Genomic DNA, 72,089 nt, shown 5'->3' with positions numbered 1-72,089 from the left:
TCAAGATTTGGTTGGGGATAGGAATCACTTGCAGACCTTCTGCCAATTGAGAAACAGTTTTTTAAACAAGTGTGACATGTATGGCATATGGGAGTCTAATTTTCCTTTTTACTTCCTTCCTTCTGTTAATATTTTTCCTGAGATTATCCGTCTATGTGCTGAGAACTATGAGCCAACTCAGAGAGCTGTCAAGTCTCCATCTGGGAGCATACTTTTTCATATTACTCCTGACTCTATCAACTAGATGTTAAACTTCAAACAGACTCAGCTATTGTTTCCTTTCTCTATGAACTACTTGCTGGATGAAGGCTCCAAGCTCTCCAGCTCTGAGATTGCAAGAATTGCCAAGACATTTATGAGGGCAGACCGCCAACCTACTGAGCCACCTCCATTCCTATATGTCAACTTCAATGAGGTGGGCAAGCTGCTTGTAGATATGATTTCCTCTGTGCTAGGTTTTAGAACAAGTGAGCACATTGATGAAACAGTGTTGGTTTTATTATCTGCATACAGCCCAGGACAACCCCCTGCTGTCAAGTATAACTATGCCAAGTTCATAGCCAATAAAATGCATGACCAACTAGTGAAGCTGGATAGGGAGGGAATCTTCAAATATTCATCATATATCTATCATTTGTTCATGTATTACCAGTCTGAATGCTTCCAATGCCCCATCAAAAAGTTGGATTCAAAGGGTGAAAGAAGGTCTGTTATCTTTTGGTCATCAGTTTTTCATGAGGTTCAAAACTCTCCATATTCCTACTGTGAGTTCATTGACCAATTTGTCTACCCAGTCTCTTGTCTCCTAATGAGAACTCCTCCTCTTAGATTATCATATGACATGCAAAAGATCTTGTAGTTGTCCAATAATTACAAAATAGGTGATTGGTATCTCTACCAAAATCACACTGTCATTAGAATCTATGGCTGTGAGCTCTGTCCTTACAGGCTCCCAAGATATGTACCAATGAGACTTTTTGCCTTAGAATATTACAGGCAACTCATCAATTCAGATCTCACTCATTTTCATAGTGCCAAGAAGAAAGCTTGCCTGAAATTTAGAGACCATCTAGGCCCCTTTATTATGAACAAGAAAGAGGGTTGGCAAGATGCTGACCAAATATTGGGGCAGAAGCTCAAGTTGAAAAGGAGTTTCTGGTGGGTTCCTTATGACCCGGATGGCTTTATCAGTGCCAGAAGAGTTAAATATAGGCTGACAGCATATGAGCATTGTAGAGTCCCACAAATTGAACAATATGCCAACCAAGATGAGTGGCTGGCAGGGACACTAGTTGAGGAGTTTACTCAAGAAGAAATTATGGAACAAAATGTTAAAGATTTAGAAAAAACTCTTGACTTGGATTCTTTTGACCAGGTAACTTTCAAACTGCCACAGCAAGTTGAATAAGTTCCATCTACAGCTGCAGCTTCACAAGCTGCCCAACAACGGTCTACACCAGCAACAGGTACAACAAAAGGAAAAGAAGTGATGGATGCAGAGCAAGAAATAGTTACAGAACAACCTACCACCTCAAAGGAGAAAACTCAAGAACAAGCTCCTCCACAGCAAACAGAGGCACTACAAGTGCCAGCATTGCAAACTCCTGCTAATGAAGAAAGAGGTAAGAAGCGAGACCGAGAAGACTCCACACCTACTAGTGGGTCTACACAGCAACCTGAAGCCAAGAGGCAAAGAGTTGATCCTCCAGTTGAGGAGGAAATTAGTGAAGAGGTCCTAGAAAGTCCAAGGAGAGAAAGGGAAGCAAGTCAGCAAACACCTACTAGCTCTTTCCAGCAAGAGCAAGAGAGGCAGCATGGCATGGAGATGTCCTCCTCAACACAACAGAGCAAGCGGCCACCTGGTATCAAAACTGCTTTTATGGAAATCAAAGCTCAAAATGAACTGTTAAGAATACAGTTATATCATCAATTCCTCAAGGCAACACATGCCAAACAACAAAGATTGATGGCAGCTTATGATTTCAAAGAAGAAAAAATGATTCTTAGCCATTTCAAGCCAAAGATACAGCAGCCACAGTCAGCTGTAGATTATGTGAAGACAAATTTAGAGGTCCTTGCGAAGGACATTCACCCCATGGACCAAATAGAATTGCACAAGAAAACAGGTGAGATGGTCTATGCCACTCTAGCAGATAAGGCCATGCTGGCACATGAATTGAAGGAATCTTTGAAGAACACAAATACTCAGCTAGATTTGGAAAGAATGTCCTCCTCAGCCAAAGACAATAGAATAAAAACATTGGAGGACATTATTATGGACCTAGGACACGATCCTAAGGATCCTAAGCGTGTCAGAGCCCTTATGAAGAAAAAAGAAGATGATATTGCTGCCCTCAGAAAACAATTGGGGTTGCCTTCTACTATGCACCCTCAAACTGCAGAGCTGGTACAAGAAAAAGATGCTGAGGATACGATGGATCTACTGATGAGAATGAACCAAAGAATAATTCAGATTTAGAAAGAATTGGAAAGAACAGTCCAAGGCAAGCAGGGAGAGTTGACCTCCCAGCCACCTCAAATAGTTCCAACTGATGTCCCTGTTCCTCCTACACAAGCAGCAACAATCCATCCTATCATCCCAACATCCACAATAGCTTCATCCACCACAGATGCTACAGCAGCAACAACAACAACAACACCTGAATCTAGCATGAGCATGGAAGAAATGATGAAAGTAGTTAAAGAGCTAGAACTTCAGGCAAAAAAGGTAAAAGAGATCAAGGAAAAGTTGGCCAAACTGGAAGTAAGCCACGATAAGTCCAAGGTGACAGTAGCTGAAAAAACAAGGGAAATTAAGGCCTTGAACGACAAAATAAAAGCCTTGGAGAAGGAGCTGAATTTAGAAAAGACTCTAGCTGAAATAAAAAATATTTTGTGGGCCAAAATTGGCCAATCAATCACTGGACAATGGAAATCGATCCAAACCATGCATGAACAGATAGAATTGATAGGCCTAGCTCAATTTGAGAACCAAAGGGCTAGAGCAGCATTGGGAAACATGCCTGAACAGGCTACTAAAATGATTCATTTCCTGAACACTCATACCAAAGAAGAGTTGGCAGCATTAGATATCAGTAACAGGACAGATACTGTTCTGACAGCAAAAAAGGTGCTGACCCTAAGAAATTTTTTCCAAAGCCTAGAAAGAAAGTGTCAGGAAATGCAAGCAGAAGTAGATGATTTCAAACTAAAGCTTGCAGCATTGCAGAGTAGAGGATTGCCCAGCCTATTGACCAGTGCTGGAAGACTGCTGACCCGTGAGCAGTATGCCACCAGGATGAATAATTATATTTCAAATCAGATCACAGCATCCACAAGTACCTCAGAAGAAGTGGGACCTCCCTCTGGACAGTCTCTTTATGATAAATTGGAAAACCTGTTTTTCATTGAGCATGAAATCAATCACTTGTTTGAGGTCCCGCCCAATTTTTACAGATATACCGAGGCAGATGAGACATTAATAAAGATACAAAGACATCAGCTGCCTAGAGAAGATTGGTGGCAAGCAATGCTGGAAATTTTGCCCAAGTAATCTCGGTCTTTTCCCTCTTCGTTCAGCTTCAGATTTTGGTCAACTATAGATCATCTACAGGTCAGCAGAGTTGAGTACGCAAACACTGGACAAAGCATGAAGACAACAGGCAGAGTAGGTCAAAACAGTGACTCAACAAAGCATTGGGACAGCAAGCCCAAGAAACGCAAATTAAAAGCGCAGCCTCAGCTGACTTAGTTGATCCCAAAAGTCTAAATTTTCTGACAAAATGGACACCTAGCAAGCTAATACTTACTGCAGCATTTAATTCTTCATTTACTTCCTTGGAAGAGTTGGTGTTGTAATTTATTGCATGAAGGCTCATCATCTAGATATTTTGTATCTCATTTTTGTATATATACCTCCCCACAGAACGTATTTGGGGTTGGTGATTTTCTCTCTAAGAGCTGCGCTGTAAAATTTTCAGACTTTATAATACAAATGGCTGGTGAAGTTCATGGTCTCTGCACTGTCTGGATGTGAAAGTGATGAACTGCGTTCTGCTACAGAATTCCTGTGTTGTTTAATGGAACAATAAGTTTTCCTAAACCATGTTTTGTCTTTCTGTGTTTGCAAAATTCACATATATGTTTCATGATCTTAGCAATAGAGAAGAAGAATAGCTCAGGACTTGTTTGAATGCACCCTCTGCTCAATCTCTGTTTCTAATTGTGTTTTCTTCAGAATTGGTCATAAATATGAATTCTTAATTGCTCATGTTTGCACTGATTCTTTCATTATGAATGCTGTTTAGGAATTCTTAGTTGCTCCTAGATAATATTCTTACACTTTCCCTCTATCAGCATAGTGAAAGATCCTTGACTGCCTTTCATTCCTTAATTTCATGCCATCGTTTCCTAGATCTAAAGAATTGTTCCATAGATGCCTGTCTGGCTCTGTAGCATTACATTTTTCCCAAGAAATACTTTCAGCAGTACACCATCATTGACTCCATTGCCCAATAGTCTAGGCTGTTCTGAGACTGCATACCAGTTCTTCCTGGAATCATCACCCAACCAAATTTAAAACAAAACCCTGTACATCATAACTAGCCTAAAATTACTCCAAAACAAAGCTAAAACATAAAGAGAGAGCCCTCTCTGGTTGCAGGTAGGCTAGGACCTGCAGCTAAAAGATTGGTTAGTGGTTACCTCGGCCGTATTCCCTTAGGAGCCAGGGAACAACCTGAGTGATAACAACAACTACACCTCACAAGAAACCATACCCATTAGGATGGTTGAATGATATAGCATAACTACAAGTGACTAGACAGTGCAAACTCAAGTTTTCTTTTGGGTCAGCATTTGTAGATGAGGTTGAGTTAGACATAATTCCTTTGGATATATGTGGAATTGTTTTAGGAAGTCCTTACTTGTACGATAGAAAGGCTATTCTCTATAGAGCTGAGAACAAATATCTACTGGTTAAAGATGGAATCGAATACTTTGTAAGAGCTCATAAGCTCAAGAACAACTCTACTCTCATAAACTCAGGACAGATGAAAAGAATGATTAATTCATGCAAACAATTCTTACTGATGGTTGTAAAGGAAAAGAAACCTGATAAAACTAATATATTTGAGGGTTGTAATGCTTAACAACAAGCTGATATAGAAAAGGTTGTTTCAGAGTATGATGTCCTGTTTCAAGAACCTAAAGGTTTGCCACCCAAAAAGGGAATAGTACATGATATTATTTTGCAGCAAGATGTTCCATTGCCTAACATTGGGATGTATAGGTTGTCTACTTTAGAGAATGATGAAATCAAGAAGTAGGTGCAGGAGTTGCTCAAGAAGGGCTTCATCAGGCCTAGCACATCACCATGTGGGTCACCAATCATTTTGGTGAGAAAGAGCGATGGCTCATGGAGAATGTGCATTGATTGTCGAGCACTGAATAAGATAAAAATCAAGAATCGTTATCCCCTTCCTCGCGTAGATGATCTCTCAGATAAATTAAGAGAAGTTGTTTATTTCACCAAGCTGGATTTGCATAGTGGATACCATCAGGTCAGAGTTGTAGAGCAAGATGCATGGAAGACTACTTTCAAAACAAAGCAGGGATTGTAGGAATGGCTAGTTATGCCTTTTGGCTTAACTAATGCTCCTGCTACTTTCCTAAGATTAATGAATGATGTACTCTAACCTTTTCTTGATAATTTTGTTATTGTGTATCTGGATGACATTATGATTTTTAGTAAAACGTGGGAAGAACATTTAAAGAATGTTAAGCAGACATTAGATGTTTTGAAAAGACAAAAAATTTATGTTAAACTCTCAAAATGTGAATTTGGCAAAACTTCTCTAAACTACTTGGGTGACATAGTAGGGGGAGGTGAATTGAAAATAGATCCCTCTAAAGTGGCAGTCATTGTAAACTTGCCTAAACCGAGGTCTGCTATAGAAGTCAGAAGCTTCTTAGGAGCAGCACAATATTGGAGGAAGTTCATCTCTAACATCTCCATGATTGCAGCTCCCTTACATGCTTTAACAGGATTGAATAAGGTGTTTCAGTGGGGAGGAAAACATCAGAAAGCCTTCGACACCTTGAAAGAGAAAATAAGTACAACATCTGTACTAGCAATGCCAGATTTGCAAAGACCATTTGAGATCCAAACTGATGCTAATGACTATGCCATGGGAGCAGTGTTGACACAGCACGGAAAACCCATATGCTATCATTCTGAGACTTTTAATCCTGTAGTAGTTAACTATCCTACATATGATAAAGAATTGTATGCATTAGTTCAGAGTGTGAAAAAGTGGAAACATTATTTAATGGGCAAAGAGACAGTAATACATACTAATCATCAGTAACTTCAATATCTACACTCTCAAACTAATTTGCAACAATCAAGACGTTACAGGTGGATGGGTTTTCTACAACAGTTTCACTTAGTCATCAGATATAAAAAGGGCATACATAACAAGGTTGTAGACATGTTATCTAGACCCATTATAAATGCATCTACCATACTTAAGCATAATTCTGTACTACATGAAAGCTATATAGAACAATATGCTCAGGATATGGATTTTAAATATGTATATGCAACTTTGAGTCAAGGCAAAAGAGTAGAAGAATTGGACTATCATGTAAAGGACCGACTCTTATACCATTGTGGGAAACTTTGCATTCCACAAACTAAGAGGATAAAGATAATTAGGGAAGCACACACTTCTTTGATATCAGGTCACTTTGGGGTAAGCAAAGTAGTTGCACAGCTGCAAAGATTCTGCTATTGGCGAAAAATGAATGAGACAATTTCTAGATATGTAAGAGGGTGTGCCATGTGTGCTAAAAGCAAGCCCAACAATAGAAAACTAGGCTTTCACACTCCATTGCCAATCCCTTCTCACCGTTGGGAAAGTGTTTCCATGGATTTTGTAGGAGGACTGCCTAAATCTGGGAAAGGTCATGATTATTTATATGTTGTTGTGGATAGGTTCAGCAAAATGTACATTTTGATACCTTGTAGTAAACAGGTCACAGCTGAACAGACTGCAAAACTGTTCTTTGAACATGTATGGGTTCATTTCAGATTACCCAATTCCATTGTATCTGATCGAGATACCTAACTTGTGGGGAAGTTTTTGTCTAGTATATGGGAACTGATGGACACCAAGTTAAAGAAAAGCATAGCTTTTCATCCACAAACAGATGGCCAGACAAAAGTAGTAAATAGGACTGTGATCTAGTTACTGAGAGGATATTGCAGTAAACATCCTAAGCTTTGGGATGAACACTTGTGTTATGTGTAGCATGCTTACAATAGAGCCAAACACTCTTCTACACAAAGATCTCCTTTTGAGACCTGCTTTGGCTTCACACCAAGGTTCCCTTTGGATTTTGTCTTTGGTAAAGATACCATGGTTGATGGGTATAGTGATGTGGATAAGGCAACCAGGTTCATTGAATAGATCCAGGAGATCCATCAGGCAATATAGTAATAGTTGGAAAAGAGCCAGTACAAGTATAAGCCTAGGCATGATAAGAATCAGATGGAGCATAATTTTCAAGTTGGAGACCAAGTCTGGCTGTATATCAGCAAGGACAAGATGCAAGGTGAAGGTAAAAAGCTAAAGCCTGTCAGTACAGAACTTTTAGGATGCTTGAGAAGTTTGGTGAAAATGCATTTTGCCTTGATCTACCAGCTTACATGCACATCTACTCAGTCATAAATATGGATTGTTTGAGATTTTTTGAACCTTCAATGATTGAGGACCTTGAAGAGAAAAGTCAATTTCCTTCTATTGATGACCTGCTACCTGAATACCACAATGAGTTACAAGAAGACACAATGCTGGATAGGAAGGTGAGGACAATGCACAGGGGAGGAGTTGAGTACCTCAATATTGGGCTCAAAGGTTCAAAGCTGAGTAGCGAAAAGTGGATTGAGATTGGACAAGTGAAGAAATAGTATCCTCACTTAGTCGATGCTTAAAAACCAACTTTTGGTGGTCTAAAAGCTTTTTCAGTAGGGAGGCCGTGATCCGAATTGGATCCATAGAAAGACTGTCAAGAACCATGACTAAAATAAGGTTGAACAAATCTCTAAGGAAATCCAAAACAGTGTCAAAAACACCCTGAACCAGTGGCCATGGCAACCAATGTTGAACGACGAGGACCTCTATCAAAGCGCGTTGACTGAGGCCCATGGAGACCTCGCAGGAGGCCAAAGCAGCCCCTGGGAGCCTTGGAATGGAAAAAGGGCGGAGTTTTTGATGCACGATTAGCGCATCGCTAAGCGAATAGGGCCAAAATGGGAAAGCAAGAGCACCCGGTCGCGTGGGGGAACTGGAGGACCGTGGGCAGGAAAAGGTAAAAGTGCTAAAGTACAAAGGCGGGACCCACACTCTAGAAACTGACAGTTTTGGTCGGGTTTCCCTTGAATGGTAGGAGGTTTTGGACAGGAGCGGAGCAATTCCATACATTGATCGATGCGTGGCAGGCGGAGCTGAGAGAAAACCGCCGTTGATCACGTGCTATTGATCAATCAAGTCAACCGCGTGAAATGTGTGTATGGCGTCAAATTTGGAGGGCCCAGATCAGATGGTTGAGATTGCAACCGATGGAAAGAAGTGGAATCGATGGGGAATTAAGCCACATTCTAAAGAGATTTGGAATCCGTTTGATTGCCACGGTGGAGGAAGAACGCATCGACGATGTAACCGAAGAAACAAACTGAAGAAGCATGTTGGCACCATTTAGAGGAGGACAAGTGGCCACTCCCTGAGCGTTCATGATGACGCCGAATACGGGGAGCTCCAAGCATAGTTGTAGAAGGTGAGTCGACAGGTGGAAGAGGAATCGAACAGGCATAGGGATCGAATGGCTAAAGCCATGAACAGAGACAGTCAGATCAGTCAGATTGGAAATCCGAATTGAGGAGAATCCAAGCAACCAAGAGAGACAGTGAACAGTGAACCCTGAGAGGAGGACTGAACACAGAGAACAGTAAATCCAAGCAGAAGAGATAGAGGGCTAAGCTGACCACAGGTAGCATCGAGCACCAGAGAGCTTGAAGATTCAGGCCTTCCCATAGAGGAATTTGTCGAGACTGAGCATCACATTGGGCTCTTTCCACTGTAGACCAAGGTTCATAGAGCTGGTAGGAAGAAGAAGAGTCTGTGTACTTCGAGTAGCTTGGGGAATCCAAGAACCACCCTACCAAGCAAAATCTGCTTCAGGAGAACTCATATTGAGTCCCTGTATTGTAATTTTCTCTGCTGAAAGAAACAATAAAACAAGGCTACCACTAAAGCTGGATTAGAGACGTAGCCCTGGAGAATAGGGTGAACTCCTTATTAAAACTATTTGTGTCTTTGTGTTGCTTATTGTATTTCTCTATTGTCTTTCCATTTCATTTTCTGTGTATTGGCAATTTGATCGATCTGTTGTTTCAATAACATAGAATACACCCACCAGCACATGATTCTATAATACCTTTAGTTTAATAAATCTTTAGCTGATGGCACTCATAGGGTGAATATCAGATCACTTACAGGCTCTCATTCCATATATTTATCTATTCCTCCATGGATAGGCAAATGAATGTTGAATGAATATCTCACTTCATAGTGTCAACATGTCTCTTTTCAAAGTAAGCCCTTTCTTTCTTCACTTGGCATTAACCCAAGCCACTTAATGGAACATGGGTTATGTATGCATGTGTTATTTTTTAATCATTAATAAATAATATGAGCCCCTTTTCTCACACATGGAGTCCTAGTACCCAAACTCTTTACATATTATTATTTTGTAGGCATTACATATTTTTATTAAGATGCATGTGTTATCATAATTACATATCTAGGCCCTATGTTTTCAAAACAAGATACAATTAGAAAGATGTGTTCCTAGGCAAGCTAGCCCCAAAACACAAACACATATGTACACAAGCACAACGACCCTTAAATTAAATCCTTGGTTCACAAACCTAAGTTTCACAAGTACATGCTAATTACCTTCTAGGGGTCGCGTAGGGGTGTTGCATTACCCTCCCCCTTATTTAGGCATTGTCCAATGTGCATTGTATATAGACATATACAATACCTTTATCCAATAGTGTGAGGATATTCTTCCATCATTACATCTGTATGCTCCCATATTGCATATTCAAAACCAAAATAGGTCGACTCCACCTCTACCATGGTGACAAATCAATTTTGGAGCACCTTGAATTTCTTGTCCAAAATACACATTGGTTGGACCTGAAAATATACCTTAAGCTCCACCTAAAACATATTCTACTTAATCACCTGGTTAGCATCGAGAACATACTTTTTATGTAATGAAACATGAAAAACATTATGAATGTGCATGGATGTTGTCAACGAAATCCTATATGCCAGTAGCCCAATCCTCTAGGATTTCAATTTATCCGCAATATCTAGCTGCCACCTTTGGAAAATTACCCAACCTCAAGGAATTTTTCTTTCTTTCACTCTTAAGAAGACATTGTCACCAATTTTAAATTATATGTTTTACATGATCTTATCTAGATAAAAATTTTGTTTGTCTTGGGTAACCTTCATGTTCTGTTCAATTTATATTACTATCTCTTCAATTTCCCTGAGTAGGTTTGCACCAACAATAGCCCTTCCAACTAGACTAACCTAACTCACAAGTATGTTTCATTTCCTTCCATACAAGGCTTCAAATGAGCTAAAATTCAAAGTTTCTTATTACCCATTATTATAAGAAAAATCCACGAACTGCAAATATTCCTAAAATTTTGATGGTTTTTCCATCACATACATCGTCAACATGTCTTCAATAACCTCATTGACTATTTCTATTGATAAAAAAATTGCAGAAAAATATCATTCTCTAACACTTGACAAGATTGAAAATGGGCCTTTAAAACATCATGTTAATTTGGTGTTCCCTCAAGCACGAATTATTTCACATGTGCAGGTTAAAGATAAAGCACATAACACAAATAATCACACAAACATAAGGAACAATGACACCAAGATTGATGGCAGAGTTCACCCCTCCCGGGCTACGTCCTCGGGCCTTACTCAAAAGGTTAGGCCACTCATATTTCAGTATTTAAAAAGAGGTACATCACTTTGTTGTTTACAATTGTGACTATTTCCCCTACAAGGAAATGTGCTCCTACACAGAACTCTCACAATATCACTTAACAATCTACAATCAATGTGTTTTCTACAACAACAAAAAAGAGTCTCCTGCAAGGATTCTAAACCTCAATTGAAATTCAGAAACCATCAATCAATTACCTGTCTCAACTTGACTTGGAGACAAAATGATTCATGTACTGACTTCTGAAGAATTAGTTGCTGCCACTGTTGAACAGGCTCTAATGATGAGTCTGGAGCACACCAAAACCCATTTTTTGGTTCTTCAAAGACATAAATTGGACATTGAATGACTTTGGAATGCTAATTAAAAAATGAGCTTATAAGATGGCTCACACCAAAAACTTAGAGCTGCACTCCTCACAACACCCTTATCATTCTGATGGTGCAATGGCTCAACACCTACTATCTCACAAAGCTAGAATTCAACACCACTATGGGCTTCACTTACCTCTAAGTTCGGATGGCTTCCCCTCTCTTTGATTCTTTGACCACCTTTTATAAGGTTTTTGAAATTCTAAGTTTTGAGCTTGGTTGCAACAACGTTGTAATCATAGAAAATATTTAATTTTCTTGTTATCCAAACATAACATTATGTTTAATATGGCGCAATCACCATACAAATATAACATAGGGTATATCACATAGTTTATAAAATCCAAAGTTTAATTGGACCGGTGGTGATTAGCTAGTGGGCCGCATAAACCAAAGTATTAATATAGCTTCTGCACCATCAGACTTTGGATGAGTTTTGGCATATAGTTTCAAACAAAGTCCAATCATAGACCTAGTCCCCACTCGATGGTATTTAATGCGACCTCCGCCATATAAGAACTATTTTCAATGTTGATGCATGATATAACCTTATACCAGTGGACATATGTGAATCCTTATGGAACATATATATATCAACTCCAAACCATATTACACAACATTAATAAACCCATGGTGTTGTTAATCATGGAGCGGTGATATATTCATGGTGGTTTGACATTGGAGCTGGTGCTAACCTCCTTCCCGGCGGTGTCACACTAACTTCCATGTTGCACCAACTATGGTGCCTAAACATTTGAGTAGGCATCCGTACTAACTGTTAACTCATTATCATACCAATACTCCAATATTGGAGTTCCACTTCCCATGGCAACCAAACCCAGATAGGTGATGTTATATCTTATGACAAAGCTTCCAGTAGATATAACTGGACCCATGGAAACATATATCAATACCTCGTGGAAATGGTTGTTATAACTTGTGTTAGTGTCCGTCTTTGTAGCCTTCCTCCAGTGATCAAACATGCTCTTACAAAGTGATTTTAAAGTGTCAAGGTCAAATTTTGTCATTTCAGTGAGTCTTCAAGCAAAGTTTGGTCACTAGGCATTAGGTCTAGGGTTTGATTTTACCCTTGTCAAAGTTGTCCAAATGACATTCCATGTCACCATTCAACTAAGTATACCATCATTCAAAGGGTTTTCATCATCATGTCAATTTCTTTTACACCTTGTTCATGCTTCAGTTGCGCCTAGGCAAGGTTCATTTCCCTCTCCTAGGGTTTTGAAGCTAATTTCTCTTGGATGGTCAAATCATCGGAAAAGCTTGTATCCTGATGTTCATACACCTTTCCCTATCCATAATGTACCTTTTTAAACACTTCCCATCACAAAAATTCCCCAAATTCCTCATTTTCGCACAAACCCTAGTTTCTTGCTACAACCTAGCAATTTTCTAGGTTGGACATGTGCTTTGCCTTTTGGACCCCTTCCCCTCACTCAATCTCTAATATTTCACTTTCCTCTACTTCCTAGCATCCCTCCCTACTTCTTAAAATTTCCTCAAGAATTTAGAAGCTCCCTATCCCCTTCATTTCGCTTCATTTCGACAAATCCCTTGTTCCACACATTAGGATAGGTTTCACTAAAATAATGTTTCTGAGCAATAAAAGATGAATTTTAGAAACTTGAGAGAGGTTTTTTTCCACAACATGCCAAGGAAGAAAAACCTCCTTCACTTGTTACACAGATGTCATGGTTTTGGAGAAATGTCAAAAATATAGTTGCCTCGGGAGAATTGATGCACCTCTGAAGTGACCTTGGGAAAATAAACGTTTCTCATATCTCAGTTGGCCAAATGACTTTCTTGATGCATCAAATGATAACTAGACAAAACTATGTTTCTAATGAGCTATCATGAGCTCAATTTCGAGTTGATAAAGGCATTCAAAAGTTGATTGTAACAGCACTCTGCCTTTAGGAAGCCTCATTTGGCACATTTTGACCAGTCTTGGGAGATTTGATTTTTGACAGTGAAAATCAACTCCAAATTGAAAAATTACAGTTGGGTTGGAAATTAGACTCAAGTACCTTTCCAACAAGCTATCCTGTGCCAAGTTTTGACACCAGGAGGGCATCCAAAAGTCTCCTGTAAAAACCACTACGCACAGGCTATATGCGTCGCACCTCAAGCCCAATGCGTCGCGCCACTTCCTTGTGTGCTGCGCACTGGCGCGACGCTAAAATTATACAACTCAAAATAAGGAATGGTTTGAATTTTTGGATTCATCGTGAAAAATCATGACTACTGGTGCTCGGACAAGAAATTTGGATCATTTTTGGGGCATTTTGGGTCACATGAAATTTTTTGGGCAAAATATAGGGTTTTCCTCCTTGTGCGTCGCGTCACTAGCGTGGTGCTAAACATCTAGAGCTCCAAATGAGGAATGGTTTGAATTTTTGGATTCAGCATGGAAAATCACGACTACTGGTGCTTGGAAAAGAAATTTTGGCAAGATCTGAGTCTCCAAGAGGTCAAAAACACCCAAAAAATGGCCTCTCTGCCCCTTTTTTGACAGACAGGAAGCAGTCTTGGGAGAATGAATATTTGGAGGGGCAAATGAGCAGAAAATTCAGAAATTCTAGTTGGGTTAGAAAGTAGACAGGACAGGCTTTCCAAAAAGCCCACTTGGGCACATTTTGGACACCTTCAAGTGCCCCAAAACAGGCCCCAAAGTAGCGTAACGCACAGAGAAAATGGCGCGGCGCACAGAGGAAAAATTGCCAAATTTGCTTCCGTTTCGCAAATTTTCGATTCACAACTTCTCCAAGTGGGCCCGCTCATCTATACTTTGTTTTTTTGGCACCAAAGGTGGCATTTAAAGTACTTTTTCTCCAGATGGGCTTCTATCCAAGTGGCGAAGGAAGGAAAACGGTCACTCAAGCCAAATGTCATATTTGTAGCGCTGCACCTGTAGCTGATGGTTGGCTCTTCATCTCCATTTTGTAGTGATTTGAGTAACTCCCCAAACCTTGGGTGTTCTATCTCTTCCTTACACATTCTATATATTGTATGCAAGCTATTTGGAAAGGGTTGGTTAGTTTGTAACTTCTGGGAGACTGTGGGAAAGAAACTTTGTTTCTTCACTGTGTATTTTTGACAGAGAATTAATGAAAGGCAGTGGCTCTGTTTCATGAGATTCTTGTGGTTGTGAGTGTAACAAATCTATCTCTTATGTTTTCATATGTATTTCGTTATGTTTCATAATTCAATTCACGTTCATTTCCAGTGAAATTTTCTAAGTGAGATTAGGTAGAATTCAATTTTATTTCTCTGCCTATGGGAAAATTTCATGTTCAGTGTTTTTCTTCTGTTGAAAAGGATTCATGTAACTATGTCCTTTTCACTTTCTTCAACAATCTATTCATTCCGCGTTACCTCAAACTAAATTGCTACATTTTCCGCCTGCCTTGCCTCATGGAATAATTTGTGCCTTTGTATTAAATTCTCTGTTCCTTGCTGACTGTTGGTCCCATACCATCCCAGAAGCTCGGTCATTCATGAAAATGGTTTCTTGTATCCCTATTCACTTACTAGCCTAAGATCAATATTTCACTGTAAGTCATCTCAGACCATTTTTGCTTATATATTCACTGAGTGTGACTCGGAGAGAGCCCTCTCCTGTTCTGGTAGGGCTAGCTACCAGACTGAGCGTGGTTTGTGGTTACCCTAATTTTTTCCTTCCTTCAGCCTAAGGCGGATTTAGGTGCTAACATAGTGGCGACTCCACTGGGGACGAAAATGGTTTACTTGTAGATTATCTTTCCCCAGTACATATCTCAAGTTCAGATCTCATGGCTGATGGTGGACAATGATCAGACAAAAGACGGCTGAAATCATTCACCTGGTGACTCCATTCACTAAAGAATACAACAATCAGTGCTTCATGGTGACTCCACTAGAGGACTAACTTTTTCTCTGCGAAAATGGAAGGATCTTACACAAAGTTCGGGTATCCAAAGTGGAATGGTATTCAGGACCTACTCAGCTTCCTTGTGAATTACTTCTTTGCTGTTCTTGAAGCTGCCCTGAAAGTTTTTCAGAACTTGTTGTATTATAAAGGTGATCAGAATCTTCACTCGAGCTATTCAAAAAGTGTAAATATTGAGTTCCCCTTAGATCCTGGCCTCCTTACGTTTCCCACATCTTACGATGCCTCTCTTTAGAGTGATGAGCCCAAAGAAAAAAAACCTGATCCCATCGCTCTTGTACATATTCCTACAGCTGTTATAATCCCAGATACGTATAAACCTCTTGTTTTACCTTTTGTTCTTCATGCTTTCCCCAAAAACTATGATCTATACTTGCCAAGATTCGATGGTGAATGTAAGAATGTCAATGCTGAGCAACATGTGCAGAATGTTGAGACTTTTCTAGACCTTTTTGAAATTGATGAAGAAGATGTCAGTATAGGGCTTGTTGCTCTTTCTTTGCAAGGCAAAGTCAAGATTTGGTTCAAAGCCCTGCCGGATGCGAGTGTCACGGATTTACAACAGTTCATCAAAGTTTTTCTTAACAGATGGAGGATCGGACATAACATTTTCCTTATCGTAGAAGAGTATAATCAGCTAAAAAGACTGCCAGGGGAGACAGTACAGTAGTTTTCAGCTAGATTTAATCAAGTTTATTATTCAATGCCGGTTGATATAAGACCCCCTCCTAGATTTGCTCTCTTGCACTACCCGGGTGCCTTTGATCCGGAAATGGAGTTTCAGCTGAGAGAAAAGAATGTTGCAACACTTGAAGAGATGCAGAATAATGCAGTAAATGTAGAGGCTCATTTGCTGATCAGAAGGGCAAGGTTGAAAGAAGAAGAGATGAAAAACATGGATCTAGAGAAAACTACACCTTCAGAGGAAAAGCTTGACATTTTGGTGAGTGCAGTAGAAGAGATGGTGAGAAAAATGACTGAAAAAGATGAAAATGGTGTTCATGAACAAGTGGCTGATCCAAAACATTTTTTTTCTTATCTCAGTAGTCATAAGGATTGTTTTGTAGATCATATTGGAGAAGAAAGACCTATTGATATGACATGTATACTTGATGATGTGTTTTATACTGACGATTTGCCTCATTTTGATCAGTATGATGATGATGATTATGCTCTCCAAACAAAAGCTAATCTTGCAGAAAAATCAGCAGCCAGTTTATGGGATGAGGAAGTTCGCTTACAGCAGCTCGAGTATAGTGATCAACCAAGGCATGTCAACTATGGAAACGATGAGGAAAGTGTAGCAGATTTTGAGGTAAGTGAAGGATCTTTGCCTTTGTGCTTTGATTCATGTCATTTCATTAGAGATAATTTCCATGCAATCAAACATCAGCTATCGACAAATCCTGATTTGGATCCTCTTGAGGGAGGTGAAAACTTTGTTCCAGACTTCTTATATTCAGAGTTCCAGCCCCAAATGCCATTAATAGTCAGGTTGCACATGAAGACATAGAAGCTGGCTTATATGATCAAATGATACAAGAAGATTCCTTACCTCTCTGTTTTGAATCATTTCAGTTTTTGTGGGGTAAATTGCATAGTAAATATTCAAATGAAAAGCTTGTAGGAAATCAACAATCTCTCAGTTTTAATGTTGAAGATGAGACAGATGGCGAAATTTTTGAGCAGGTCATTAATAAGAAATCTTCCCCTAAAATGATTGATGAAATCATTTTGGATACAGAACCAGATTTGCAACCACCAAACACAATTCAAGGTCAGATTACAGATGAAGGTGAGGCAGCCGAAATACATGATTTAATGATGCAAGAGGACTCTATACCCTTGTGTTACAAAGCATTTCAGTTTATAAGGTAGAATCTTCATAATATCTCTAAAGAAAAGGATGAACAACCAATAGGAGGTCATACAGTTTCAATAGATACATCGCAGAAGTCTCCTCAAGTTTTTGATGAACCTTTTGCCCATGTGTTAGATTTTGTTTGCTGTAAAACTTCTTCTCCATCAGCCGACCAGGAGACAAAAGAGAATGTTGATAATCATCTGTTTTAAGGGTCACCTTCATTGTCTTGTTTAATAGATTGTTCATTTCATAGCCCATACCAAAGTTTGCAGTCATATGAGGAGATTGATAAAGGAGGCTTTGGTTCTATTTGGAATCAACAACAGAGTTTGGTTCTTCACGAAATTCAGGATCCTTTTGACCACTTGCTGAAATCATCAGAGAAAGACAGTGCAGATGTGAGGAAAATTTTAATATCCAGCTATGAAGATTACTTGGACCAGAGCAGTAATGTGTTAATGGAAATCAATGGCGATGCTTATGAAGATCCTTTTGCAGTATTCTTGAAGTCATCCAGCCAATTCATGCTTTGCAAGTTTGTCAGTAGTGAACTTGATTCAAAGTTTCCATGGGAGCTGCCTTTCGATTCTTCCCTTTTCCTGCGAATCAGAAAGCATTTGGGAAGAAATCAAATATCAGCCATAATGCTTACCTAGTTGCATTAGCTATTCCATCTCACTTGACCGAGTGGTGGAAAGAGTAATTAGGGTAGGTTTGCTGAATAAGCTCAAATATGAGCATCTTTCCAGTTTGTTAGTTAGGATTTAGTCATGTTCTTGTTTTATTATGGTTTTCAGTTTGAGTCTTTAGTCAGAGTTCGTCTGCATAATGTCAGTTTCCTTGTTTTGACTCCATATCCCAATGGATGATGGCACTGTCTACTCACCCAAAGATCTGCAGTTCTTGGCACCTCCAAGGAGCTGGAGCTGCCATCCCTATTCGATCCAATGCTAGTGTCAGTCTTTGCAACCTTTCTCTAGTGATCAAACATGCTCTTACAAAGTGATTTGAAAGTGTCAAGGTCAAATTTTGTCATTTCAGTGAGTCTTCAAGCAAAGTTTGGTCACTAGGCATTAAGTCTAGGGTTTGATTTTACCCTTGTCAAAGTTGTCCAAATGACATTCCATGTCACCATTCAACTGAGTTTACCATCATTAAAATGGTTTTCATCATCATGTCAAGTTCCACTGGGCCATTTTACACCTTGTTCATGCTTCAGCTGTGCCTAGGCAAGGTTCATTCCCCTCTCGTAGGGTTTTGAAGCTAATTTCTCTTGGATGGCCAAATCATCAGAAAAACTTGTATTCTGATGTTCATACGCATTTCCCTATCCATAATGTACCTTATTAAACACTTCCCATCACTAAAATCCCCCAAATTCCTCATTTTCGCACAAACCTTAGTTTCTTGCTACAACTTGGCAATTTTCTAGGCTGGACCTGTGTTTTGCCTTTTGGACCCCTTCCCCTCACTCAATCTCTAAGATTTCAATTTCTGCTACTTCCTTACATCCCTCCCTACTTTCCAAAATTTCCTCAATAATTTAGAAGCTCCCTATCCCCTTCATTTCACTTCATTTCGACAAATCCCCTGTTCCAAACATCGGGATAGGTTTCACTCAAATGATGTTTCTAAGCAATAAAAGATGAATTTTGGAAAAATGAGAGTGGGTTTCTTCCAAAACATGCCAAGGAATAAAAACCTCCTTCACTTTTTACATAGGTGTCATGGTTTTGTAGAAATGTCAAAAATATAGTTGCCTCGGGAGAATTGATGCACCTCTGATGTGACCATGGGAAAATCAAATTTTCTCCTAGCGCAGTTGGCCAAATGACTTTCTTGATGCATCATATGATAGTTAGACACAAATATATTTCCAATGAGCTATCATGAGCTCAATTTGGAGTTGAAAAAGGCATTCAAAAGTTGACTGTAACAGCACTCTGCCTTTAGGCAGCCTCATTTGGCACATTTTGACCAGTCTTAGGAGATTTAATTTTTGACAGGACAAATGAACTCTGAATTGAAAATTATAGTTGGGCTGGAAAGTAGACTCAAATATCTTTCCAAAGAGCTATCATGTGCCCAATTTGGACACCAGGAACGCATCCAAAAGTCTCCTGCAAAAACTGCTACGCACAGGCTATATGCGCTGCGCCTCAAGCCCAGTGCGCCGCGCCACTTCCCTGCTGTGCGTGGCGCTAAAAATCTAGAACTCCAAATGAGGAATGGTTTGCATTTTTGGATTCAGCATGAGAAATAATGACCTCTGCTACCTGGACAAGAAATTTGGAGCATTTTTGGGGCATTTTGGGTCACATGACAAATTTTTGGGCAAAATACAGGGTTTTTCTCCCTGCTAAAAATCTAGAGCTCCAAATGAGGAATGGTTTGAATTTTTGGATTAAGCATGGAAAATCATGACTACTGATGCCCAGAAAAGAAATTAGGGCAAAATCTAAGTCTCCAGGAGGTCAAAAACACCCAAAAAATGGCCTCTCTACCCCTTTTTTGACACACAGGAAGTAGTCTTGGGAGAATGAAGATTTGGAGGGGCAAATGAGCACCAAATTCAGAAATTCTAGTTGGGTTAGAAAGTAGATAGGATAGGATTTCCAAAAGGCCCACTTGGGCACATTTTGGACACCTTCAAGTGCCCCAAAACAAGCCCCAAAGTAGCACGATGCACGGAGAAAATGGCACGACACACAAAGGAAAAATTACTAAATTTGCTTCCGTTTCGCGAATTTTCGATTCACGACTTCTCCAAGTGGGCCCGCTCATATACACTTTGGTTTTTTGGCACCAAAGGTGGCATTTAAAGTATTTTTTTCTCTAGATTTGCTTCTATCCAAGTGGCGAAGGAAGGCAAACAGTCACCCAAGCCAAATGTCAAGTTTGTAGTGCTACACCTGTAGCTGATGGTTGGCTCTTCATCTCCATTTTGTAATGATTCGAGTAACTCCCCAACCCTTGGGCATTCTATCTCTTCCTTACACATTTTATATATTTTATGCAAGATATTTACAAAGGGTTGGTTAGTTTGTAACTTCTGGGAGACTGTGGGAAAGAAACTTTGTTTCTTCACTGTGTATTTTTGATAGAGAATTAATGAAAGGCAGCAGCTCTGTTTCATGAAATTTTTGTGGTTGTGAGTGTAGCAAATGTGTATCTTATGTTTTCATATGTATTTCATTATGTTTCATAATTCAATTCATTTTCATTTCCAGTGAAATTTTCTGAGTGAGATTAGGTAGAATTCAATTTTATTGCTCTGCCTGTGGGAAAATTTCATGTTCAGTGTTTTTCTTCTATTGAAAAGGATTCATGTAACTATGCCCTTTTCACTTTCTTTAGCAATCTATTCATTCCGTGTTACCTCAAACTAAATTGCTACATTTTCCACCTGCCTTGCCTCACGAAATAATCTGTGCCTTTGTATTAAATTCTCTGTTCCTTGCTGACCGTTGGTCCCATACCATCCCAGAAGCTCGGTCATTCATGAAAATGGTTTCTTGTATCCCTATTCACTTACTAGCCTAAGATCAATATTTCACTGTAAGTCATCTCAGACCGTTTTTGCTTATATATTCACTGAGCGTGACTCGGAGAGAGCCCTCTCCTGTTCTAGTAGGGCTAGCTACCAGACTGAGCGTGGTTTGTGGTTACCCTAATTTTTGCCTTCCTTCAGCCTAAGGTAGATTTAGGTGCTAACAACATGGTTACTCATGGTAAGGTGTCTTGGCATTTGTTGTTAACCCATGGCGATATGACATGCCATACTTTCTCCCTGACGGTTTGACGACATATCCTATTGCATGACATATATTTCAGTGGTTTTGTACATGTTGACCCATGACATGACTCCCTGCCGATTGGAGACATCATTTCCAAATTTAGTGGAGATTTCATTGGAATGTTGATAGGTTTGGTGGGTTGCAAGTGTGGCAGGCTCTGCCAACCTTTTACCACATATGCCATATTTCACCAACTTAATTATAATAATGCACCCAATGTAATACAAAGGCAATAAGTTGGTGTAGTGGTTTAGAACTGGAGTTATTTGGTGCTGGTCACGAGTTCAAATCTCCCGGAAGTCCGGCAGGCTCATAATTTTTCTTAGCATGCCATGAGGAGGCCACGTGGCAGCCCATTATTGGCCCGCATGGCACTCCATTATTGGTCATAATAAAAATCAGCGATCCAATCATAAATTCGAAAATTTCAAGAAACCAGAAAGAGCCACTTGGCAGAATCTGAGCGCACCAAGTGTCAAATTGGAACAATTAGATTTGACTAGTAGAACCATGAGCTCTTACCATCACCTGTGTTGACTTTGACTTTTTACTTGTTTTGAGGAAATCTTCAAAATTCATTTTCTTCTTCATACAGGGGCCATTTTCGAAATTGGATATACCACTGGAATTAGTGCGATGAGCTCTTTGACTTGGCGTTGATTTCATGAGCATATGGGACTACAAAATTTAGAGGTTGCCATGAACTATTTCTATCTACGATCATCTCGGTCTTCAAACTTTAAATAGAAAACTTTGACTGGACTCAAACAAGATCCATCCTGGATCATACCTCCCAACAAAAATGAAATTTGGACCTCCAAAAGTTTATTACAATCATGAATTTATTACATTCAAGCATTAGTATAAAAACCATCTAGACCCTATTACAGACTCAACTTGGCCTATTGATGCGATGACAATTCATAAACACACAATTACACATACGACATGAAATTTTCCTAGTTCCAAGTAGGAGATTTCTCTAGAGATGTACATTTTTCCTCTCTAGTTTTCTTTTCTTCCCCTTGTCTTGTTTGTGCCAGTGTCGACTCATGTGGCAATATCAGACATGTGCTCTTCGAATGTCCTCTCAGCTTGCATTGAGGAAAAATTCTTTCTCCTGAGTTTGTATTGGTCATTTGTTTGCTAGATCTTTCTGAGCTCTGTTTCGACGATGCCGAGCTTTTGCTTTACTGTATCAAAATCTTTCTCGAATTTTCCTTTACCTACAGGGTTGTGTCATCCTTCCACAAATGATTCTTTGTAGCATGCACCTTCTTGCTGTAAACCTTTTGCTTCCAACATTTCTCTATGTAATATGTGTTACTCTCATAGAAAGTACATGGCTATATCCTTTTAATAAATTTCATCATAACATTTTGATTTAAGGACTCACCTTCCGAATCACTGCTGGAATGATTCGTTTGCTTACCTTTATGGTCCTACAAATTCTTCATCATTAGCTCAGGATGTCAGGACCAACAGCGGTCTGCTATGTGACCCTTATTTCTGCAGTAGTCACATGGTGATTGGTCATATCAAAATCCTTCATATTTAGGCCTTTTTGCTATGAAACCAGCTCACAAAATAGAAGAAGAGATAGATCAATGACTTCAAAATAATCCTCTTTGAGGGGAAACCTCTTTTACATTACAAAAATGAACAATTATTGGATGATACAAATGACAAGACCTCCTTTCTATATATACGAGTCTAAGGGGTCACAATATAATCAGAGCCGACATAACAATAATTATATTGCAAGGGCACAATAATAACAATAATGGGCTTCTATGGGGCACAATAATAACAATATGGGAACTACATGGTCACAAGCATACAATAAGGGGGTATCACTAATAACAATAAGTGGCTACACTAGTAGCATAGGGATCTAACATGCCTCTCTCCAAAACGTGTTGTCCTCAATGCTTGAGTAGTTCGGATGCTTCTATATAAAATTATCATCCTCCCATGCTAAATCTTCAATGGTTAAGTTCTTTCACTTGATGAGATATTCTAAAATTGATCAATTTTGTAGCTGTCGAGTTCTTATTTCCATTACTGATTTAGGTTCCAATATGATTTTTCCTTCCTTGTTATGTTCCAACAATATTGTTTGAACTGGGAGCTTGTCACCTATAACCTCCTTATGAAACCAAATGTTTAGAACTCGAGTTACTTAGTGCTGGTCATGAGTTCAAATATCCTGGAGGTCTTGCAAGCTCATCGATTATATTAGCATGCCATGAGGAGGCCACGTGGAAGCCAATCATTGGCCCATGTGGTGCTCCATTATTGGTCATAATAAAAATCAACCATCCAATCATAAACTCAAAAGTTTCAACAAACCAGAAGGAGCCACTTAGTAGAATCTGAGTGTGCCAAGTGTCAAATTGGAACCATTAGATTTGACGAGTAGAACCATCAGCTTCTACCACTACCTGCATTGACTTTGACTTGCGTTGACTTTGAGTTTTTACTTGTTTGGAGGAAAACTTCAAAATACATTTTCTTCTTCATAAGGGGGGCATCTTCGAAACCAGATATACCACTAGAATCAACGTGACGAGTTCTTTGACTTGGAGCTGTTTCATGAGCATCTAGGACTACCAAAGTATGAGGATGTCATGAACTATTTCTATCTATGACCATCTTGGTCTTCAAACATTACATAGAAAACTCTGACTAGACTCAAACAAGATCCAACCTGGATCATACCTCCCAACAAAAAGGAAATTTGGACCTCCAAAAGTTTATTAGAATCATGAAATTGTTACATTCAAGCATCAGTATAAAAACCATTTAGACCCTATTACGAACTCAACTTGGCCTACTAATGCGACGATAATTCATAAACACACAATTACACATATGACATGAAATTTTCCTAGTTCCAAGTAGGATATTTCTCTGGAGACATACATTTTTCCTCTCGAGTTTGCTTTTCTTCCCCTTGTCTTGTTTGTGCTAGTGTCAACTCATGTGGAAACATCAGACATGTGCTCTTTGAATGTCCTCTTAGCTTGCATTGTGGAAAAATTCTTTCTCCTGAGTTTGTACTGGTTGTTTTTTTGCTAGATCTTTCCGAGCTCCGTTTTGATGATGCTAAGCTTTTGCTTGACTGTATCAAAGTCTTTCCCTAAATTTTCTTTACCTACAGGGTGGCATCATCCCTTTGAAAATGAATCCTTGTAGTGTTCACCCTCTTGCTCTAAACCTTCTTCTTCCAACATTCCTCTACATAATGTGCGTTACTCCCACATAAAGTACATGGATATATCCTTTTAGTAAATTTCATCCTAAACTTTTTATTTAAGGACTCACCTTCCAAATCACTGCTGGAATGATTCATTTTCTTACCTTTGTGGTCATGTAGCTTCTTCGACATTAACTCAGGATGTCAGGCCCAACACCGATCTACTATGTGACCCCTCTTTCCACAGTAGTCACATGGTGATTGGTCATATCCCAATCCTTCATATTTAGGCCTTTCTGTTATGAAGCCAACTCATAAAATAGAAGAAGAGATAGATAAATGACTTCAAAATAAACCTCTTCTAGGGGGAAACCACCTTTAAATTGCAAAAATGAATAATTCTTGGATGATACAAGTGACAAGATGTCCTTTCTATATATAGTAGTCGAAGGGGTCACAATAGAATTCGAGCCAACATAACAATAATATTGTAAGGGCGCACTAATAACAATAATGAGCTTCTATGGGGCACAATAATGACAATAATGGGCTTCTATGGGCCACAATAATAACAATATGGGGACTACATGGACACAACCATATAATAAGGCGGTTGCACTAAAAACAATAAGGGGCTCCACTAGTATTATAGGGACCTAACATGCCCCTCTCCTTCAAAATGTGTTGTCCTCAATGCTTGAGTAGTTTGGATGCTTCTATATAAAATTCTCATCCTCCCATGCTAAATCTTCAGCTTTTAAGTTCTTCCACTTGATGAGATATTCTAAAACTGATCAATTTTGTAGCTATCAGGTTCTTATTTCCATGACTGCTTTAGGTTCCAATATGATTTTTCCTTTGTCGTCAAGTTACAGCAATATTGTCACCTATAACCTTCTTATGAAACCAAATGTTATGAAACTAGCTCAAAAAATGGAAGAAGGGATAGATCAACGAATTCAAAATAAGCCTCTTTGAGCGGCCAACCTCCTTTACATTACACAAATTAACAATTATCAGATGATACAAATGACAAGACCTCCTTTCTATATATAGGATTCTATGGGGTCACAATATAATCAGATAGGACATAACACTAATATTGTAAGGGCAGAATAATAACAATAGTGAGCTTCTATGGGGCACAATAATAACAATATGGGGACTACGTGGTGAGAAAAATACAATAAGGGGGTTGCACTAATAACAATAAGGGGCTACACTAGTAATATAGGGACCTAACAGTTTCCTACACTAATATTGGCTAGAGTCTACCTTGGCCATGCTTGTCGAGGCCTTGTCCTTGCTAATATCCCATCTTGTTCATTATCGTCTTACCCATTCCTTTGGTAAGCTTCTCGAACTCTCCAATCTCAGGGTCGCTGGAAGACTCCGTTTTGCAAACAATTTTCTGAGATGATGGTACAATGGGAAAAAGTACCAATGGATTCTTCCATTGATTTTGCTTTTGGAGCGGTAGATAGAGATGAAATTTCTTCATCTTCCTGATGAAGTGTAGATACTTCATTCTCTCCTATAGTGGATGGACTTCGAATTGAAGGATTTATCCTCTATCAATTTTTTCACAAGGCTTCGATATTCGCTTGCAGTCTTTATTTGTCTTCTTGCAAAGCTTGCACCATGCATGGCAACGCAATGTTCTCATGTTGATATTACTGGTTGAACTCTCCTAGTTCTTGCAATCAAAGTTTCCTTGTACTTTTACCCATTCTTGCACTTTGGTGGGAACCTCCTCTGATACCAAAAATGATTTGAAAATTGCAGAAGAAGATCATTCTCTGACACTTGACAAGATTAAGAATGGGTCTTCAAAACATCATGTTAATTTTGTGTTCCCTTAAGCACGAATTAGTTCAGATGTGAAAGTTAACCATAAAGAGGATAACACAAGTAATCATGCAAACATCACGAACAACGCCTCCAAGATTGATGATGAAGTTCACCACTCTTGGGCTACATCTTTGGGCCCTCCTCAAAAGGATAGGCTGCTCATATTTTAGTATTTAAGAAGAGGTACATCAATTTGTTGTTTACTATTGTGGTTATTTCCACTCCAAGGAAATGTTCTCCTACAGATAAATTTCACAATATGCTTGACAATCTGCAGTCAACATGTCATATACAACAAAAAAAGAGTCTCCTACAAGGACTCTAAACCCCAACCGAATTTGAGCAATCATCATTCAATTACCTATCTCAACTTGACTTGGAGAGACAACTGTTCATGTACTGAATTCTGAAGAATTAGCTGCTGCAACTATTGAACACGCTCTGCGGATGAGTCTCGAGCACACCAAAGCCTCTGTTTTGGTTCTTTAAACAGTCGATTTGGACTTCGAATGACTTCAGCATGCCAATTACAAAATGAGTTTATGACATGAATCATAGCAATAACTTAGAGTTGCGCTCCTCACAACTCCCTTCTAGTTTCGATGGCATAATTGCTCAACACCTAATAGCTCACAAAGCTAGACTTCAACACCACTCTAGGCTTCACTTGCCTCTGACTTCAAATGGCTTCCCCTCTCTTTGTTTATTTGACCACCTTTTATAAGGTTTTCAAAATTCTAATTTTGGAGCTTTGTTGCAACAACTTTGTAATCATAGAAAATATTTAATTTGCTTGTTATCCAAATATAACAATATGTTTAATATGGCACAATAATGATACAAATACAACATATGGTATATCACATAGTTTATAAAATAAAAAGTTTAATTAGACTAGTGATGATGAACTATTAGGTCAGATAAACCAAAGCCTTAATATAGCTTCTGCGCCATCAACCTTTGGATGAGTTTTGGCATATAGTTTCAAACAAAGTCTAATCATAGACTTAGTACCTACTTGATGGTATTTAATGTGACTTCCGCCATATAAGAACTATTTTCAATGTTGGTCCATGGAATAACCTTATCCCAAATGAAATATGCGAATCCCTATGGCACATATATTTATCAACTCCACACCATATTACACAACATTAATAAACCTGTGGTGTTGTTAACCATGGAGAGACGATATCGTCATGGTGGTTTACCATTAGAATTGGCACTAACCTCATTCCTGGCGGTGTGGCACTAACCTCCACACTACGCCAACAATGGTGCCTCAATATTCGAGTGGGCATCCGTGCTAAGTGTTAACTCGTTGCCATACCAATACTATGCCGTTGGACTGCAACATCTCGTGCCAACTAAACTCCGACATGTGATGTCATATCTTATGACAAATCTTCTGACGGATATAACTTGACCCTTGGCTACATATATCGATACCCCATGGAAATAGTTGTTATAAAACTGTTGCTGACAGTCACTAACGATGAGGCATCATGGCATTTGTTGTTAACCTATGGCAATATGACATACCGTACCTGCTCTCCTATGGTCCAATGGCATATCCTGTGGCATAACATATATTCTGATAGTTTTGTACATGTCGACCCATGGCACAAGTTTGCCCCAATTGAAGACATCATTTTCAAGTTTGGTGGAGACTCCATTGGAATGTTAATAGGTTTGGTGGGGATGTCAAGCATGGCAGGCTCTACCAACCTTTTACCATATATGTCATATTTCACCAACTTAATTATAATAATGCGCCCCATGTAATAAAAAAGAAATATGGTGCTTTAGTGGTTTAGAAGTCTAGTTACTTCGTGTTGGTCACGAGTTGGAATCTCTTGGAGGTCCTGCAGGCACATAAAAAAGTTTAGCATGCCATGAGGAGGCTACGTGGCATCCAATCATTGGCCCACATGGCGCTTCATTATTGGCCATAATAAAAATCAACCATCCAATCATAAATTCAAAAATTTCAACAAACCAAAAGGAGCCACTTAGCAAAATCTGAGTGCGCCAACTGTCAAATTGGAATCATTAGCTTTGACCAACAGAACCATGAGCTTTGACCACCACCTGCATTGATTTTCACCTGCACTAACTTTGACTTTTTACCTGTTTGGAGGAAAACTTCAAAACACATTTTCTTCCTCATACAGAGGCCATTTTTGAAACTAGATATACCTCCGAAATCAACACACTAAGCTCTTCAACTTGGTGCTGATTTTGTGAGAATTTGGGACTGAAAAATTCTAAGAATGTTGTGAACTCTTACTCTCTATGACCACCTCGGTATTCAAATATTACATAACAAACTTCGACTGGACTCAAACAAGATCCATCCTCGATCATCTATTTTACCATCTTGCTCAACATGGTATGTCATGCTAAATTTTAAATTAGTTCCAAGTCCCTTAAATAAACTTATTCGAAAATTGGATGTAAACATTAGATATTTGTTTGAAATAATTGCCTTGGGCACACCATGCAACCTATAAATTTCTCACATTTAAATATTAGCAACATTGGCTACCTTGTATGTTGAATTTAGTGGAATAAAGTGAACAACCTTGGTGATTTTATCGATCACAACCATGATGGAATCATGGCGCTTCATTATTTTGGAAAAATTTGTAATGAAATCAATGGAAACAATTTCCCATTTCTACTCATGAACGAGTGTTGGTTGTAGCAACCCTACTCCATTTCTATGTTTGGTTTTAATCTTTTGTCATTCCAAGCACCTAGTTATGTAATCATCTACTTATTTCTTCATACCCAGCCAAAATAATTGTTTCTTGAATACTGATATTACCTTTTGGTATCCTAGGTTCACAACATAAGGTACCCTATGCATCCTACTGGACACTAAAATTTTCAGCTCCTCATAATTCAACACATAAAACCTGCCTTTATACAAAAGGACTCCATCTTCTCCTATTTCATAATCCCTATACTTGGGATACATTTTAACTTGTTCTAGGTTATTTTTTTATCTTCATATATTGTTGATCTTAATTTTCGACCCTTAAAATTATAATTTTTAAATCAGATCTACATGTTTTTATGGTTGTAATATGCATTTCATGTACCCTTCTACTTAGTGTGTTAGCCACTTTATTCTCCTTACCCTTTATGTGCTTACTTCCAAAATCATAATAAACCAAAAATTACTGTCATCTAATTTCTAAGGTGTTTAAATATGGTTGCACAAACAAATTCTTTAACCCACTATGGGTTCTTAATTCTTTTGGCTCCCAGAGTCACACCACGTTGTGTTGTGATGTAGAGCCCATGGGAATCTAAATGGGATCTATTTTGTGTTTAATCGACAAGGATTGGTATTTGGGTTTTGATTATGATCATCATGCATTCCAGTAATATGTGCTTGACATTCTCTTGATGCCAGTGTTCTTTTCCTTGGCCAAATAATGATTGATGTAAGATGAGGTTTTATCAAATAGGAAAACCATGCATTAATTATTCTCTAAAAATTTTATATGACTATGAAATTCAGACTCGAAAATTAATTAGGACAAATCCATGTTACACATTCAAGTCACATGAATCTCATTCCATGTCATAAGAAAAGAAATAACATGTTGAATTTGATCACAACCATAACATTAAACCCTCATGCGAATGTATATTCTATCATTCTTTAAAAAATTGGTTGTGACGAGACAAAACACAAGCAAACTATAGGTAATTCCAGAAATCATTCACATGGGTTACTCTTGAGAGTTTTTTATGAGTGCATGATGCATTCAATGAATCTTTGAATCTTTATAAAATATATTTTAAAATTATTGTTAGTTTGAGAGTGGTTTGGGATCAAGGTTGGGGGAAAGCACCATTACATGAAGTCTTTCACTGAGCCAAATTTCTGCTGATCCTATGTAGGAGCATTCATAACCCTTGGGTTTAACATGGAAATTTTTAAAATAAAAGGTGGATGAAAATGGAGAATCAAGTTTTACCCAACATAAAGGAGAAATTAAGAATTTTTTTAAGCCAAATAAACGCTAGTCGATGACTGGACAATTAAGAATTAAACAATTAGAAATCATATAATTCAGAAATTAACTTGTTGCCTTAAAACCCTTGTAAGAAATATCAAGGAAGTTAAGATAATATTGAAGCTAGCTTGATCGATATTGACAAAACTAAAAAAAACCATCATACTGATGCCATAATTCATTTCAGCCAAGATCTTTAAATAATTCTACACAATTTACACAACAAATCAAGTTCACAACTCAAAATGCCATAAAAATTGTGTAAAATTGGCCCATATTAGTAGTAAACATCAAAATAAAGGTGCAATGAGCACATACATGATGAGAAAATACATGCAACCCAAGAGTTACTTTGGAATTATTCCAAAAATTTTGTTCAAGACTTCCCAACAATTTACTAAAAGTTTTGGCAGAGTTTCCTTGTTTAGTCACTTTAATGTTCTTAAATTGTAAGCATAAATTGTTGACCATGATAGGTAAACTGATGAAGTGAAAGTACAATGTATGTGCTAGAAGTCTTTTATGTCGTTAAGGTGATTATTTTATCGTTATCTAGGTTAATGTCAAACTCCAAAATTAGTGTTGAGATGATATTATCTATACTAGGATGTTATTTCTAAGATTTTTTTTGTTAATTGATTATCTTAAATGTTATCTCTAGAATTAGTTATGATTAAATTAAGTTTTTAGAATGATTGGATAATGATTTTAACTCTTTTCAATGAATATGTAATGTTAATATTCTTTTCAACTTATCAATTGCTTTTGGATTTTTATGCTCCAACTAAACAAAGCTAATTATGAAAGCATGAAATGACATAAAGAAAATCCTAATTTATCAAACTGTAAATGAAATGTGCTTGAATTCAAAAGCTGAGAAAGACTACCACTCTTATCTACTGCAACTTCGTTTCAATGCAAAATGAAAAATCGAAATGAGATTACTGAGCTATGAAATCACTAAGCAATGTTAGGCAAATGAATAAAATGAAATTAATGAGTTTATGCTAGGTATTAAGCAAACAAAATGACTAAGTTTATGATAGATATTAAGCAAATGAAATGAATGATATAGAAATCAATAAAGTGAACCTATTTGCGAACTTCATTGAACTACATCTTAGAAAACATGAAAACAGGGCATCCATGAATTAAATTTATGAAACAAAAGAAAATCTAATTACTCTAAATCAAAGACCTGATCTGCACACAGGGGCCCTCCACGAGGCAGTTAGTCGTCTTAAATCAACAACACATAAAATATATGAAACAAGAACTTTGCATTAAGAGAAAAAGAGTCCTACAGGATGCTCAAATTACATACGATGATGCACTTATTACACAAAGCTGCTAGTGTTTTTATAGAATTCTTATTAACAATATGATAAATTTAAACTTAAAGGACTTCACTATAATCCTTATCAAAACTGAATCATATCGCTTATTTTTTTATTCTCTATTGAAAGAGAAAATCGATGAAATCTCTTAAAATTTGGACTTTGTTCCAGCGCGCTGTCCTATTGTTGATGGCCATGGTTGACCGTTTTATAGTGCGGATCTCCTAGTGAATTAGCTCATGTAAATAGGAAGAAATCCTTGAGAGTATCATTCCTTATCTACCCATATACTCCTTTGCTAAGCTAGTGCACTCGAACCCTATCAACAATGGAAGTAGCTGCAGATCTGTGGATTATCTACAGAATCAGGTCAATTCTGTAGTTGCATGTAAACTTTAATAGAACAATAAGGCATATTGAAAAAATATGAAAAAGAGGAAATATGAATGTTTACCTTGTCAAAACCTTATGTTTACTGCATTTATTTGGATGATAGTGGTAGGAAAAAGGAGGTAAATATGGAAAAAAAGGATGTCAATATAAAGCAGTGTTTGGAATCTACATTCCCCGACACTGAAGGTTTTTTATGTCCTCATACAACACAAAATTATCATTTTTTGTTTTTCTTTAGATACCTTTGCCAACACATCCACGTCTCACTTTCTTCTTCTTCTTGGCATTTACTGCCATCCTTGGTTTCCTCATAAGGATCTTGTACTTTAGGTTAATGATTTCTCTTTTCATGGCCTTCTTTTCTTTCTTAAATTTCTTATTCTTTTTATACCATAGGCTTAAGTGAAGAATGAGGTTATCACTTTTGGAAATTTAAATTCCATTTTGTGCCTTCAACATTTTATTTTCAGTTTTTAGGTACCTGTCTAATGTCTCCAACTCAAAAAATTCTTGTTTCAAGACATTACCAGTAGGAGGTTCTTGTGGCTCATTAAACTAGTTGATTCCTTCTTCTGTGTTCTAAATTGATCCTTTGGCTGCTACTTCCTTTCTCTCTAACGATTTTATGTAATCACAAATTTCTTGTTGTAGAGGATCAATACCTGGGCTTTGCACTGGACTGTTTAGAGGTGAAATGAAGGGAGGTGGTGATACCCTTGATGATAGTCTCAATTATTCTCTTGAAGAGTCCTCAAGATCTTGAAATTGCTCTTTTAGCTCAAGATCAATATGCCCTGCAACTTCTGAGGTTGATTCTTTCACTGTGTTCAATTTGGTACTTCTCATCAAACCTGTGGTCGACAACCTTTGAATATTCTTTTCCTTAAATTTTGGAATTTCTTTCTGAGGCAGGGTTTTTATTTGGGATAAAGCCTTTGTTTTCTTGCTAGATTTCTTTCCTCTAAGACTTTCTATGTTCATTTTCTGCAAAATTTCTACAATTTGTAGATCATCCTCTGACAAATCTTGTTGATGTTGTGATTCCTATTACATTACTGTCTCAATTTTTCTCTTTCTTCCCTTTAGGGTTTTGCTACCACATGTCTGTTCACGGGTTTTCTCTTCAAATTGATTTCTCAATAGAAAATATTCCCAATTATCACCTATGCTATGAAGATGAAACTCAATTAAAATTTTTACTAACCGATGATGGTACATTGTGTTGTCTATAAGCTGGAATTTCTTCTGAACATTTGCTGACATATTCTTAAGACTATGCAATAGAAATTATCTAAGATTAATTTGATGTTCTTGAAAGAAATTCATAAATAGACTAATGTGATAGAGAAACATACACCCAAATTGGCCTTCACAAGTAACAAATTTCTAAAGGATAAGGAGAAAATTTCTCCATTTAATTTTGAGGGCAGAGATAGGAATACCTTTTTTGCAGACAATAGTATCCATGCTTGGGTTTTTAAAGAAAATTTTCTAGTCTTCCCCTTAAAATCCTCTGTTCTTGAACCACTTTTCTCCAGCTCTAGGCAGTCCAGTGGCTTTTGCAATCAGGGACTCTTGTAACTGCGAACTTGACATAGCCTATTTCAACTTCTGTTTGATCAAAAGATCGTGCAAAGGTTTTTTTTCACTTCCCTATGGAAACCATCAAAATTTTCTATGAAATCTAACCACCAAGATTTCTGTAACAATTCTCTGGTCTGGGGTATCCTTCCAAAAATTTCATTCCTGTTGGTTTTGTTCGAGCAACAACGCCCATGGTGAGAGATGTTTCGTCTCAAGATATGTTTTACTTTACAGGGAAAATATTCTCAGTAGGGTTTTGCTCTAGGATGGAGAGACTGTATGTATTGAAAGAATGAGAGAATGGGTAAGTGTAATGAAGGTTCACAGGGACAAGTTAGCTATTTGAATGCATTTAATTCAATGATTTGGCGATCAAATCAATGGATACAAAATGAGTTATGAGATAGAAGTTAAAATGGTGGCAGATTATAATGGATTTGACAAGAGACTATCATCCTAGAACTACAATGATTTCAATTTTTTGGTAATGTTATGTCCACATAATTCATATGTGAAATATGTTAACCCCCATTGTAAAATTAAAGTATTACATACCTTAGATTTATTTGCTTACCTTTATTTTTCGTTTGATGTCATTTGCAAGTACTTTGCACTTTGAAACGAGTCAATCATTTCTTCAATTTGAGCCACCAAGTGTCCCTATTAGATTGGATGCAGAAACCTTATGAGAGCTATAGAAGCTTACCAGAACTATAGAAAGCCACTAATTCTGTAGCTAAAAAAAATTGAAGAAAGGGATCTTTAGAAAAAGGGATTTTTAGAAGAATTATTAAGAGAAAATTTGAGGTACCAAAAAGAGTTTGTTTTCACTTTAAATTTTATGTATAAGCATGCCAACAGCTTGTTGGTTTTCATGTTTATACATTATTATTTTTTATTTATTATTATTATTGTTATTTTTTTTAATAGAATTTCTAATGTGTAAAAGAAGAGTAATTCCTCTCAACCATCTTCAATACTAAGTTATCTTGGAAAATTTTGACAAATTCTTCTTTTGTCAAAGGCTTTTGATAAAGTCTAAGTCGATGTACATTCACTAAAAGAGGAATTTTCTCTTCATCAATAGTCCTGATTCTGACTGCACCATTGTGAAAGACATTTTCAACGTCCTAAGGTCCAAGCCAGTGAGTTTGGAATTTTCCTTGGAAGTTCTTGAACTTTGAACAAAAAAGCAATTCCCAATCTCCTCGATGAAATTTTATTTCCTTGATGTATTTGTCATGGCATCTAGATCTCTGTTGTTGAACTAGGCTAGTTTTCTGGAAGGAATCTTGTCTTATTTCATGAAACTCATTGATTTGTCCCATCCTTTGTTTTTGTGATTCTAATAAGTCAAGACCCAACTCGACTGTTGTTTTATAGGTCTATATTTGGAACTATATTAGAAGTAAGACTTACCTCCCATAAACATGTTCATAGGGAGTATGTCCTGTAGTGTTTCTCCATGTAGTTCTATAAGCTGACAAAGATTCTGGAAGATTTTATGCCCAGTCCTTCCTATGTAAGTGTATAGTCTTAGTGAGAATTGCTTCAGTCGCATTGTTTGTAGACTCAACTTGTCCATTGGCTTGTGGATGATATAGAGTAGATTTATGATGCTTGATTTTGTACTGTTTCATGAGCTTCTGCACTAATCTGGATGTAAAATGTGTTCCTTGATCTCTTACAATTTCTCTTGGGACACCAAAACGAGTGAAAATATCCTCAAAAAGAAATAAAACTACAACATTTTTAGTAGCAAAAGGAAGTTCTTTAGCTTCTACCCATTTATTGACATAATCAGTACATACCAGAATATACCTTTTTTGTTTTGAAGGTGGATTGATTGGACCGAAAAAATCTAGTGCCCATTGCTCAAAATGTTCAATTAGTACTTGAGGTTGTAATGGAATTTAATTTGAAAGAGTAGGTTTCCCCATCCTTTGACAACTGTCACATCTCTTAACATATTCCTTGTTATCCTTGAAAATTGAAGGCCAATAATATCCAAAGAGAAGGATCTTATAAGCAGTTCTTTTGTTAGAGAAATTCCCTCCACATGGTTCATCATGGCATGCTTTATGTATTTCTGGTATCTCATCTTCTCAAACACATCTTTTGATGATGAGATCTGGTCCTATTTCATACAATTGTTCGTTTATCCATGAGTAAGATGTGTTTTTGTGAATTATCCTCCTCCTTTCTCTAGGAGACAAATGAAATCATAATTTCCCTATAGATAAATAATTAGAAATATTTGCATACCAAGGTGATTTATTAGATACTGCAAAAAGGATATTCATAAAAAAATTTATCCTCCATAGGTTTATCATTATCATCATTCTGAATTCTAGATAAAAAGTCAACAATTGTATTTTTCTTTTCGGGTTGATCTAGAATGGTGATGTTGAATTCTTGCAACAGTGAGAGCCATCTAGTTATTCTACCATTAGTGATTGGTTTATTCATTAGATATCTAATGGGAGAATGGTCTGTGTGAGTGAAATTTTCATAGCCAGTTATATAATGTTTGAATTTATTAATGGCATGAAATACATCTAAAATCTCCTTCTCAGTTACAATATAATTTAGCTCTGTTGGAGTTAACCTTTTACTGGTATAATAGATTCCATAAGGAGTAATGTCTTGTTTTCCTAACAAAGCTCCTAAGGCTGTGTGTGAAGCATTGGTTTCTATATGGAAATACAATTTCGAATTAGGCCCTTCTAAACTAGGTTCTTTAGAGATTTTCCTTTTCAAAGTTTCAAAAGCATTTTGACAATCAGAATCCCAATTGAATTCATAGTAAGTAGTTTAAAGAGTGGAGATGCAATTTTTGTGAAGTTTTCTATGAATCTTATATAGTATCTAGTAAAACCAAGAAAACTGCTAACATCTCGTTGACAAATTTTCACTGATAATTTAGAAATGACCTCTAATTTAGATGAGCCTACCTTAATTCCATCTCCTAAAATATGGTGACCTAAAAAAATTCCTTCATTAAACATCATAAAACATTTCTCCTGACTTAATGAAATATTTTTTTCTTTACATCTTATTAGAACATTTTCTAAATTTTCAAGTGCTTCTTCAAAAGAATCTCCCTAAACTATGAAATCATCCATATATACTTCCACACAATCATGAATAAAATCATAGAAAGTTCTGAGGACTTCTCTTTGGAATGTCAATGGAGCATTCACTAGTACAAAATGGATAATTAATTACTAAAAAAAGGACTAAAATTTGCATATGAACAACTATTTTTCAGTTGGTGACCAGTAGTAGCTAATTTACAGTATTTTATAATGCGACCAAATTTTAGTCATTTTAACTTAGTCATTAATTGGTTGTCTCAATTTTATCATCTAGTAGTATATGTAGTCATAAATTTAGTCATTAATTGCCAAAATTAATGACCAAAGAAATATGACTAAATTTTGGTCGTGTTATAAGACACTGTAAATTAGCTACTGATAGTCATATATATGCAAAATTTAATCGTCATTTGTAATCACAAATTTATCATTTGCAGTAGTCATTTATCTTTTCTTGGTAGCTTCATTTTTATTATATAAATGACTAATCTAGTAGTTTATATTCATTTCATTTACTTTCATTAATAATCATTATAAATGACTAATTTAGTCGTATATTCATTTTATTTGTGTTCATCATTAATCAATATAAACTACTAATTTAGTATTTTTAGATTGATTTTATGTGTTCATTATTAATCAACATAAATTAATTAGTATGATTTTGCGATTAAATTTAAAAATTGTCATACAATGTGCATGTTCATCTAATATGAAAACACATAGTTACATATGTTAATTACAATTCTAAACAATATCAAGTGCAACTATAAATAATTTCAACAACATAAATTATATTATATGAAATATTAAAGTATTACAATATGTGTTTCCAACTTAATATTTTACACATGAAAGATGTTTCACCACTTCAAAACATTATCATTGTGTTGCCAAGGCATTGCAGGTGAATTCACCAACTTTGAAGACTTGACCATCAGTCTTTATGTGTGTATCTTATGTGGGATATTGATCCAAGTGGCTCTAGAGAGACGCACAGGACAAAGAAGGCTCAAAAATCAAAATGTTTGGATTATGCTCGAAACATGTTCATGTTAAGTATCTTGTCGTCATGATCGCAGTAGTGTGAACGGTTCATCAAACCGAGCTTGTATGCAAAAGATAGAGCTCTTCAAACTTTGACATGACAGGGGAAAAGAGGGGCCCACAGTGTACCACATGGCATCCCAATAAGCACGTCGGACCCACATGGAAGCTCATCAAGCATTGACACTTAGTGTTCTTTCATTGCTCTCCTAAACCAGCATAAGCTCGACAAAAATCATTTTTAAAATATGGAAAATGGTTATCAAAAAACCATGTAACAAAATTCCTTTTAATATATAGTTATTAGTATAGCTATATGAAAACAATAATTATTATAAGGCCGATAGGCCAGAACCTCCCACTGGCCTAAATCACAATCGCAACCAAAAACAAGTCAAATATGGTTTTGGGATCGGTGGCGATAACCCCCGCCGAACCCTTCTCCACAACCTTCACACACACACACACACACACACACACACACACACACACAGATATATATATATATATATATATATCCAAGTAGACGGGCCACCGGCGGTGGACCCGGCCCGCACCCTATCACCCCGACCCATTATATATCACCGACTAATATGTGTCGATAATACATTGCCGACAACACCACATAAAAGTGCAGTTATATATATATATATATATATATATATATATATATATATATATATATATATATATATATATATATATATATATCAGCGAAACCCCATAAATCACGCCGATATATATGGTTGCATCCATATCCAATCACCGATTCCTAATGCCGATCGCCGATTTTAATGCGCCGATAATGTTGTAAGTGCGGGGTTTAAGGGGTGGGCTACCCAATGTGGACCCGACCGCCATTAATATATCATTGTGGTTTTATGAAAAATATATATTGAGAGGTGGGATTTGATCCCTCGACCTCTCCTCAACCAACGTATATTTTTAACCAATGAGCCAGCAAATCACATTAGTTAATCTGCCGAAATTATTTTATAAACCCAGATCTTTACCTTTGTACACAATTAGAGACAAAGGAGGGAGACTATAGGCACAGATTTCAAGGAAAAAAGTAGGCATGCTTTTCAAGGTATTTAATTAATATTTGAATGCAGGAACCATGAATTTTGCAGGAGGGCAAAATTTTCACTTTGTCAGAATTTGACAAATTTTATATGGATTGTACACCTCTCGCTGTCACGAGCGCAACGGTGCTTTCCGTTTCTTCATCAGATTTCTTCATTTTTTTAGTGATTTCCAGAACGCACTTGGAACCATGATTTCAACAAAAACATGGAGTGGAACCATGAGCCATGAATTTTTCCCGAGGTAAAATTTTGATATATCAGAATATAGTCAAGTTTATACCTGTTTTTCATGGTTTTCCGCAAGGATTGCAATGGCGAGATCAGATTCACCATTTGAGTTGTGGATTTCCAGTCCATCCATGGAACAGAATCTTCGAGGAACCCCAGGGGAATCTAAAAGATTCCTTGAGCCCAGAATTCTCAACTTCTTAGAATTCGGATTTTGGATAGTCAATTCAGCACTACTCGATGCCACAAATATGATGGTGTCTTCAGATTTCTTATTCTCTCATTTCTTCTTCTAGCCACTTTTCTAAGTGGTAGCGCAGATGTCCACATTCATGTGCAACCAACCATCTTCATATGATCGATGCCTTGAGATCGATGGTCTAAGCAGCTTCAGTAGTGTGACATCCACTTCTTCATATGGCCCTTTGTTGTGAGGTATATGATGTGTTCATGTACTTCTTCTTTATACATTATGCTGCACAAATCCTTGATTAATGTTGATGTAGGATCTTGTTTATTACATGTTGTCATGATTCCTTGCTTGATTTGATGCAGAGTCTTCTATGTGATGTACCTACTGTCATAACTCATCATGTTATGTTTTGAGATCCCTTGTTGTATGTTGCTAGGATGTTCTTGTTTTCGTCATGCATGATTTTGCATTGACATCCATTTTGTGCCATCTTGGTGGGATGCTCATTATGCATGTTTTTTTGTCATACTAATAGGAGTTTGATTGAGAGTTCTAGTTGTGGAACATCTTTTAGAGCCACTCCTACATGAGGGCATTTTTCCTTGTATGATCGCTACATCATCTCTTGTGTACATCACCATTATTGACAACACTTAATGCAGCGGCCTACACCATCTTGACACCGCAGCCCAGAGGCGTAGTCCCTCCTAGACGAACTTCGTTATCAACGACTTATGTTTTCATGTGCTGATGATTGATATGTTCCTCTTCTTTTCCACATACATATGTATTCATTAATGTTCTTTTAAAATGAAATTTAACACATCACGAAAGTAAAAGTTCTTGGAAGGGTCCTTCTTCACACCTGGACCGGGATCAAGTGGTATCGGAGTGGTCTTTGCATTGATGTGAATTGTAGTGTGAACAATGATAGAGGATGAAAGAGTGATGTACGAGACCATGCTTAACATTTCCAAGAAAGTGGAAATTGTGCATGAAACTCTACAGAAAGAGACAGAGGAAAAGGAGTGGTTGTAGCTTCAGTTACAAGCCACAGAAAAGGCCATGGAAGAACTGAAGAAAAACAAACGTAATCTTCAAACAGAGAATGCTGAATTGAAGATCCATCTACATGAAGAGAAGGAGGAGAAAAAAATTTGCTACGGCAGCTTCAAGCAAACGATGAGGCCTTGTAAAAGCTGCAGCGAGACTCATGTGAGGTAAAAAGTATTTCTCCATCTTCATGTATGTTTCCTGATGATGATTTCGGAGTGTTTGAAAATCATACCACAGGAATTGGATCCAAACTACTTAAGAGAATGGGATATGAAGGAAAAGTCTTGGGCATAAATGGTCAAGGCATTGTTAATCCCATCCAAGTAGAGGAACTACCCCGTTAGGCAGGACTTAGGTATGTTAGGAAAGAAGTTGGGGAAGGCACTGAGACAATTAGAAAACCACCAACAACGGATGATGAGCAACCCTCATCAATTCTTTCCAAATCAAAAGAGAAGGTATAAGATGTTGATTTCCTTTCAGTTTCATCTTCTCATAGTATGATGTCTATTGGAGATTTGGAGATCCCAATTGCAGGGAAAAACATGAGGCTCCTTACAAGGATGAGGCACGAGAAAGAAGAACTTAGTGTTAATAACCAAGGCATAACTCAACCTTTGGAGGTCGTGAATGAATATCCATTTGTAGGTTCGAGGTACACTAAAGGAGAGTTCTCAAAGGTGTTAGATTCATCTGCGACATTGTCAGGGAAAGAGAATGATGGGAAAACATCCCCATCATCCCATGGCAGTTTTCATTGTAGGGAGAGAGCTGAGGCAAGCTCTCATCAGCATATTGACATCAGAGACAACAAAGAAAGGTATAACCATTCTCGATCTTCGAATGTTCATTTTGATTATGATCATGTTGTTAATAATGAATGAAATTTATCAAGGCATCGAAAAACATGTACCTTTTGTGGTTTACCTAACCATACCTTTTCTAAGTGTTGGAAAAGAATGGCAGCACTCATGAGGCATGAAAGACCCTCTCAACAGCATGAAAAGAAACAGGTTAAGTAGATATAGAGGAAGAAAGCCTACTATAGTCATTGCGATAGAAATGTACATCAAAGAGCCATTTGCTAGAAACTCCATCCAGAGCAGTGCCTTAAAGACAAAGCGTCGATGCGTGAATTAGGAAGAGTAGTTGTTTGACAAGAAAAACCACCTCAAGGAGGTGACCCATTCATATTGATAAGTGAAAAATGGTTTTTTTGTCATGTTGTCATTTCATGGTCATTCTCTTGTAAATCATATGTTACATTTTAAAGTGTAAAAGTGATGATGTGTTTCCATCACTTGGTCAGCAACAATGATGTCTGGTCATGTTTTGGGTCGTTTTTTGAGTTGCATGTTAAAACTCTGAAAGTGATGTTATGTTTCCATCACTTGTCAAAACAAGTGTTTGGCCTTCTGTACGTAAATCATGTGTTGTAGTGATGATGTGTTTTCCATAACTTTTTGAAGCAACAATGATATGTTGGCCTTGTTGTCATAGATGGAGTATTACGTCCATCTTGATGTAAACATGACCACCAAGTATGTGTTATAAACTTGTGGCAAGTGTGGGACGTTTGGCTCTTTAGTTGGTAATGTCATTCAAAGCATGTAATTTGCAAAACAATGTACTATAGGTGATAGAGGTAGCAGGTATCGACTCGTCGCTTAAGGCTCCGAAGAACAAAGGTGAAGGAGATGGAAGTGAGACCTTTTAAGGACGCTTGTGATGTAGACAGGGTATAGAGAAAGTTACAGATTATTTTTCATGCTTTTGGATGACCAAAATCTCCTCAGTAAGGAGGATTGATCCAGGTGGCTCCAGAGAGACACTCTGGACAAAGAGGGCTCAAAAATCAAAGTGTTTGGATTATGCTCAAAATAGGTTCATGTTAAGTATCTTGACGTCATGATCGTAGTGGTGCAAATGGTTCATCAAACCGAGCTCATATGTGAAAGATAGAGCTCTTCAAAGTTTGACATGACAGGGCAAAAGAGGGGTCCACAGTGTGCCACATGGCATCCTAATAAGCATGTGGGTCCCACATGGTAGCCCATCAAGCATTGAAACTTGGCATTCTTTCATTGGTCTCCTAAACCAGCATAAGAGACAAAAATCATTTTTAAAATATGGAAAATGGTTATTAAATAACCATGTAACAAAATTCCTTTTAATATATATTTATTAATATAGCTATATGAAAACAATAATTATTATGAGGCCGACGGGCCACAACCTCCCACTGACCCAAATCACAACTGCAATAAAAAACAAGTCAAATATGGTTTCGGGATCGGCGACCATAACTACCACCGAACCCTTCTCCACATCCTTAGCATATATATCTATATATATATATATATATATATATATATATATATATATATATATATATATATATATATATATATATATATATATATATATATATATATATATCAGGGTGGCAGGCCACTGGTGGTGGACCCGGCCCACACCCTATCGCCCTGACCCATTATATATTGCTGATAATACACTACTGAAAGCACCACATAAAAGTGTCGATCGCCGATATATATATCGATGAAACCTCGTAAATTGCGCTGATATATATGAGTACATCCATATCCGATTGACGATTTTATCATCGATTCATAATGCCGATCGCCGATTTATGCTCTGCCAATATAGCGCCGATCACCGATTTTGAATGTCGATCGCCGATTTTAATGCACCGATAATGTTGTAAGTGTGGGGTTTAAGTGGTGGGCCGCCCAATGCAGACCCGACCCCCATTAATAGATCATTGTGGTTTTATGAAAAATATATATGGAGAGGTGGGATTTGATCCCCTAACCTCTCCTCAACAAACGTATATTTTTAACCAATGAGCTAACAAATCACATTGGTTAATCCACCGAAGTTATTTTATAAACCCAGATATTTACCGTTGTGCACAGTTCCAGACAGAGGAGAGACACTGCAGGCACATATTTTGAGGCAGAAAGCAGGCATGCTTTTTGAGGTAGTTAATTAATATTTTAATGCAGGGACCCTGAATTTTGCACGAGGGCAAAATTTTCACTTTGTCAGAATTTGACAAATTTTATATGGATTGTACACCTCTCATTGCCATGAGTGCAACGGTGTTGTCCATTTATTTGTTAGAGTTCTGTATTTTTCAGTCATTTCCACAATGCGTGTGGAACCATGACTTTAGCGAAAATAGGGAGTGGAACCATGAGCCATGAAATTTTCCCAAGGAGGTAAAATTTTGATATGTCAAAATATAGTCAAGTTTATACTTGTTTTTCATGGTTTTCCACAGGGATTGTAATGGCGAGATCAAATTATCCATCTGACTTGCAGATTTCCAGTCCATCCATGGAGTAGAATCTTTGAGGAATCTCGAGGAAATCTAAAAGATTCCTTGAGCCCAAAATTCTCAACTTCTCAGAATTCGGATTTTGAACAGTCGATTCAGCACTACTCGATGCCACAAATCTGATGGTGTCTTTAGATTCCTTATTCTCTCATTTCTTCTTGTAAGCACTTTTCTAAGTGCCAATGCAGATGTCCACATTCATGTGCGAGTAGCCATCTTCATACGATCGATGCCTTGAGATCGATGGTCTGAGCAGCTAATGAGCCCCAGAAATGAGTAATTATATAGGCTCATTTTACCTCCTAACTTAACTTAATCCACCATTCTCATTAGTTTATTGCATTTTTTTTATTATATTTATGCTAATAGAGTGAGTTGGTTTAGTCATTATGCCATGAAGTCCAATGTGTGCTTAATGCAGATTTTTTGTCAATTTTGGAGACAAAGTCAAAGGTTTAATGAGCATTTGGCAGCAAATATTCAAAGAAGACAAGGGAGAGGATTTGTAGGAGGGTGTCCCCCTAAATTATGACTCCCTCCTTCGAATCCTCCTTTAGAAAGCTCGAAGCACAAGCAACTGCATCAATGCATCAAAGAGGCAACATAGCAAGTGAAGAATAACTGTTGTCTATCTCAAGTCTTAGGAGCCAAGCCTCCTTTATTTTAGGGGAAATGTTGGGAGCTCTAGTTGTATAAGTAGAGAGGCCTAGGGCCTCATTAGGTTGTTGGAAGTTAGTCAAATTTTCACACTTTTGTTGCAGCTTTTGCTTAGCTCATTTCAAGCTTACTTTTGTGGATAGTTTCATGTAATTTGACTATTATTTTGATAATGAAGATGAAATATTTTCTGAGCCAGCACTGAGTTACCTCAGAGGGCTGAAGCTATTAGGTTAGGGCCCAACCCAAGCTGCTCATCACCTCTTGTTTTGTATTTATATGTTTTCTTTCAGTTTATGAATTAGTTGTTGTTAGATAGATTTCTTCCTTGGTTAGAATAGGTTGCTTTTGGTGATTTACATAGCTGTTTCCATTTCAGTTTGCTGAAGTAGGTTAAATAGTGTTAGGAGAAAGATACAAAAAGGCCATCAATAGAGCCTTGACCTCCTTTCCTCCCTTTGGGACCATGAGCTGAGGTCAAGACCCTCTTTCAGCCACAAAAACACATTTTTTCCTTCTCCATGCAATTTCTAGTGTTGTAGTTGATTTAGAGGTTAATGCTTTAATTCAGATCCATCTCGCCATACTCATTTCTATTTCTTCATTAAATCTTTTTCCATGCTTTCCTTTCCATGCAACATTGTTCAGCATTTTATTTTCCTAGATCAGAATTTAGGTTAACATGAGATACAGTTTTGTTTTTTTTGGTGCAACTAATTTCTTTGCTTTCTCAGTTTCAAAGTTTGATTTGCAGCTCTCTTGCAGTACATATCTACTCATAATAAGTCAATAAATCAGCCATCACCAACTCTATTTGCTACATGTTCCACAGGACATTCAAAGCCCCTCATAAATTTTCCCTAATTTTCTACACTTTTCCCATAAACTTTCCTCTCGTCCCTTGCATAAGTCCAACCATCATTCCCTTCCCTAATCCTCCTTGATGAACCTTAGACACCTTAAGACATCCTTCTAGCCTTCAATTACCCTTTCCAACCATTTTCCCACCTTTAAAACCTCTAAAACAGCCCTGGGTATCATCCTGTAGATCCCCTGCAGCCTCCTGTAGAATTTCCTGTAGGTGACTTTTTGAAGTCCGACTGCAGGGGAAGCCTCCAAAAGGTTGGAAGAGGCCTCCTAGGACCCCTCCATAGCTTCCTAAACCTCTGAAAATCCCAAATTCACCCTCCATCGCCACCTAATCACTACCACATCCACAAAACAAATAAATTACATGCATGACAATTTCACATAAAATACATAAAAACCCAAAAAGATGTTTTTTTCTCATTTCCTTCTAGAAATAGCTTGAATAGATGTTGTTTACTTCCTAAGTAGGTAGTGGCATTCATTTTATGGTTTTTCATCTCTTTTCTATAAAAGTAGGGTTAGTTGGTTGATTAGGTTTTGCTAGCGTTACTTCACATTTCAGTCTTCCTTCTCTTTCTGCAAGTAGAATAGCCTCTGTAGAGTAATCTTGTCTTTCTTTCATCACATATAAAGCTTCTTCTGGAATTCATAGAAGTTGGCTTGAGCTCCTAGTGATCTTGTTCCAGCTGACCAAGTGATAGCCTACAGTAAGAACTAGTACTTGTGTATACAGCACTGTCACTTCCAAGTTTGTTACTAACTACCGGGTTGATAAAATGAAGAACATAAGCCCTTTAGCCCTACCTCACTTCCATGGATTGAATACAGAAGATCCTGACACCTTTTTGTTTCAGTTTTCTATTATCTGTCAAACCTACGACTATGCATAAGATGACCAAAAGTTCAAACTATTCCCTTCTACCCTCAAGGATGCAGCATTGTGTTGGTTCATGGGGTTACCTGGCAATAGCATCACAACTTGGGCTCAAATGCAGCAAGCCTTCAATAAAAAATATTGAGACTACTGTAGGTCAAGAAATCTTCCGAATGACCATGGGAAGTGATGAATCATTGGAAGATTATGAAGAGAGGTTCTAGCTTAGTTATAAAATGGCTAGGTGTACACTTGACCCTGAATTGCTGAAGTTGGTCCTACTCAGGGGAATTCTGAAAGACCTTCTAGACACCCTCCATCTGCTGGCTAGGGGAGACATCTACCAACTACCTTATGAAGACATAAAGACTATTTTTAGAAACCATTCTAGGGCAGCGAGAAAGAGAGGTAGGGGGAGTCAACCCATAGCCAGTACCTCCTCATCCAGTTCATCCCTCAAAGGTGAACTTGGAAACATGCTGGAAGACTTCAAAGGTAAGATGCTGCAAACTCTTGGCATGCAAATGGATACCTTGCATATCAAAGGAAACAAGAGAAAACAGAGAGGGATTTGGCCCCTTTTTGTCTTAGGTGAACCAGAAGGCATCCTAGGAATGAATGCCCATTGAACTCTATAGAGGTTTGTTCAGTCTGTGAAGAAGATCATTCTACAGATAAGTGCCCTTCCTTGCCCAGACTTAAAGCAGTATATTAAGGGGCCGAAGGAGCCACTGAACCACTCTATTTTATGAATCAAAGGAGACCGCATGGACCTAGACCATAGCAGCAGGGAATGCAAGGGACTTCTCAAGAATACTAAAACCCCAATCAAGCCACTTCCATACCTTCTTGGGGTCCCCCTGCTCATCCTTCTTGGTCCACACCTCCTCCTTGGTCCTATCCATCTCGATATCATGCCCAACCAACTGCTCATGCATTTCAATCCTATGCTCAGCCACAACCTCAGTGGAATGCATCTCATCAGGGGTGGAGGCCCTAGTACAACTCTCCCACTCCTTTTCCTCCACCACCTGCTCAACCACAACCATTGCCTCCTGCTCCACCAAGGCAATCCCAAATTCCTGCTCAACCGAACTCGAACCCGAACAATAGATAGGCCCAACAAGTATATAGTGGGGAACCATCATGCCCAACTTATGCTGTTGAGATTCAGGATATTAACCTACGATCTAGGAAGGTTCTCCCAGATAGCCAGCCTCCCCCTCAGGGGGTTGAGGAAGATAAAGAGGAAAGTGAACTAAAACCAATTCCACCCTTTCCCGAGAGATTATCCAGAGCAACACAGCCCACCCCAGAAGAAACTGAACTTCTGGGAGAATTGAAACAATTATGTGTGAAGATACTGCTTCTCCAAGCCATAAAGGTTGTGCCTATATATAATAAGATGATCAAAGAGAAGTGCTTCAGGAATCCAGGTAGGCACAAAAGAGATGCCCCAACCATCAATGTCATACAAAAATTGCCTGACTTGATGTTGGGGCAGGTAATCTGTCTGAAATATTTAGACCCTGGAAGCTCAGTAGTTGATGTCCACATCAATGGTACCATGATCCCACATACCCTGGTTGATCTAGGGGCCGCCATTAATGTGATGACCAAGGACACCATGCTCAAACTCAACCTCCAGAGCTCCTTGAGGAAGACCATGACAGTACTGCAGCTAGCAAACCACTCCACTATGACCACTGAAGGGATTGTGGAGGATGTGATGGTCTCCATTGATTCTTGGGAGTATCTTGCTGATTTCCTAGTTCTCCAGCCAAAGGCAAAGCTCACTGCATATCCTCTCATCCTGGGAAGACCTTGGTTGGCTACTATAGATGCCTACATCAGCTATTGAGTTGGGAACATGACAATCAAGAATGGGCATATGTCCAAGCAGCTAATCCTATACCCTCCTGCCCAACCATTGCTAGAACATGATCTACCTTTCTGGTTGGAGGAGGAGGATGAGGATGAAGTCTATTCTGCACCATTATGTGAAGTAGAAATTGTCATGGGGGGGAACTGCAAAATGAGGATGATATCAATTAAAGTTTAATTCAGAATCGACCCCCCCAGTAGTTTTCCCTTAGAGAGTCTAGTGAAAGAAACCCAAGACAATCCCTTGACTGAGCTTTGTGTGGCTTACACGACCTCTCTCCATGTTAAGAATGTGGAGTTCGACCCTGAAAGAACCTTGAAAATCAAGTCATCCCTATCCACTTCCTAGGAAAAGGAACAATGCAACTTATTGACAAAACATTTAGATGCCTTCGCCTGGAGTTATAAGGAAATTAAGGGAGTGCACCCTTCAGTCTATACTCATCACATATACATTCAGAAAGATTGAAAACCAGTAAGGCAACCTCGAAGGAGGATGAATCCAGCCCTTAAAGACATTTTCAGGGAAGAATTGCAAAAGTTACTGGATGCAGGATTGATTTACCCCATCTCTGACAGTGAATGGGTCTCTCCTTTGGTGTTGGTGCCAAAGAAAAATGGTAAGTGGAGAATCTGTGTTGATTATCAGGAACTCAGCAAGTTCACTAAAAAGGAACATTCTCCTTTGCCTTTCTTAGATCAAGTCTTAGATGGTCTAGTGGGGAAAAAGTTTTTCTCCTTCCTAGATGGGTTTAGCGGGTACAATCCAATTCAAATCAGACGAGAAGACCAAGATAAGACCACTTTCACTTGTCCTTGGGATATCTTTTCATATCGGGTCCTTCCTTTTGGTTAGTGCAATGCTCCTGCTACTTTCCAGAGGGCCGTATTGAGTATATTTTCTGAACTGGTTCATGATCCAGTGGAAATATATATGGATGATTTTACTCCTTGTGGTTCTAATTTTCAAGAAGCTTTATCTAACCTAGGAAAAGTTTTGGACAAATATATTGAAATGAACCTATCTCTCAGCCCGGAAAAATGTGAATTTTTTATGACTGAAGGGACCGTGTTAGGTCAAGCAATATCTCAACAAGGATTGCAGGTGGACCCTAACAAAATTGCCATCATCCAAAGGGTCCCACCTCCTCAAAAGGTGAGAGATGTCCAAAGTTTCCTATGCTTAGTAGGATATTACAGGATATTCATTAAAGATTTTAGTAAGTTAGCCTCTCCGTTGTTTGGTTTTTTGGGAAAAGATGTTGAGTTCATATGGACTGAGACCTGTTAAGAAGCCCTAGATACCTTGAAAATAAAACTTGTGACTGCCCCAATTTTGAGAGGCCCAAACTGGGCCCTACCTTTCCACATTCACACACATGCCTTGAACAAAGCAATAGGACCAGCCTTGGGGCAAATTGATGAAAATTTACCTTATTCCATATACTTTATAAGTAAAATTTGTCAAAGGCAGAGTTAAACTACACGGTCACTGAGAAGGAACTCCTAGCTGTACTACATTCCATAAATAAGTTCAGACACTACATCACAGGCTATCAAACCTTTGTACACTTTGATCATGCTATAATTAGTTATTTAATGAATAAACCAGATGTAAATGCTTGCATTATTAGGTGGTTGCTTTTATTGCAGTAGTTTGATTTAACCATTGTGGATAAGCCTAGTAAAGAAAATGTTGTTGCTGACTTTTTGTCTAGAATAGATTTTCCTGTAGGTTAGGAAGGAATGGTGGATGATAAAATGACAGATGAGCACCTATTTTCTATCTCAGTACTCCCTCCATGGTTTGATGATATAGAAAATTACTTGGTGTTAGCACAGTTCCCACCACACCTATCCTCAAAAGAGAAGAGAAAGATCATGAGGAAAAGCACCCCTTTCACTTGGATTGGGGGCAATCTCTTCAAACTTGGCCCAGATCAGATCTTGAGGAGATGTGTCAGGGAGGAGGAAGTATTTGACATTCTCCTGACCTATCATGACGAGCCCTCTGGAGGCCATTTTGCAGCAAAGAGGACTGCCTTCAAAATTTTGCAAGTAGGTTACTATTGGCCCACTCTTCATCAAGATGTGGAAAGGTATATCAGCCAATGTGATCGGTGCCAAAGGATGGGGAAACCTACTCCAAAGGATGAGATGTCCATGCAACATCAAGTGACTCTTGAGCCATTTGAAAAGTGGGGCATGGAATTTGTGGGTCCTATCAACCCTACTTCAAAACAGAAGCAATACATCATTGTGTGCAGTGATTATCTGGGAAAGTGGGTAGAGACAAAAGCAATCAAGGTAGCAACAGAGGAAAAAGTAGCTGAGTTTTTAAGAGAGAACATATTCTATAAGTTCGAGTATCCAAGAGAATTAGTTATAGATCAAGGCAGTTAGTTCACTTCCAATTTGATTGAAGACCTACTCACACATCATCAAACCGAGCACATGACTTCCACCCCCTACCATCCACAAGCCAATGGGTAGGTGGAAGTCACTAACAGAGCCTTGGAAGGAATTCTGACCAAGGTAGTGAGCAGCAGTAGAAGAGATTGGGCAGATCAATTGGTTGAGGCCACCTGGGCCTATAAAAACATATGGAAGACCACCATAGGATTCGCATCCTATGAACTGGTCTATGGAAAGAAGGCTTTGCTGTCAACAGAATTTGAATACAATACATTAGGAATGGTAGCTCAACTAGACCGAGACCTTAGCCATGCATAGAGGGAAAGGCTACTCCAGCTCAATGGATTGGATGAACAGAGATTGTAGGCCCTTCTTCACACAGAGGTAATCCAGCTTCAGAGGAAAATGTGGCATGATAAAAATATCAAGGAGAAACAATTCCAAGAGGGAGATTGGGCACTGCTCTATGACTCAAGGTATAAATATTTCAAAGGCAAGTTGAGGACAAGATGGTTGGGACCCTACATTGTAGAGAAATGCAATGAAAATGGTTCAATTCAGATCATAACCATTGTTGAAGAATCCATCCCCATGCTTGTCAATGGGCATAGGTTGAAAATTTACAGGAAGACCCTCTCCAAGCGAGAGTTCATTGAAGATCTGAATAAGATAGTTTTGGTAGTTGAGTAGGTCTCAGCCTCCACTCCACCCAGACATTGAAGAAAAAAGAAGGAAAAATAATAAGGACTCAAGTGAAAACCTCTATGAGGCGCTTGAGTCCCATCATTGGGTTGAAAACCTCTTTTGAGGCGGCCCAGTGATGACAAAAACAAAAAAAGAGATAGAATAAGATCCCTGGGTGAAAACCTCCCTTGGAGGTGCCCAGGGCAGGCAAGTAGGGTGAAAACCTCCTGGAGGCGCCCTAGTTGTCTTTTCAAAAGAAAAAACAGAGAAGAGAAAGGAAGAGGAAATTTACTTTTAAAATGCATTGCAGGTTACAGGTGGATCACAAGAAGAAAAAGCGGATGCCACAAAGCCTATTACACATCGTCTACACTCTTCTCCATCATTTTTGACCTTTCTCCCACCTCACTGTGTGTTTTTTCCGAACACTGTGTATCTTACAGGAGGTGCTGTGTGTTCTACAGGAGGCTCTTGTAGAAACACAGAGAGCTCAAAATGGAATTTAAAAATAGTTTGAGGAGCTAGGAATTATCATAAAGATAATGTAGGCCATCTTATGGCTATCCACCATCCTAGCCCTCCATCCCACACCTACACCACCTCATTTCCATTGATTTCTTTCCTTCTTGCAAAAAAAACAGAGAAGCTAGTTTTAAAAAATAAGGAAATAACTCCAAAACTCACCTGTAGCTTACAAATCACTCTCCAACACCATCAGTATCTCCAGTAGCATCCTCACAGCTCCCGAGACAAGAATTAGCTAAAAATTTTAGAGGGAGAAGCAACTACAGGAGCTCCTATAGGATTTCCTATAGCAGTGGATCCCCTTAAAATCAAGCTCCAACAACAAAATAGGTGCAGCCACAGGAATGCAGAGGATGTCCAAAGCAAGATTCAGTTAAAGGGTACCTATACAAAACAAAAAAGCCACATATCAAGGAGAAAAAATCATATAGTAGAAGGGATATAGGCATGCAGCATTGAAATCCGAGCATGCAGCAACAACAGAACCAAGCATCACTGCAACACGAGCATTCGACCTGCAGGTAAGTGTCTAACCCTCTCCTCTATTGCATATGTATAATTCAAAAATTTTGTGGACAAATGAGATGGTTAGGGTTAAACCAGAGAGGTGGCCAGTTAACTAGCAACCCTCATCCAGTTCGACTGCGCTCATCTAGATATCCCACCACACGTGTGCCTCGTCAACTCACAAAAAATCCAAAAGACAGGTAGTGGCGGGTGTATAAACTCTGATGCAAATTATGGGAAGTGATTACGGGTAGAAGTCATGAGGAGTCATGATGAAACAGCAGTGGGGACCAACGGTCCGAATAATGGTAACGTACCCTTTTTTCCAACTCACATCATCACCAGAAATATCTCAAAATAGACATAAACACTCCCCCTCGAAATCCTCCACCACCTTTGTTTCCATTTCATCATCGTCCCCATAGTTGCCGCAAGCTCCATGCCACCTCCATAGCCTTGAAACCATCATTCTTTGTCGTTTTTAGTTCTCCTCCTCCTATCAGCATTCTACAAGAGCATTATTAGGTTCTACAAGAGTAGTAACAGGTTCTATAGGAGAAACTACAACCAGTTCTATAGGAGGGGAAATAAGAAATTTTTCATGAGAAAGCATGGGGTTTTCACTCAAATTCGGAATTGAAGAGGTAGGCTCTATAAAAAATCACCTTGGATATTAATATGTGCAAGGAATGATGCAATTTTAAGGAAGAATAAGCCTGAAGAAGAAGAGAAATTTCATAAAATGTTCTGCCTATTTCTTAAAATAAAACAAAGTTTTTTCTGTTTCCTGTTTTTGCAAAAAAAAATTGTCTCCTTCTCCACCTAGGGTGTTCCAAAAGGGCATAAGAAAAATGACAGGGGGATTCATGAGGAAGGAACTCATAAATTCAGGCTCCATGAACATCTCGAGGTAGTAGCGATTTTCACCAGAGCCAATTGGATGCCATTTTTCAAAAAAATTCGAGGGTTTGATGAAGAAGTGGCTCAGGAGTTTGCTATTTCCTTGGTACCCCACTTAAAGACCCATGCCACTGTTACTTTCAGAGGTCGCACCATGGAAATCACCCCAAAATTTATCAGTAGGGTAACCAGTCTTCCACTTGGATTACCCTGGAGCAAATATGAAAAGCCACTTGGTCAAGCTGCCAAGAAAACCTTCTTCCAACCAAATGAACACCCTATAGAAGAAAAAAATGGCATTAGAAGAACAAGAATACCTTACCCTTGGGATGAGGCCAGTTACCAAATCATCAAGTACATTTCATGTGAAGGGAGGTATAATATAGTTTATGGCTACCATTTTAGATGTCTCCATGAGCTGAGATATGGCATGGACACTCCCACACCCCAAAAACTTAGCATTCCCTATTTTCTCCTGCAATCCCTTATAAACTCTAGCATTAAGTTAAAGGCAGGAGGTCCAGATCAGTTGGCTCACCATGGGTTGATTAAACTATTAGTGGAAGAAGCCCTTCACACCTTCACAATCCCCATAGCCTAGGAAATCTTCAGAAATATGACAGGAGAAGATGACATAAAATCCCTCACATATGACCTCAGTCCTTCTGAAAGTGAGGGGGAAGAAAAAAAGGGGAAGATGAGGAGAAAACCAAAATAGAGGAAGAGAACACCAAAACAAGGAAGGAAGAACCTAAAATAGAGAAGAAAAAGACTAAAAGAGAGAAGAAAAAGACTAAAGTAGAGAAGAAAGAAACTAAACAAGATGAGAGGAAAACCAAAACTAAGCTAGAGGAAACAAAGCTAGCAGAGGAAGAAAATACAAAAGGGGAGGAAAAAGGGGAAAAGAAGACAGAATTTTCTCTTGAGACACTAGAAAGGGAGGCAACAGCTATTCTTGCTGCCCTCAGCACCCTAGTTAAACCCAAACAAAAGAGGAAAAGGCAACCATCAATGTATTTCAAGGCTCGAAAAAGCACAAGGATAAAAACAAGAAAGCCACCACCATCCTCAAAAGAGCCTATCATGATTGAAGATTTCCCTACTTTCAAAAGGGAAGAATCTCCCTCCATAACCCCCATCACTTATGAAAGAGGAAGTCCTAGATCTTCAACTTGGAAGGGAAGAATAAAACTACAGGACTCAAAAAGCAGTCCTACAAGAGGCACAGACTGCTCTATAGGAGACCCTAATAAAGCTACAAGAGAGTGAAAAACTTGAGAAAAGGACAGAAGAGAAGACCAAGGGGAAGGATGAAACAACAAAGACACAAGAACCTGACCCCTAGCCTAGTTTGGGCTCTTATTACAACCTTCTTGAAGGGGGGCGAATTCTTCCACAGAAATTTGCAGTCCCACTTTTCTTTGAATTGGAAAAAGAAAGGATAAGGAGGTATAGATGGATGCAGATTGCCAAGTAAAAAGAGGTGGAAGATATTGGCCACATGGAAAGCAAGCTTAGAGAAATGGGTAACGAGTTAAGCACTGTAAGACATACAGAAGCAATCAGAAGATCTCACTTGGAAGCAGAAAATGAAATGTTGAGAAATTAGCTGCAAGAAAGGGAAACAAAATTGGCATTCATGGCCAACTAGTCTATGGAGTCACTATAGTGCAGGACACTAGAAAAGACATATGGAGTATACCTCAAAGACCAATGGCTACAGTTTCAGATCGAGACCTTGGCACAGAGAGGCACCATGCCTTTCAAGGATTATAGACGGTCCATGGACATATGTCACCACAATTCAACAGAAGACAAGGCAAAGATAGCAAAGTTCTATTTGCATAACATGGCCCTAACTGATATGAACCTATGGGACCCCAATGCTAGGTTAGGGGACTTGCAGCTGATGGCCATGGCATCATGGATGAGTCATGAGGAGAAAAGGGCAACAGAAATCAAGAAGTTGATGGCAAAAGAACAAAATGAACCCCTCATGATTAGAGCAGAGCCATCAGACCCTATGGCTCTCATTAGCACCCACCAGCTGCTTGCAAATAATCCTCAAATTGCCCTTAAATATGTTAATGATCAAGCTCAGGCCATTGCACATTTTGAGGACATGGAAATATTGCTTGGAGATGACTATATTCATGCTTATATGAGGAGGTGGAATACACTACCACGCAGCTTGTAGATCAGGGAGTATCACTCCCCAACCGGGATGAAAGAAGCATTAAGGAGAGTGTTGCTGCACAAGCACTCTATGCAGAGTTCGAAGGTCAATTGGATTGGCCTCAAACTAAGTCCCCCACTGTTGCTAGGACTACTAGAGGGAAGAAAATAGGAAGAAGAAAAACAACAGTGGGAAGAGGTGGACAGAAAGGCAGGATTCCATGATAAAGAAGAGGATCTCACATCAGAAGCATGGGACATCAAGGAGGCCATCAGGGCTGTCAAAGATGAAGAGATGGAGTAGTTGCTCAGAGGATGAGCAACACATTTAGTACGAGGGTGATGATGAGCCCCATAAATGGGTAATTATATGGGCTCATTTTGCCTCCTAACTTAGCTTAATCCACCGTTCTCATTATTTTATTGCATGTTTTTGAATATATTTATGCTAATAGAGTGAGTTGGGTTAGTCATTATGCCATGAAGTCTAATGTGTGCTTAATGGAGATTTTTGGTCAATTTTGGAGACAAAGTCAAAGGTTTAATGAGCATTCGGAAGAAAATATTCGAAGAAGACAAGGGAGAGGATTTGTAGGAGGGTGTCCCCCTCATTTATGACTCCCTCCTTCAAATCCTCCTTCATAAATCTCAGAGCACAAGTAGCCACATCAATGCATCAAATAGGCAGCCGAGAAAGTGAAGAATAAATTTTGTCTATCTCAAGTCTTGGGAGCCAAGCTTCCTTGATTTTAGGGGAGCTGTTGGGAGATCTAGTTGTATAAGTAGAGAGGCCTAGGGCCTCATTATGTTGTTGGATGTTAGTCAAATTTTCGCACCTTTGTTGCAGCTTTTGCTCAGCTCATTTCGAGCTTACTTTTGTGGACAATTTCATGTAATGTGACTATTATTTTGATAATGAAGATGAAATCCTTTCTGAGCCAGCACTAAGTTATCTTAGAGGGCTGAAGCTCTTGTGTTAGGGCCCAGTCCAAGTTGCCCAACACCTCTTGTTTTGTATTTATATGTTTTGTTGCAGTTTATGAATTATTTGTTGTTAGCTAGATTTCTTCCTTGGTTAGAATAGGTTGCTTTTGGTGATTTACATAGCCATTTCCATTTCAGTTTGTTGAAGTAGGTTAAATAGTGTTAGGAGAAAGATACAAAAAGGCCGTCAACAGAGCATTGACCTCCTTTCCTCCCTTTGGGACCATGAGCTAAGGTCAAGACCCTCTTTTAGCCAGAAAACATAGTTTTGCCTTCTCCATGCAATTTCTAGTGTTGTAGTTGATTTAGAGGTTAATTCTTTACTTAAGATCCATCTTGCCATACTCATTTATGTTTTTGCAATAAATCTCCTTGAATTCTTTCCTTTCCATGCAGCGTTGTTCAGCATTTTATTTTCCTAGATCAGAATTTAGGTTAACATGAGATATAGTTCTGCTTTTTTGGTGCAGTTAGTTTCTTTGCTTGCTCAGATTCAGAGTTGGATTTGTAGCTCTCTTGTAGTACATCTCTACTCATAATAAGCCAATAAATCAGCCATCACAAACTCTCTTTGCTACATGTTCCACAGGTCATTCACAGCCCCTCATAAATCTGCCCTAATTTTTTGCACTTTTTTCATAAACTTTGCTCTCGACCCTTGCACAAGTCCAACCATCATTTCCTTCCCTAATCCTCCCTCATGAACCTCAGACATGTTAACACATCCTTCTAGCCTTTAGCTACCCTTTCCAACCATTTTCCTACCTTTAAAACCTCTAAAACAGCCCTCGGCATCCTCCTATAGCTCCTCCCTTAGATCCCCTGCAACCTCCTGTGGAATTTCTTGTAGGTGACTTTTTGAAGTCTGATTGCAGGGAAAGCCTCTAGAAGATTGCCAGAGGCCTCCTAGGACCCCTGCACACCTTCCTACACCTATGAAAATCCAAAATTCACCCTCCATCGCCACCTAATCACTGCCACATCCACAAAACAAATAAATTACATGCATGACAATTTCACATAAAATACATAAAAACCCAAAAAGATGTTTTTTCTCATTTCCTTCTAGAAATAGCTTGAATAGATGTTGTTTACTTCCTAAGTAGGTAATGGCATTCATTTTATGGTTTTTCATCTCTCTTCTGCAAAACTAGGGTTAGTTGGTTGATTAGGGTTTGCTAGGGTTACTTCACATTTCAGTCTTCCTTCTCTTTCTGCAAGTAGAATAGCCTCTGTAGAGTAAGATTTTCTTTCTTTCATCACATATAAATCTTATTTTGGAGTTCATAGAAGTCGGCTTGAGCTCCTAGTGATCTTGTGCCAGCTGACCAAGTGACAACCTACAGTAAGAACTAGTACTTGTGCATACAGCACCATCGCTTCCATGTTTGTTACGAACTACCAGGTTGATGAAAGTAAAGTAGGAAGCCCCAGGACTTGCAACATTATTGCTGCAATACTGGTGCTCACTAGAAGCTTTAGCAGTGTGACATCCACTTCTTCAGATGGCCCTTGGTTGTGAGGTATATGATGTGTTCATGTACTTCTTCTTTATACATTATGCTGCACAGATCCTTGATTGATGTTGACGTAGGATCTTGTTTATTACATGTTTTCATGATTCATTTCTTGATTTGATGCAGAATCTTCTATGTGATGTACTTGTTATCATGACCCATCATGTTATGTTTTTAGATCCCTTGTTGTATGTTGCTGGGATACTCTTGTTGTCGTCATGCATGATTTTGCATTGGCATCCCTTTTGTGCCATGTTGGCGGGATGGTCATCATGCATGTTTTTTTCATACTGATAGTTGTTTGATTGAGAGTTGTAGTTGTGAAACATCCCTTAGAGCCAGTCCTGCGTAAGGGAATTTTTCCTTGTATGATCATGACATCATCTCTTGTGTACATCACCATTATTGATAGCACTTAATGCAGTGACCTACATCATCTTGACACCAGGGCCCAGAGACGTAGTCCCTCATGGATGAACTCTGTTATCAATGGCTTACGTTTTCATGTAGTGATGATTGATATGTTCCTCATCTTTTTTGCATACAGATTTATTCATTAATGTTATTTTAAAATGCAATTTAACACATCACGAAAGTAAAAGGTCTTGGAAGGGTCCTTCTTCACACCCAGACATGGATCATATATTAACTCTAAGGGTATCAATTGATCAACTCTCTTGTCTCTCCCTTTTGGCATTTTTCACTCTAGTGTTATTTCTCTCATCCTCTTTCTTCAATTCCTACTTCTTACCATCAATATTGAGTTCCTTTTCTGAATATATATATATATATATATATATATATACACAATGCAAACTGTAAGACATAAAATACAATGAACACTAGAATATAAATTAAACTAGACTATAAAGAGTTTATATGACATATACCTCAACATCACCAATGCCATTTTTCCACATACAAGCAAGAAACTCGAACAAGTTTTCTTCAGTTGGACGATAGTGGCCACTATAATGTGGCTAGATGACCTGTATAAACAAATAAAATCAAATGTCACCTTATAAAATAACACCTTAGTAACTTAGTATTCAACCTTCAAGGAAAACTTAAGCATAATCATGCCAACTAAGTTACATGCTAAAGATCTCATGTTGTAGATAACTTGTTAAAACAAATAATCTGAGGTGTGATGTTTAATTCTTGTCATTTTATTGGCAACAAAATTTCATTTTCTAATGCATGAACTTGGTCAATTATATAAACATGTGCTCAAATAACAACATGAAAGTGATTTTTTTTTTATATTCATGATTTTTTTAACACAAAATAGCTATAAGGATTCCAATCAATATCATGTAATACTAATTTCATCTTCAAGCTTTGGCTGTTGTTTAAATGGAAATGATACAAAGTATTTTATATTTCATAGTTAAAAGACAAAAGGAAAACAAAAGAAACATTCAAAGTACAATCAAACAATAAAGAGAGGATATCATGGAATGGCTATTGCAATTATAAAAAATGTGTTTACCTATCCCCCAATGCCTTGTCTGGCATTCCTAAAACATTTTCTTACCCAAAATAACAATGAGGTGAAATAATCACAATATTAGAAACCATATGAATCCCTACTAGAAACACTTCCAAAGTCGATGGCTCAGGCGTGTGAAGGATCTCTAACAACAAATGAATCATACCCAAGGCATGCTCTACATTGTCTCCCCATCCTTTTTCCAATCATATTTCCTGTAACCTTCCCACAACAAAGTCAAGTAACAATCAAATGAAGGTAGTTAACATTTTTTTTTATCTTTTATATCCATAAAATTTGGATATAATTTGGTTCAGGAACATATTAATTCATATTTAAAGTCTTCCTGAGATATGAGAACGTATCAATCAATCATGACATTAGAAAATCGAACTCAATGAGGTCCTCAAACAATTTCTACAATATCAATATTTTTCTTGCTATGATATCTTGGGTAGAAAAAAGAACATATCTATAAAAGAAAAATCCATATATTACTTATGTTCAAACTCTGTATATGGTGTATTCTTAGGCAATGTTTTAAGATGTTCCTTTGCCTTTACCAAAGTGAATTGTAGCTTGGTTAAACTTTGTATCCTTTCATTCAACATCAATTTCTGCAAGATAAATGTCACACATTATTCTTTCCCATTTCTCAACATGCTACATATGATAAATTGAAAGTCACATAAAACCAAAAGAAAAACCTTTTCTAACCAAAACAAACAAACAAATAGTTCCTTTAATAAAACTTCATTCTAATATCAGCCTATGAAAAGAGAGTGGAAACATTTTGCTGCTTGACTTTGCCTGTTTTTGTTATGAAAGTGCTTGAGCTTCAGGAACCAACAAATGTGAGAGAAGTTGTAAATATGAAAAAAATTATGTTAACCTTTGTAGACTTCCTCAAAATGATGTGAATGATGCAATTTTCGAATGTGGTAAATCTTATAATAAGAAATGGCCACATTGGATGCAAAGATTATATATAAAAACTTGTGGATATGGCATGTAATCTAATAAATTGCATTGCAATGAATATCCTGTATCTCCACGGGTTAAAGGTCCTCAATATGCTAGTATTGATGATGAAAGAGAGATGACAATGATAAGTATGGGTGGTCTTAGTTTGTACGGTAGATATCTTCAAACCAAGGTCGTCATCTTAATGAACCTAGGTTTTGACATGGTAAATTTGGATCTGGTCCTCACCTAGTTTCATTCCATCATACTTTTTCAAGACTCAAGAGGACATAATGGTCCTTCAGCTTATAATAGGGTTTGTTTTGAGGTTATAGATAAAGATTATCCAAAGAAAATGGATTTTTGGGCTCCAAGAGATATGGATCATTTAAATGATAACAATCATATGTTTTTTTCCAAAGATTCAAATGTAGGGATACATTTCATGGATTTTAATGTCCATCGGTGTTTTGTCTAGCATTCCTAAAACATTCCTTGTCCAAAATAATCATTAGGTGAAGGAATCACAACATTAAAAACCATAGGAATCCCTACTAGAAACATTCCCAAAGTCTATGGCTCAAATGCCTCAGCTCTTTTTATATTGGCAAACCGTATAATGTAAAAAATGAACTGCCATAAGCTATTTAACAACAATAAGAAATCCTTTATTCATGAAATTGATATGATGGTATAAATTTCAAAAAGAATACATAAAAAATTGTGTAAAAGATTAGAAAATGAATTTCAAAACAAGCAGATTGCAAAGCAACTACATCATAATATGGTGTTTTTAAGAATACAATACTTACTTTATCATATTCCAACATAATTACAAGGAGACTATAATTTTTGGAACATGGTGGGCTCTATAATTTATCCATATGTGGGCAACAATCTTTATGGGAAGTGACAATAACTCCCATAAGTCCAATTGGATGCATTGGATTCTAGGTGAGGAAATCATAGCATGGTAGCAGTTTCAGATTTAGAAAACAACCAAAATGGCTAGCATTGACAAGCATATTAATAACAATAAAAAGTGTATTATGAACAATGGCTATACAAACATTGCTACATCCCATGCTTTTAAAGTTTTAAGAAGTCAATCCATCATCTTATGAAAAAAATATTAATACATATTTTGCAAATGGTTGTCTCAAGATAAATGAGTAGATATTGTTGTAAGTATAGTGTACACCACCCGTTACATGACATTAGAGGCAATTCAATAATATTTAACTACTTGCTCACCCGTAATAAGAGGAAAAACATAAGGAATGCCCCAACTTACATAAATGGACATTGTGGACTCCCACGCTACAAAGTAAGTGGGAAGCATGGGGTTATGGTTGAGGCCTAAGTGTCACCAGTTAAAAAAACACACTAACAATAATAATAATACCTTTAATTGGCATGGACACATTAAATTTCTCCTTGGTTGGCTCTGCCTTCAATGTGAGTAGAGATGTTCACTTCATGGCAAAAAAAATATGAACAATTTTTTTTTAACAAACCAAATTCTAAAACACACCTCGTCAGCCATGCCTAAATTCATATGTTTGCAAATGTGGTTGGATAGAAATAGAATTATCATCAATCAAGAAAAAAATATGTCAAAAAAGTAGGAGCCAAATTTTAGGGATGTTGATGGGAACAATACAGGCTAATGGAATGAAGAGGAAGAATATCCAAATACTAGAGCAGAAGGAAAAGAGTTGGATCAAATATTTACTTCCAAGAGGGATGGCACATCCAAAATGTATCCTCGAGAAACCCAGATTAGTGTCGCTGGAAAATTTCAATGGATGAGGATGAATCCCAAAAATGACAAATCTTAGAAATTTTTTTCTTTCTCAATAGAGTAAAAGGGAAATCCACAGGCCGGTGTGGCAGGAGGAATGTGCTTGATCCTAGGAGGAAATAGAAATAGTTGTGGGTGGGGTCTAGAAATGCATCAAATAATTGATTAACTAATCATCATAGGAGATTCTTCTCTTATTATGAGATACATGCCAAATTTATTCAGTGCAATGGTTCTTAATCATGCAAGAATAATATCAAGGGTCAAACGATAGGAAAAAAGGGTTTGATTTCATTGATTTCTACCATGTTATAAGAGGACTAAACCAAAAGGTAGATTACTCAAAAAATGCAACATCTTTCCTACAAGCCAGAAAACTAGTTACAAATGGAAGGAACATCACTCCTCATTGTCCCTATACCATGAGCTCTAATTATGATTTATTCAAAGTTTATGTGCAAGATAGAAAATCAATATTAGAGTTCATATGTCATGAAAAAAAGAGGCCTGCAAGCTTCTGGCAAGGATGAGAATCAATATTCCTGTATACAAAATGGTGTGACCATTAAATACTGGAGAAGATTGTTTTTAGCATGCTAGTTAGCTCCATAACGATAAATATAGATGGAGTTGACCTATTGAATGGGTATTTTTATTGCCATTTCCAAATATTCTGCATCTCTTCCTACTGGAAAGTATATGGAAGGAAGTATGTTAGATCCTTATCCTTCCTTCTCTAGGGATTGGTGCCAGGCATCAAGAAAGTATATTCATAGGGAAATGACCATTCTGTATTTTAATGTATGGGAGATAAATCATAAGAAATAATGCAATTCATCAAGATCCACTCCTCCAGCTTTAGAATGACAAGACAATTGATCTTACAAGAGGAAACTCAGTGCTTAGTACACCGAGATGTTAGAAATAGTAAAATTACAAAAAAATCAAAATGCTCAGCTAAAAACAGTTTGTGCAATGACTCAGTGTTCCATTCAACCATGAAGAAATATCTACTATGGGATTGTTATGACAAAATATTTCGACTTAGTGCAAAGTATTTCACAAGGGGCTAAGAAAATGTAACATTGGAACATTACCACTGTCACATAAGTAACCAACTCCTATTTTTATTGAAATATAAATCCAACACAAGGGAGGATTCCCTTGTAGCCTCAAGGAATCCTTAGGGAAGACAAAATCAATTGTAGGGCCTTCTGTACTAACTACTTATTACTATAACCTCAACCTAACATTCAAGGCAAGAAATAAAATGGTTTGTGAGCAGATTTTGTATGTTTTAGCATATAAACCTTCTAAGACCATTTTTGGATGTTTATAAGGTTAGCATAAGTCAAAGAGTAAACCACATCAATGCAAGTGAATATAAAGTTATGGCTATTGCGAAAATTGCAATTAAGATAGTATATTTTAGAACACAATTTATTATAGTAGCAAGTTAGCCCTTGAACCCGAATCCCAATGAAAACTAGGGCTGCAAAGAAAAATTACACTATATTTTAATTAACTTATAAATTCTGAAATTAAAAGGGCATATGAAAGCCCTAAAATTCAAATTGTCTAGCCCTACGAAGGCTGTGAAATAAATCAAGAATACAAGATATGATGAATGAGTCTATTTTCAACCATACAAATGCTTAAGTATGATAGCAGTATTAAAAAATTCAAATAATATTATGGGTCAATTATTAGATATGTTATAAGTTCTTTTCAACTCAAAGCAAGTTAGCACAAATTACATGAATGAAGAGATAGATGTTTGACTTGGGTTTGGATATTGCGGTATGCCTTATGTGAGATGAACTATTATGGGTAGCAACATGGCTTCATGAAGCAACATAAGATCAATACTACTTGAACTAGATGATTGGCAATGCAGGTCCACTTAGTGGGAAAAAGTAGGCCATGAATGAACTTAGTTAGGATGATAGATATGCAGGGGTCTAGGTGCTTGCATCTAAAGTCATAGTGCAATATCAATAAATAAACCAATTAAAATTATGGTTGTTTATCTAGTTATAAGTAGTATTTTCAATAAGCTTCCATTGCAAGCTTCATACTAATGGCTAGATTGGGATGCTCATCAACTCAATCAGTTTGGATTGAAATTAAATGGATAATTGGCATTGTCTCTAGTCTTTGTCATCATCTTCATCATGAGAGAAACCAACATCTTTATCATGGGCTTCCTAAATTTTAGAAATGGACTTGTCGAGAAACAATTAGAAGATTTAGAAGGAAGTTTTGGAAATATTTTTTTAGCAACAATGATTACTTGAATTTGGATAAATTATCATCAATTAATGAGGCATCAACATTGAAGTTCATTCCACCTTTTCAGAAATAGTAGGATAGCCAATAATATTGGTACATATTCATGGAACTAACAAAGTTGTGGAAGTTTTGAGATATTTCAATTACTTAATAGTGAAGAGGAAAGGAATATCCATGTTCTAAAATCCCAACCAATGAAAAGATCCTGATTTTATAGAGTTGTTAGTGCTGAACAATGTGGGGTTAGTTTCAAACCTATGACTTTGTCATGGCCCACTCAAATTTGGTTGAGATAGGAGGCCCAAGAGTATAGTTGTTCACATCACAAGGTTGAATATGTTGTCAAATACTTCACATTCTTTAATGACAATGGATAGAATGTTTTTTCATTTTTATAATTTATAATTGTGAATATTAGTATTATCTTGCACTAAATAGAGAATGTTGTCATATAATATTTTATTGTGTTTTTTTACTTTGTGTCACAAATTTATTGATATTTTATGATTCTTGGTTTCAATTTCCATGCTAAGATTGGATTCATCATGCCTTCTAGGATTTTTAGTTGTGCACACATCATATTTCTCACTTTTAATTGTATAAAAAATAGAGAGTATGCACAATGACATGTAGTGACATGTGGGTGTCTATTTTACTCAATGATATGCTTGATTTTTTAACCCATTCCAATCCTACCACAATGAAATTAAGAGAGACAAGGACATAAGAAGGACTATCAATAAATGAAATTAGAGACTTTAGAATGCAACTCAAATTGTACTTGAATGTAACAATAAGTATTTGCAACTGCCTAGTCACTGATGAGCATCGAATCACACTGTGAAAAATTCATTGCATTATGAGAATTTGGTTGCACCTGCACTAATCCTCTATAGTAGTTCCTTAACTTTCCTATAGATATAATTTTAGAAACAATCCTACTCTTGCAATTATTCTCGATATGGAACATATTTGTCCACCCTATTGATAGTTACTTTTTAATGCATAGAACTCTCCAATTGCATCATTGCATTTCAAAACAATGCTTGAGTATTTCTAGGTGATTTTCGAACCAGTATCTACTCATGTCCACAAAATACTTGATTTTTCTCCATCCCATAAACCTCATTTTACAGTAAAATTATAAATCTCACGTTTGCATTACTCGTTCCTGACATACCAATTCTTTACAGTGGAATACTTTATCATTTCTCCCTCGGTGCAATAGAGATCCACGACTGTGGCACGGAGATGATTAGTGTCATAAAATTGTGCAGTGAATCCTTCAATATATGTCACGGAACTCCTCTCACCTCACTAAACTCCTCTCATCTACAAAAATAAGAGTCCTCTGAAACTGCATCGTCTCCATCCCATTCATCCTGAAGTAAGTGGATATTTCTATGGGTGACAAAGTGTGCTTGGGGATTTAATAAAACGATCTATCACTTAAAAAAAAATACAATGTAGAATAATAGTTATCAGCAAGAGGAACAAGCCTGCCAAGCTACTTCCTAACTAGATCAAGATACTCTTAAATTACTTCTTATAATGAACAAAAAGATAACCTCAACTACATGTAAAGTCTACCTATGCATGGTAGCAATCAAAACACTGTCAAAAAAACATCTACAACAACATTGCTAAATTTCATCCTCTAGTCAACGGCATGCCCAACTTTTGAAAAGTATCAAACAGGTTAGGGTCCACCTCATTCAGGCTCCTCTTCTTCTCCTACTATCTCTGTTTAGGTTTAGAATAATACAAAAAGTCTTGGAAATTTATGGGTGGGTAAAAGTTATCAGACCATTTGGGTTCTTCCATTTTTAATCATTGTCTGTAAGCATTGAGTCTAAATCGCAAAAGCCATTTAGGTTCCATATTTTTAGCTAAAATTAACCTACGCTTTGGAGAGTTGTAAGGTTTAATTAATCTAATTATATTCTACTTAAAATATAGTAACATGGTTTAAAACTGTAGGCATTAAGATCAGAATCTAAGAATGAAATGGAAAAGATTTTATGTTCATGATTACAAGAAATTTTAATTTCATGTAACAAATTTTGAGGAAGGTCTAGTATTTGCATCCTACTAGAAAATTTGCTTGCATCACTCGAGCCCTTTAAATTTGGGCATGGTAGATTCCATTACATAAACAATCAACCACTAATAATAAATGTGAAAAGAAAAAATAAATGTTCATGATTACAAGAAATTTTAATTTCATGTAACAAAGTTTGAGGAAGGTCTAGTATTTGTAGTTCTAGTATTTGCATCGTACCACAAATTTTTTTTGCATCACTTGAGCCCTTTGAATTTTGGCATGATAGAGTTGCATCACTTGAGCCCTTTGAATTTTGGCATGATAGAGTCCATTACACAAACAATCAACCACTAAAAAAAGGTGAAAAGAAAAAATAAAATTTCATGCATTCTGACACTAGAAAAGTTAGGGAGGAGCGAACTGATTTGTACAATAAGGACATGAAAAATTCTTACTTGTCCATTGTCTTTTGATTAATTGTTGGTGGCAATCAAGATTTGCATTATCATAATCATTAAACCCTTTCTACAATAAGGACATGAAAAATGCTTACTTGTGCATTCTCTTTGGATGAATTGTTGGCCGGAATCAAGATCTGCATTATCATAATCATTAAACCCTAAAATCTAGATGAAATTTATGATTTGATCATATAAACCCTCTAAATTGTTTACCAATAAGAAAAAAAAATCATATTTATTAAAAAGGAAGAACTCTCCAAAGCCCAAACTCATACCCATGTACAAATGACCAAAGTCTCCACGCCCAATGACCTTTCCCTTCATCTAATCGTTCGAATCCCAAGAAATCCATAGATCACGTTGATGGTCTTCCTTCTTCAAAATCCATAGATCATGTGGATGATCTTCCTTCTTTTGGAATTTCCATGCAGATATCAACAAGATAGAGAAAAATGCAGTGCCACAATGTGATATTGTAATCTGTGAATATTTATTTTATTTGAACCCAGCTCTAAACTAGAAATGAAAAAGAAAATAAATATTTATAATGGAAAAAGTAAACGAAATAAATTGCAATTGGGTTAAAAAATATATTTTTAATAAGAATTTGTTATTTTTGCATAAGACGCTAAATTAAAAAGAAGAAGTTAAAAAAGATAATGGGATGAGTGTAAACATTTAAATATGGCCTCAATTAATAGTAAAGAGTTAAATTAATAAAAATAATAAAATTCAATTTGGTATATTTTGATTTTGTTATTAACTTGTGAATAGGGTTTGTTACAATACCATGGGCCAATACCATGACTTATCAATACTACAAGGCCAAAAACATAAAAAAATAGTCTTTGTTATAATACCATGGGTCAATACCAAATGCCTAAAAAACTTAAATTATTTCACAATCAAAATATTTTATAACAATATGACAAAATTTTTAACCATGGATATTCACCATCACTTTACCATGGATATTAACTTGTAAATTGGATTTGTGACAATACCATGGGCCAATACCATGGCTTATCAATACCACATGCCAGAAAACCATAATTTATTTCATAGTAAAAATATTTTATTTTAATTTAATTTTACAACATTTTTTTAATTGAATCTATTTGAGATGTATCTAAACCCTCTATCCTCACGACTACTAAAAGTATTCCCATAGAAATTAAATTACGGTTTTAATAAAATTAAGCTAATATGGATCTATGTCAGTTCTTTATATATATATATATATATATATAGATATATATATATATATATATATAAAGAACTAGCATAGATCCATCTTATCTAAGGATAGAAGGGATAAGAGCAAGAAAATTGACTAATTATAATAGATTAAATATAGTGCATGATTTTTTAAAGTTTTTCATTATTTCATTTTCTTTGACACGAATGATCCAAAATATAGGTTTAATATTGTACAACCAGTTAAGCTTTTTTTTTATTTAGATAATTTCTTAGACACAATACAATGTGATCAAATTTAAGAGAGAGTTGGGGAGGGAGCGGAGAGAGTGAAGGAGATAGTGAAAAAGTTGGAGGGCAGAGAAAGAGAGAAAGAGAGAGTGATGGGGGGGAGAGAGAGTGAGGTGGGTGAGAGGGAACGAGAGAAAGGAAGAGAGAGGAGAGAGAGAAAGAGAGAGATGGAGTTGGAGTGGGAGAGAGATGGAGGAAAGAACAAAGACATAGAGAGATAGAGGTGGAGAGAGAGAGGAGTGAGAAGGGAGAGATGGAGAGAGAGTGAGGGAGAGAGGAGAGGAGCGAAGAGAAAGAAGAGGAGATGATAGAGATAGAGAGAGAAGTGGAAGAGAGAGAGATGGAGACATAGATATGGAGAAGGATAGGGAGGGGGGGCGATAGTGATAGAGTTGGACGGAGAGAGAGAGAGAGAGAGAGAGAGAGAGAGAGAGAGAGAGAGATTTGTGGGGAGAGATAGAGGGAGGTGGGAGATAAGGGATAAATAGGAAGGACGATAGAGATGAGGAGAGAGAGATGGAATTGGAGGGGGCAGGAGAGGGAGGGAGCAAGAAACACATAGAGGGAGAAAGGTGGAGAGAGAGGGGGTGAAAAGGGAGTCATGGAGAGAGAGTGAGGGAGAGAGGAGAGTGGGAAGGAATAGAGAGAAGGATATAGATAGAGACGGAGAGAATGGGAAGAGAGAGATGGACAGAGAAGGGGAAGAGAGGGAGAAAGAGTGTGTGTATGTATGGGGTTTGAGATAGAGAGAGGGAATAACAAAGAGACACAAATACAAATATATATATTATATAGTATTATATTATTAACCCTATAACTATCTAGTGTCGAGAGGGATCCAATATCTTGAGATGCAAACCTTAACTCAAGTTTTGCACTAGAAAAAAAAAAAATTCACCTCGAGAGATTGGATCCCTATCGGTGCTTGATAGATCCATGGTTAAGATTGATCTAGGTCAGTTAATATGAAATTGAAGTAGTTTTTATTTGATATTATAGTCCTAAAAATTAAGATTTCTCTTAAAATTAATTTCAAATTGGACTAGATGCACTTAGATTCAATGAATAGAATTTAAAAAAATACATAATTTTTTTTTTCATTAAAACATATGTTTTTAGAATCACAAATTATTACAAATAAATAATGCAAAGTTGGCTCACCTATACACCATATGAAGATGAACAAGTGTCTAAGAAAGGATAACTTTTCAACTAATATTTAACAGCCTTTCAATCCCCTATCACTTGTAAGTTTAGATTTCTTGACACAATTAAGATTACTAACATAAAAAAAGATTCATATTATTGTAGTACTTGTTAGGTAGTTGTAGTTTTGTTCTTAGACTAAATTATTCATTCATGTTAGTCATTTTTAGTTGTATTACTTATTAGCTAGTAACATATTTTAACCCGCGACTAAATTAGTGATTTATGTTAGTTGCTTTTAGTTCAGTCACTTAATATTTCTCTTTTTTGGTAGTATTTCACTTGGAAAAGTTGTGGTGACTAACGTTTTTAGTCACCTAGTCACTAATTTATCATTTTATACTAGTGATTGCATAATCCAAAAGTAAGTACTCGGTAAGCATAAGTTCTCCATGGATAGGTAAATTTTGTTTTACCTTGATCCTCAGGTTCTACCTAAATTTGATTGTATCCACTAAAACCATAAAAAAATGAAAAATACTTTTTCCGTACTAATGTGTCTAAAATTGATTTATGAAAGGAAGTGGAGAGTGGTATTTTAATGTTGTTTTATTCAATTCCCTATAATCGATACATACTCTCCATTTCCCATTTTTCTTAGGAATGATTGCTGGGGGTGAAACACACTAACTGTCTGATATTAGATAGATGAAGCTTAGATTTAATAGTTTTTGTAGTTCCTCCTTAACAATTTCTTTCAGATTTGGATTCATTCTTCTTTATGGTTGTCTAATTGGTCTCACACTTTGTTCAATGTAGATATGATGCATGCAATTTTTAGGATTAATTCCTCTCATACCATTGTATTCCCATGCATAAGAAGAATAATGTTTTTGAAAAAATTCTACCAGTTGGTTTTTCTGTAATTCTTCCAGGTTTTCATTAATGTTCAAAGCTTTACTTTGAAAACTTTCTATTGGAGGATTTCCAAATTTTTCCATCGAGTGTAAAGACACTTGTCTAGATGATAGATATTTGATTCAACTATGATAATAATGTGAGGAGGGTTCATTATTTTCCATTAGATTTGAAATTTGGTCCTCCTCATGTACTTGTTCAGTAGTGAAAATAAGTTGTATATCATCATCATCGTCTATCCATTCCTCACTCTCTATTTCTATTGTTGTTTTCCCATGTGGATACAATGTAAATTTCTTTGTAGAACTTCCATCTAAGATAAACATGTCACCTAATCTACAACTGATGAAAGCATCAATTGTAGCTAACCAAGGTCTTCCTAGGATTAATGGATGTGCTCCTAAATTATTCTTGGGTGTTAAAACTATGAAGTCAAGAGGATATTCCCTAGAATCTAAGGATACATAAACCTCTTCTAACACACCATCAAGTTTAACTACAGACCTATGTGCTAATTTCAACAATGTTGGCGTGTATTGAAGATTAGGAAGCCTTAGTGAATTCATGATTTGTTTACTCATTATGTTAATGGTTGCTCCTAGATCAATTAGTGTGTTTGATATTTCAATTCCATTGATGTGAATTTTCACAATGGGGCTCCGTAGATCTAGATATTTTTGTATTGTTGCTTTCCCCATCATGATGTCTTCAATTTTCTCAAATAATTGAATTCCTTTTACGTCTTTCCTTTTTCTTCTTGATCTTTGAGTACTCAATTCCTTGACTGTTTTTGCAAAAAATGGTATTTATTTTATAGCTTTCAATAAAGGAATTTTTATACAAACATTTTTTAATTCATCCAACATATTATAATCAAGCAATGTGATTTGTTTTTGTACTCCTTCATCAATTTTCAACCGTTCATGAAAAGGTGGTTTAATGGATATTGAGGGTTGTTCTATAATAGAAGTATCATCATAATTTCTAGGAAAATTTTCTGTTTGGTTATTTTCTTTCTAAGGAAAAGAGATTTTTCCTTCTTCACATTGATTTTTATCCTTTTGAAGATTTCTGCTTGCTTCCTAAATGATAACAAAGAGTATTCATTGTAATACTCTACCAGATCTTAATTGACATTATTTAGATCTAGTGGAGTTATTACATAGGTTTGAGGATTTTTCCCTTCTATATTGTAAATAGTTTGTGACATTTTATTACTTGGATTAGGAAGTGGTTGAGTGGGTAATTGATTTGGTTTTTGTGAAAATGGTAGGGAGAGTTGTGGATTTTTATTTTGGATTTGAACTTGGGGTAATTGATTAGCTTGAGGAATTTAATTAGATTGAGGAATTTGATTAGATTGAGGTAAGAATTGTAGTGGGAAATTAGGATAGGATGGTGAATATTGTTGATATTGAGCATAAGCCCCATAATGATTTTGCCATCCTTGATTCCAATATTGTGATTGTGGCTAAGCCCAAGGCTTCCAATATGGATTCCAATTATTTTTTGAATGCTAAGAAAATTTTTGTGATTTAAAGCCTTGTGGGTGATTTTCTTTGGAGTTCTGCCATGGCTTTTTGGCAATAAAATAAAGAGGGTCTACTTTTTCTAGTATTCCTTCATCATTAAATACAACCTTAGGACTTGGAAGAGAAGGACATTCTTTAGTATCATGGTTTTCCACACATATGGCACAAGTTTCTATGGTTTTTAAGTCTAAAGGACATTCTCTTAGAGCATGCTTCTTTCTACACCCCAGACAAATGATGGATAATACAACATTTTCAAACTTTTTCTTGTTTTGTATTTTAAGGGTGTCAATTTGTTAAATAAGAGTCCCTAAAATATATATCTTAAAAGTGTCAACAAAGCTTCCTAATTCTTCCCTACTGACTGTCCTAGCTACAGATTTATTGATTCTTGATAAGAGAGT

The sequence above is a fragment of the Pinus tabuliformis genome, chromosome Q (assembly GCF_031772625.1).
Source record: "Pinus tabuliformis cultivar Carrire ecotype Pingquan chromosome Q, CPIR1, whole genome shotgun sequence".
NCBI lineage: Eukaryota > Viridiplantae > Streptophyta > Pinopsida > Pinales > Pinaceae > Pinus > Pinus tabuliformis.
This window is presented reverse-complemented; position numbering follows the sequence as displayed.